Below are 72,089 nucleotides of genomic sequence, written 5' to 3'. Positions count from 1 at the left end.
GGTGTTCAAAACATTTTTGAAGTCTCGGTTCTAAGCCGTAAAGCATGGCACACTGAAGTATTAAGTAGTTATCATACCGAGCTTGCCAAACGTTCATAACGTCTGCATCTACTCCTGCAATAGGTTCGTCACCTAGCGGTGCATCAGGGACATAATTCTTCTGTGCAGCAATGAGGATAATCCTCAGATCACGGACCTAGTCCGCATCATTGCTACTATCATCTTTCAACATAGTTTACTCTAGGAACATATTAAAATAAACGGGGAGCTACATCGTGAGCTATTGATCTACAACATAGTTATGCAAATACTACCAGGACTAAGTTCATGATAAATTAAAGTTCAATTAATCGTATTACTTAAGAACTCCCACTTAGATAGACATCCCTCTAGTCATCTAAATGATCACGTGATTCATATCAACTAAACCATGTCTGATCATCACGTGAGATGGAGTGGTTTTCAATGGTGAACATCACTATGTTGATCATATCTACTATATGATTCACGCTCGACCTTTCGGTCTCAGTGTTCCGAGGCCATATCTGCATATGCTAGGCTCGTCAAGTTTAACCCGAGTATTCTGCGTGTGCAAAACTGGCTTGCACCCGTTGTATGTGAACGTAGAGCTTATCACACCTGATCATCACGTGGTGTCTCGGCACGACGAACTTTCGCAACGGTGCATACTCAGGGAGAACACTTGTACCTTGAAATTTAGTGAGAGATCATCTTATAATGATACCACCGAACTAAGCAAAATAAGATGCATAAAGGATAAACATCACATGCAATCAATATAAGTGATATGATATGGCCATCAGCATCTTGTGCCTTTGATCTTCATCTCCAAAGCACCATCATGATCACCATCGTCACCGGCTTGACACCTTGATCTCCATCGAAGCATCGTTGTCGTCTCGCCAACTATTTCTAACACGACTATCGCTACCGCTTAGTGATAAAGTAAGCAATTACATGGCGATTGCATTTCATACAATAAAGCGACAACCATAAGGCTCCTGCCAGTTGCCGATAACTGTTACAAAACATGATCATCTCATACAACAATTTATATATCATCACGTCTTGACCATATCACATCACAACATACCCTGCAAAAACAAGTTAGACGTCCTCTACTTGTTGTTGCAAATTTTACGTGGCTGCTACAGGCTTAGCAAGAACCGTTCTTACCTACGCATCAAAACCACAACGATTTTTCATCAAGTTTGTTGTTTTAACCTTTAACAAGGACCGGGTGTAGTCACACTCGATTCAACTAAAGTTGGAGAAACTGACACCCGCTAGCCACCTATGTGCAAAGCACGTCGGTAGAACCAGTCTCGCGTAAGCGTACGCGTAATGTCGGTCCGGGCCGCTTCATCCAATAATACCGCCGAATCAAAGTATGACATGCTGGTAAGCAGTATGACTATTATCGCCCATAACTCTTTGTGTTCTACTTGTGCATATAACATCTACGCATAGACCTGGCTCGGATGCCGCCATTGGGGAACGCAGTATTTCAAACAATTTACCTACGATCACGCAAGATCTATCTATGTGATGCATAGCAAAGAGCGGGAGAGTGTGTCCACGTACCCTCGTAGACCGAAAGCGGAAGCGTTTAGTAACGCGGTTGATGTAGTCGAACGTCTTCGCGATCCAACCGATCAAGTACCGAACGCACGGCACCTCCGCGATCTGCACATGTTCAGCTCGGTGACGTACCTCGAACTCTTGATCCAGCTGAGGCTGAGGGGGGTTCCATCAGCACGACGGCGTGGTGACAGTGTTGATGAAGTTACCAACGCAGGGCTTCGCCTAAGCACTACAACGATATGACCGAGGTGGAAATCTGTGGAGGGGTACCGCACACGGCTAAGATCAACTTTGATGTGTTCTAGGGTGCCCCCCTCCCGACGTATATAAAGGAGGGAGGGGGTGGCCGGCCGGCCCTCATAGGCGCGCCAAGGGGGAGGAATCCTCCTCCTAGTAGGAGTAGGACTCCCCCCTTTCCTAGTCCTGCTAGGAGAAGAAGGAAGGAGGGGGAAAGAGAAGGAAGGAGGGGGCGCCGCCCCTCCCCTTAGTCCAATTCGGACTAGGCCCATGGGGGGTGCGCGTCCAGCCCTTGGCAGCCCCTCTCTCTCTCCCCTAGGCCCAATAAGGCCCATTACTTCTCCGGTGGTTCCGATAACCCTTCCGGCACTCCGATATTTATCTGAAGACCCCTGGAACTCATCCTGTGTCTGAATAACATCGTCCAATATATCATTCTTTATGTCTTGACCATTTGGAGACTCCTCGTCATGTCCGTGATCACATCCGGGACTCCGAACTACCTTCGGTACATCAAAACACATAAACTCATAATACCGATCGTCATCGAACGTTAAGCGTGCGGACCCTATGGGTTCGAGAACTATGTAGACATGACCGAGACTCATCTACAGTCAATAACCAATAGCGGAACCTGGATGCTCATATTGGCTCCCACATATTCTACGAAGATCTTTATCGGTTAAACCGCATAACAACATACGTTGTTCCCTTTGTCATCGGTATGTTATTTGCCCGAGATTCGATCATCGGTATCTCAATACCTAGTGCAATCTCGTTACTGGCAAGTCTCTTTACTCGTTCCGTAATGCATCATCCCGTAACTAACTCATTAGTCACATTTCTTGCAAGGCTTATAGTGATGTGCATTACCGAGAGGGCCCAGAGATACCTCTCCGACACACGGAGTGACAAATCCTAATCTTGATCTATGCCAATCCAACAAACACCTTCGGAGACACCTGTAGAGCATCTTTATAATCACCCAGTTACGTTGTGACGTTTGATAGCACACAAGGTGTTCCTCCGGTATTCGGGAGTTGCATAATCTCATAGTCAAAGTAACATGTATAAGTCATGAAGAAAGCAATAGCAATAAAACTCAACGATCATAATGCTAAGCTAACAGATGGGTCTTGTCCATCACATCATTCTCTAATGATGTGATCATGTTCATCAAATGAGAACACATGTCTATGGTCAGGAAACTTAACCATCTTTGATTAACGAACTAGTCTAGAAGAGGCATACTAGGGACACTTTGTTTTGTCTATGTATTCACACATGTATCAAGTTTCCGGTTAATACAATTTTAGCATGAATAATAAACATTTATCATGATATAAGGAAATATAAATAACAACTTTATTATTTTCTCTAGGGCATGTTTCCTTCAGTTAGTACTCGGAACTTTGCACATACCGAATTTAAGGATATGAAGTCGATCCTCCTTAGTGGGAAAGTCGCCAGTTTCACAAGGTTCCACTGAAAATTTCTAGGTGCCAAATCACGCAACTGCTGCACAATCTGTGCTTCCCTCATGAAACCATTAGTCACTCTAACCACTCCCGGGAAAGATCCCTCCAGCACATGTGTCGATGGTGCCACATCAGGTGACCCAAAGAACATCAACTCCTGACAGCAAACTCTGTAAACTGTGACTACTGGTTTAGGTCCTAAAGGAGAGGACACTCACCGGACACATGTTGTGACTTAAGGCAGTAATCACATAACTCCTTAGAGCATTCTGCCACGAAGTGTCCCGGCTCGCCGCATCTATAACATTTCAACTTTTTCTTCTTAATAGCCCATTTAGATAACTTTTCACCATCAGACTTGTCAGTCCCCTTATCAGAAGCACTGTCACCGGGCTTAGCAGTCCCTGGACCGGCGACCGGAATCTTCACAGCCGCAAGAGCCCGAACGGTATCAACGACGACCTTGGGCAAAGCATGAGAGGACGACGCCACAGCAGGCGTGGCAGCAGCCGGCTCAACTTGAGCCTCTTCAGAAGCCTCGATCGGAGGCGAGGGAGGTCGCGGTGGAGGTGGACGCTGGCCCCCTCCTCGCCCTCCGCGGAAAACACGGTTACCACCCCGGTGATACCGGTTGTTAGGGCCAGCTACTCCTTCGACAAAGCTTCCTTGTGGTCCTTGGAAACCGCGTCCTGGCCCTCCGCCCTTAAACCACGCATACCCGCGACCACCACCGGTGGACGACGAGCCGCGATGTTGGCCATCGCCGTAAGCACCATAGCCATCATCGCCCCACTGCCCTCGCTGGGGGTAATGGTAGCCATCTCCTCCAAAGGACTCCCGACCGCCACCATAAAAATCCCGACCAGGGACGCCATCGCGGCCGCGGCCAGCGGCATGAGTAGGCGGGCCGGCAGTTGGAACCCGAGCATCCCGCGCCGCCTCCTGTTGCCTCTGGTTGGACCAACCCAGGGGCGGAGCACCAGCGGCTCGCGTCGGCGGCGCCGCTATGGGCGGCGGTGGTCCCGACTTTGGAGGCGGCTGTCCTCCTCACCCCGCCATGGACGGTAGGAGAACGCCGGCGCCGCACTTGATCTGGGCGGCCTGATGAACGCCGAGCGAAGGGAACCCTGGTCTGCGGAAAACCCTAGAGGAAGGAATCGAATGATCAGGCGACGGCTCGCAATCCGAGGCTACATGCAACATCGCAGCGCTCGACGTAACCGGTTTCGTGGATTGGGTCTCAAAACGGGCCATATACCCAGTTTCAACAGAGCCCACGACCACCGAAACACTTGACCTCCCTTTCTGGCCCAATAGCGAGTTCAAACACACCCTTCTGGCCGTTCGAATCTCGTCGGCCGCCCTAGCCACCGGCGGCGGCGGCGGCGGTACTGACGGCCGCCCCTTCTTCCCTTTCTTCTTCTTAGTGACAATAGTCCAAGTCTCCGGTAAAAAATCCGACAAAGGTCTCTGTGCTCTGCTTACCTTCCGGATCGGCCCGATCCATGGCTTCACAAGTGGCGGCGGCTTCTTCGGGGCCTCGCTCTTCCGACTATGAACGGGGGAAGAGACTACCCCCGACGGCTTCACCGCCACCGTAGTCGCTGGCGCCTTGCATTTCTCCAACGAGAAATCCTCGACATCGTCTTCCTCGTCCTCATCGTCACCCGCTAGTACCCAGAATCGGCCTCCAATCCGTGGATCCGGCCTCACGTCGCCGGACTTCGTCGATGAGATCAATCGACTCCACCGCATCACGAACAATCTGCACGCAATGATCCACAACCACATCATATATATCAATATGTAAACGAATACCTGCTGAGATCCGGACGTCGTTCACCAGGTAGTCGCCGGCAAGGATGTCGTTCTCCAGATCCCGCACTGTCAACCAGCGGGATTTCGGATTATGGTGAAGATGTCCCTCGACCAGCCATCGGAATCACGAACTTCGATGAAATGCACCCTCCACTGCTCCGGATCCGTCCCCTCCGAACGCGCCCCCTCTCGGATGAACGTACCCAAGGCGGTGGATCCGCCTAGATCCACCTCCATCGGCCTCGCCGGCCCCTCCTTTGCCCCCGGCGGCGACGGTGTGGACGGGGGCGGCTCAGGCGGCTCAAATTTCACTATTTAAAATTTTGAGCATCAAAATTCGCTAACGAATTTCACTATCCTATAAGTAAGATATTAAAAAGAAGTCAAATTTCACCAACATAATTTTCCGTTTCTACCAAACGCCCTACCTCGTGCTATCCGTCCATCAAACCCAAAACCGCGCGCTCGCGCAAAAACAGAGCATGCGCCGAATGGGGGGCAGCCGACAGGCAGCACCACTGCAGCACGCCCCGGCGGTGCTCATCTCGGCCGTATTCCCTGCCGCCGACGGTCTGCGGCGTACCTAGAAGAACGGGCCCTGCCGATGCGCCGTACGCACGTTTGCGTCCGGCTAGTGTCATGCCATCACACGGGCCGTGCACCGCACCGCACCGGCTACGCCGTCGGCATTCCCGCACAGGCCAGTTGGACGGTCCCGTACCTGTCCACCTGTCTATCGCATGCCCAGCTCGTGGCCATTCATGACTCATGAGACTCGCCTCGCGGCCGCATGTATAGATCCGTCGCCCATGCATGGGGTGCTCCCGCCATTATGCCCCGTCCTCTTATCGTCGTGCATGCGGTGCAGCGCCGCCGCGTGAGATGACGGATGATAGGTGATTAGGTGTACAAGGTAGCAGTACAAGCAGGGGCGGAGCTACAAGGAATTTCCTGGGCGGGCCAAGCCAAAGGCGGACTAATAGAACTTTTGCCCTTGTAGTCCCTATTTTTATTTTTTATTTTACTAACAAAAGAGAGGGGAGTGCTACATGTCAGCCGGCGGATGTTTTTAAAAGATCCGCCGCCTCGCGAGTCATCAGATTTGGCACAAATCTAACACCGAGTGCCGGAGTCGTTCTTCGCTTTTGCAACTTACGTTCTCTTGCAGAATTTTTTTGCAATAAAGATCATGTTGCAGAAAATATTTATAACAAAGGTTGTGTTGTAGATTGTTTTGCAACAAAGGTTCTGTTGCGGACTTTTTTGCAACAGAGGTTATGCTGCAAAAAAGAAAAAAATCTGCACAGTCGAGTTGCCCCTGCAACATTCCCATATTTTGGAAACATAGACGATGTTGCAAAATCTTGAGTTGTGGTGCGTGGGACTAGACTGACACGTGGTTGGCTCTTGACACGGGGACACGTAGCGTAATGACGTTAAACCCCCTGTCGTTTTTGACGTTAAACATGCAATGCATATCAAATGTTTTTTAAAATGCTCATATCTTCTGAACCGTAACTTCAAATTTAACATGTTATATATTGAATTTGATTAGAAAAATATATAGAATCTGAATATGATGTTATTTAGGCCCCGTTCGATAGCTCAGTTTTTTCTAAGTATTATAAGAATACTACAGTTTTTTAAAATACTATGGATTTAAATACTGTGAGCTGTTTGGCAATCCAAAAAACTATGGTATTTAAAACTGCAATATTGCCAAAACCGTAGTATTTCCTCTGTTTTAAAAAAAAGAACCCACAACCGCTTTTTTTTAAACAGAGCAAGCGAAGAAAACAAATCGGTTAGTTATCGCCTTCCTCGCTGCAAGCCACCGCCGCGCCGCTGCTCTCTGTTCGAGAACGATGGCCATGGACAAATTAACCCAAGAGAAGGCAAAACACAAAGATGTCCTTCGTACTTCAGCTTGCGCTCCTCTTTCTCTCCTTTTAGAGCATCTCCAGCCGCGCCCCCAAAAAGGCCTCCCCATGCGATTTTTTCATGCCGGCGCCGAAAAAACGGCCTAGTCGCGCCCCCAGGAGCCCGATTTTCGCCGGCCTGGGCCGAAATCAGCGCCGGCGGACCCAGGCCGAACCCGGCGCGCTGGGGGGGGCGCCCGGGGGCGCCGGGGCGAGCGGTTTTGGCGCGAAAGAGCCGCGGGCCAGCCGCGTCAGCGACACCGCGCCTCGTCTTCCCCCAACGCCTCGGTTTCCCACGGGGAATCAATGGCAAGGCTGCCGCCGGTCAGCCTTGCCATTGATTCCTCACGGGCGGCGCATCACGGGGCGGCGCGCCGACGCCTCCCCTCCCTCGCACGCGTACACACGGGCGCGGCGCGGCTATATAAGCCGGTGGCCTCGCTCGCCTCTGGCCACACCAGCCCCGCCCTAGCCGCCGAGCTCTACCTCTCCCAAGCGCCGCCGCCGAGCCCTCCCTCTCCCTCTCCCGTGAGCCGCCGCCGAGCCCTCCCTCTTCCTCCCCCTCTCCCGATGGCTGAGCGTTTCCCCGGAGACGAGGTGGCGGCCAACGGCTTCGGCCGCCGCACGCTCCGCGAACAGGAGTCGTGGCTCCTGTTCGAGGCGAACATCCTGGCGCCGCCGGACATGCGCGCCGGGCCGACGGGGTGGAGGCTCAACAACGGGGGAGTGCCCATTCTGAAGGAAATATGCCCTAGAGGCAATAATAAAGTTATTATTTATTTCCTTATATCATGATAAATGTTTATTATTCATGCTAGAATTGTATTAACCGGAAACATGATACATGTGTGAATACATAGACAAACAGAGTGTCACTAGTATGCCTCTACTTGACTAGCTCGTTGATCAAAGATGGTTATGTTTCCTAGCCATAGACAAAGAGTTGTCATTTGATTAATCGGATCACATCATTAGGAGAATGATGTGATTGACTTGACCCATTCCATTAGCTTAGCACACGATCGTTTAGTTTTCTGCTATTGCTTTCTTCATGACTTATACATGTTCCTATGACTATGAGATTATGCAACTCCCGTTTACCGGAGGAACACTTTGTGTGCTACCAAACGTCACAACGTAACTGGGTGATTATAAATGTGCTCTACAGGTGTCTCCGAAGGTACTTGTTGGGTTGGCGTATTTTGAGATTAGGATTTGTCACTCCGATTGTCGGACAGGTATCTCTGGGCCCACTCGGTAATGCACATCACTATAAGCCTTGCAAGCATTGCAACTAATGAGTTAGTTGCGGGATGATGTATTACGGAACGAGTAAACAGACTTGCCGGTAACGAGATTGAACTAGGTATTGAGATACCGACGATCGAATCTCGGGCAAGTAACATACCGATGACAAAGGTAACAACGTATGTTGTTATGCGGTTTGACCGATAAAGATCTTCGTAGAATATGTGGGAGCCAATATGAGCATCCAGGTTCCGCTATTGGTTATTGACCGGAGACGTGTCTCGGTCATGTCTACATAGTTCTCGAACCCGTAGGGTCCGCACGCTTAAAGTTAGACGACGGTTATATTATGAGTTTATGTGTTTTGATGCACCGAAGGAGTTCGGAGTCCCGGATGAGATCAGGGACATAACAAGGAGTCTCGAAATGTCGAGACGTAAAGATCGATATATTGGACGACTATATTCGGACATCGGAAAGGTTCTGAGTGATTCGGGTATTTTTCGGAGTACCGGAGAGTTATGGGAATTCGTATTGGGCCTTAATGGGCCATACGGGAAAGGAGAGAAAGGCCCCAAAGGGTGGCCGCACCCCTCCCCATCGACTAGTCCGAATTGGACTAGGGAAGGGGGGCGCCCCCTTCCTTCCTTCTCCTTCTCCCTTCCCTTCTCCTACTCCAACAAGGAAAGGAGGAGTCCTACTCCCGGTGGGAGTAGGACTCTCCCCTTGGCACGCCCTCCTCCTAGGCCGCCCGCCTCCCCCTTGCTCCTTTATATACGGGGGCATGGGGGCACCCCAAAGACACAACAATTGATCTATTGATCTCTTAGCCGTGTGCGGTGCCCCCCTCCACCATAATCCATCCACCTCGATAATATCGTAGCGGTGCTTAGGCGAAGCCCTGTGTCGGTAGAACATCATCATCATCACCACGCCGTCGTGCTGACGGAACTCTCCCTCAAAACTCGGCTGGATCGGAGTTCGAGGGACGTCACCGAGCTGAACGTGTGCTGAACTCGGAGGTGCCGTACGTTCGGTACTTGGATCGGTCGGATCGTGAAGACGTACGACTACATCAACCGCGTTGTGCTAACGCTTCCATTTCGGTCTACGAGGGTACGTGGACAACACTCTCCCCTCTCGTTGCTATGCATCACCATGATCTTGCGTGTGTGTAGGAATTTTTTTGAAATTTCTACGTTCCCCAACACATTCCCCCGTTGCCCGACGCCGTGGCGCGCCGCTCCTACTTCGCCGACGAGGTAGAGATCGTGCGCGCCTCCCTCACCGATGCCCAGCTCGCACTCCCCAGTACGCCGCGACAACCACGCGGCTTGGGCGGCGTACTTCGAGCGCCGTCAGCAGCAGAGGCTGGCGTCCACGAACGGCGCGCCGATGGTGGGCGGCCTGAAGAACAGCGAGGGGCGCCACCTATGGTGGGGCGTCCCCGACCGCACACTCGAGGGCGTGCTGACGCACCTTGAGGGCGGCAACAACCCGCCGTTGGCATACCCCCCGGCGAGGGCGGCCGCCCCGGCCCACCGCCGACGCGACGGGCAATGGATGCCCAGGAGGTTCGACGCCTCCTCTTCTTCCTCCTCACACTCTTCTTCCCACTCCTCCGGCTCTCCGGCGCTGCTCGGCGTCAAGGCCGAGCCCGCGGCGGAGACGCCGCTCGGCCGGCGCACTCGCAGCGCCGGCATCGTCATCAACGAGGGTGGCCGGCGCGCCTCCTCGTCGGCTCCTCCTCCGCGCTTCGTCAAGACGGAGTCGGGGCTCGCGCCGGTGAAGACGGAGCCGGGTCTCCCCGCCTTGAAGACGGAGCACGGCGACGTGGAGCTCGACGACGACGCGGCCCTGGAATGGGCACGCCAGGACTCCCTGAAGATGGCGAGGGAGCGCCAGTGCGCCGCCCGCGCAGCGCCGCCGGGGCCGCGTCGAAGGAGGAGTCGTCGTCATCGACGACGACGACCGGCAGGGGTCCAGCAGGGACGCCCGCGTCAAGGAGGAGAAGGCCGACGATGACGACAGCGGTGAGGATGGCGGCGACGACGACGACTACTCGGCGTTCAGCCAGTTTCTTTTTTAGACTAGTTGTATATTTGCCATGTAATGAAAATCTACGAACATGTCTAATATATGCCCATGTTTGCCGAAATTTAGTCGTGTTTAGCCGAACTTCGCCCAACTTTGCCAAAATTTGCTATATATTTTTCTTTTTTGAACGCGCCTAGAGGCGGCCCTGAGGCCGGCGGCTGTGGACCAACTCGCCTCAGGCCAATTTTTTTTGTGCCGGCTCACCCTCAAGCGGCGATTGAGCCCCTGAGGGCCAACGGCTGGAGATGCTCTTACGCCCTGCGCCACGCATCTGGTCAATCCGCTGGCCAGCAATGGTCGTGCTGATGGCTGCAACGCGAGTCCACGAGGCATTGCTCGCTGAGCATGTGCATGCCTTGCTCACCGATCATGGCCACGCATGCGCTGCTCCTGACCGCCACCCGTGCCACCGCTCGGCACTCCGGCCGGCTCGCCCCTATGCACCACTGTTGGCCAAGTAGCAGCCAAGCCAGAGCGCCGGCGCAATATTCCGTGCCGCGGCTGATGCCCAGCATGCCGCTGGTCTGTTTGTACAGGCATGGCCGTTCATTTTGGAAGGCCAGCTAAGAACGTGCATGTTGCAACTATGAAACGGCTATCTAGCTAATTTACGTCGCTGTAAATGAGCACCAGCCAAACACGTCGTTGTATTCTCAATACTACAACATACTTTGATATGTGAAAACTGTGGTATCTAGTGCCTGTAGTTTAAAATACTGTGGTTTTCCAATACTACAGTTTTTGCACTACTTTGTTGTCAAACACAGCCTTACCTGTTTCTGATATTAAACTCACATTACATATCAAATGTTTTTTTTAAATACTCATTTCTTCTAAATCGTAACTCCAAATTTAACATGTTATATATGAAAATTGATTAGAAAAAATATATAGAATCTAAATATGATGTTATTTTATCTGTTAACCATTTAAAAAATCCTTTCTAGGGTGCAATCTTAATCAACAGTACATTATCTGTCTTTCTTTCATATCGGTACTGACCCGGATTGTGGATGAACATCTCAGCAAAATCAGGATTGAAGACGAAATTAAAGATCACTTGCTCGTTTCTTTGTACGTATTAAACTACATGCAAGCCGTGTTTAAATAGAAGACATGTGGAATTTTGAACTTGCGCTTTTGTAGGCAAAGACCATCTTTGTTTGGGCCATAGCTACAAATACTCAGATTATAGACCTTTTTTATAAATTAAGAATGTGTGGTTTTCTTTTCTCCCGTTGCAACGCACGGACCCTTTTGCTAGTTTACCTAAAAGAAATAGGTATTCTTAGTACGTCATGCTATTTTATAGAAAACCCCCTGATGTTTCTGACATTAAACCCGCAGTACATATCAAATGTTTTTTTTAAATACTCATATCTTCTAAATGTAACTCCAAATTTAACATGTTATATACGGAATTTGATTAGAAAAATACATAGAATCTGAATATGATGTTATTTTACATGTTAACCATTTAAAAAATACTATCTAGGGTGCAATCTTAATCAACAGTGCATTATCCGTCTTTCTTTCGTATCAGTACTGATCCGGATTGTGATGAACATCTCAGCAAAATCAGGGTTGGTGACGAAATTGAAGAGCACTTGCCCGTTTCTTTGTATGTATTAAATCTATATTTTTTTGATCAAAGAAGGGCCCGTACGTATTAAATCTATATGCAAGCCGTGTTTAAATAGTAGACATGTGGAATCTTGAACTTACGCTTTTGAGGCAAAAGCCATCTTTGTTTGGTCCGTAGCTACAAATACTCAGACTATAGACCATTTTTTGTAAATTAAGAACATGTAATATTTTTTTATCCCGTTGCAACGCACGGACCCTTTTGCTACTTATACTTAAGTGGTTTTGGCTCATGCTGGGCGCCGGGGCATGGCACTGTTTTGTTCCTACGTAGCTCTGCCAGTGAGTACAAAGCAACAATTATTGGCCACCAATGCGTGCCTCTGTACCATGCCATGCATGCCTTTACAACACTGCTGGTAGAATCTAACGAGGTGGTGGTGCCTGCGCATGTACTTGCTACCGAGTTCGTGCGATGTTCCCCGGCCCTGTGCGGAGAATGATTTCGAGCTAAAGGGAGGAAAGAAGGAAGATGCCTGGACCTGGTGGACTGGACAGTGGACACGTACAGTCTCCACGGCTCCACCAGACCAGAGGACGTACGTACATGCGTGCACAGCAGCAGCGTCCACTGGCATGCATCTCAAGTGAAGAGCGTGTCGACATGACACGGCCTCGGTCTTTGCGCGAGCCCCGTCGGCGGCGGCCACGGCCCGAAGGCGCTGCCTGCCGACGGTGAGAAAAGCAGTAGGACCAGAGATCAGATCCTGATAGAAAAGCAAGCGGGAGGGCGGGGCACCGAAATTTCTTTAATGTCGTAACTGAAAAGGTTAGTATAAAGTTGGGTCATCTATTTTGGAACGAAGAGAGTAATTGGGTTGTGGCTGCGACTCTACCTCCCGTGTATGCACGTTTACTCTGGGGAGAAGCTACAGTCTAGGTCATTTCATCCAAGCGGATGAATATTGCCCTCCTCTTCAAATGGCTTTGGCGTATTCAGACCGATGAGGGTGGGCTGTGGCTGGAGATTATCCGCGCGAAGTACCTTCGCGGGCGACCGCTGGCTTTCGCCTTTAGATATGGAGGGTCCCAATTCTGGCAATCGATAATCCGTCTGATGCCGGTCTTGCGTATTGGGACCTCCATTAAAGTGGGCTCCGGGTCCGGCACCCTATTCTGGCTTGATAGGTGGGCCGGGACTCGTCCCTTTGCGGAACGCTTTTACGCGTTATTCTCGATCTGTGCCCGCCCACAACTTTCTGTGGCCGTGGCTTTGGCTGACATGGGCGCTATCGCCTTCCGCCGTACCTTCGGGGCGGTGGAGCTCGAGCAATGGGATGAATTACTTGAGTGTGTTGCCCTTCACTCCCCCTCCCTTGAGCCCGATTCGCCGTCTTGGCATCTCGAGCCAACCGGCAGATTCTCTACTAGGTCCCTATACCAGGCGATTGTCCCCACTCCTGGACCGGTGGAACTATCGGTGATTTGGGAGATCAAACTCCCCTTGAAAATCTGTATATTTCTCTGGCAATGGGTTCGAGGCCGACTCCCTTCGGGCACGGAGGTACGAAAATGTAATGGCCCCGGGGACAGCCTCTGCCCCATTTGTATGGTACCGGAGGACTGTAACCACATCTTCCGGTGCCCAGCGGCGCAGTTCCTATGGAGATGCTTCCTGGAGGTGGTTGGCGGCAGTTGGTGCCACGACAACCTCCCAGACTTGTTTGGGGACGTCCTTAGGCTCCCCGGTCCTAGTCGCGCCCCACTTGGGTGGCTTTGGGTACCCTGGCATGGACCCTCTGGTGTGCCCGCAATAAACTAGTCATCGAACGCGTGATTCCGTGCCGTGTGACTGATGCAATCTATAAAATGTGTGGCTTCTTACAGTTCTGGAGACCGCTTAGCAAGCGGCGCGATCGGGACATCATTGACAACATCATTGCGGGTCTTCATTCCTCTACTTCGGCTTTTGCTCCACCACCGCCGCCACCTCCTGCGCCGGATTAGCTTTTTTCTCTTTGTTTGGGGCTTGTCTTGCTGTGCCCCCAGCGTGATTTTATGACTTGATTGTATTTTGTATTGACTTGTTGGATGCTTGACTCGTTGCTTTATAATATAACCAGTGGTGTGTGTAACCAGTGGTGTGCGCTCCATGCTCATGCGACGCTGTGTGTAACCAGTGGTGTGCGCTCTCTCTTGCTTAGGGGTAGGTACGTAGGCCCGAGAAGGAGGATACCGTGATGGTTCATCCATCTGATCGATCGAGAGTATACATGTTATTTTTAAGCTTCGAGAGTAAGCGTATATGCAGGTGCACGTGCATGGGGAAGGGCCAGACGAGGTAATAATAATGGACCGTAACATTGACCGATAGCTCGATCGACCAGTTGCTACTTCTGGCCTCGATTGGCTCCATCCCATCAGGATTGACCTTCAGAAAGCCCCAGCCGCAAACTGACCCGAAACAAGTCGGAAAGAAGGCGACACGAGCAAACCAACCCATGGTTAGTTGATTAGAAGAACAGTGATATCAACAACCCATCATAGTTTAATCCTTAGACTTGATATTGGTGCTTGCATTTCCCTCAAATCATTTCAAGTCTTCTAGTGATATGTGTTCAAACAAGTCAGAAAGAAGGCGACACGAGCAAACCAACCCATGGTTAGTTGATTAGAAGAACAGTGATATCAACAACCCATCATAGTTTAATCCTTAGACTTGATATTGGTGCTTGCATTTCTCTCAAATCATTTCAAGTCTTCTAGTGATATGTGTTCAAACAAGTCGGAAAGAAGGCGACACGAGCAAACCAACCCATGGTTAGTTGATTAGAAGAACAGTGATATCAACAACCCATCATAGTTTAATTCTTAGACTTGATATTGATGCTTGCATTTCTCTAAAATTATTTCAAGTCTTCTAGTGATATGTGTTCAAACAAGTCGGAAAGAAGGCGACACGAGCAAACCAACCCATGGTTAGTTGATTAGAAGAACAGTGATATCAACAACCCATCATAGTTTAATCCTTAGACTTGATATTGGTGCTTGCATTTCTCTCAAATCATTTCAAGTCTTCTAGTGATATGTGTTCAAACAAGTCGGAAAGAAGGCGACACGAGCAAACCAACCCATGGTTAGTTGATTAGAAGAACAGTGATATCAACAACCCATCGTAGTTTAATCCTTAGACTTCATATTGGTGCTTGCATTTCTCTCAAATCATTTCAAGTCTTCTAGTGATGTGTTCAAACAAGTCGGAAAGAAGGCGACACGAGCAAACCAACCCATGGTTAGTTGATTAGAAGAACAGTGATATCAACAACCCATCGTAGTTTAATCCTTAGACTTGATATTGGTGCTTGCATTTCTCTCAAATCATTTCAAGTCTTCTAGTGATGTGTTCAAACAAGTCGGAAAGAAGGCGACACGAGCAAACCAACCCATGGTTAGTTGATTAGAAGAACAGTGATCTCAACAACCCATCATAGTTTAATCCTTAGACTTGATATTGGTGCTTGCATTTCTCTCAAATCATTTCAAGTCTTCTAGTGATATGTGTTCAAACAAGTCGGAAAGAAGGCGACACGAGCAAACCAACCCATGGTTAGTTGATTAGAAGAACAGTGATATCAACAACCCATCATAGTTTAATCCTTAGACTTGATATTGGTGCTTGCATTTCTCTCAAATCATTTCAAGTCTTCTAGTGATATGTGTTCAAACAAGTCGGAAAGAAGGCGACACCAGCAAACCAACCCATGGTTAGTTGATTAGAAGAAAAGTGATATCAACAACCCATCATAGTTTAATTCTTAGACTTGATATTGGTGCTTGCATTTCTCTAAAATTATTTCAAGTCTTCTAGTGATATGTGTTCAAACAAGTCGGAAAGAAGGCGGCACGAGCAAACCAACCCATGGTTAGTTGATTAGAAGAACAGTGATAACAACTGTTGGAAATATGCCCTAGAGGCAATAATAAATAGGTTATTATTATATTTCCTTGTTTATGATAATCGTTTATTGTCCATGCTAGAATTGTATTGATAGGAAACTCAGATACATGTGTGGATACATAGACAACACCATGTCCCTAGTAAGCCTCTAGTTTACTAGCTCGTTGATCAATAGATGGTTACGGTTTCCTCACCATGGACATTGGATGTCGTTGATAACGGGATCACATCATTAGGAGAATGATGTGATGGACAAGACCCAATCCTAAGCCTAGCACAAGATCGTGTAGTTCGTTTGCTAAGAGCTTTTCTAATGTCAAGTATCATTTCCTTAGACCATGAGATTGTGCAACTCCCGGATACCGTAGGAATGCTTTGGGTGTACCAAACGTCACAACGTAACTGGGTGGCTATAAAGGTGCACTACAGGTATCTCCGAAAGTGTCTGTTGGGTTGGCACGAATCGAGACTGGGATTTGTCACTCCGTGTAAACGGAGAGGTATTTCTGGGCCCACTCGGTAGGACATCATCATAATGTGCACAATGTGACCAAGGAGTTGATCACGGGATGATGTGTTACGGAACGAGTAAAGAGACTTGCCGGTAACGAGATTGAACAAGGTATCGGGATACCGACGATCGAATCTCGGGCAAGTAACATACCGATAGACAAAGGGAATTGTATACGGGATTGATTGAATCCTCGACATCGTGGTTCATCCGATGAGATCATCGAGGAGCATATGGGAGCCAACATGGGTATCCAGATCCCGCTGTTGGTTATTGACCGGAGAGTCGTCTCGGTCATGTCTGCGTGTCTCCCGAACCCGTAGGGTCTACACACTTAAGGTTCGGTGACGCTAGGGTTGTAGAGATATTAGTATGCGGTAACCCGAAAGTTGTTCGGAGTCCCGGATAAGATCCCGGACGCCACGAGGAGTTCCGTAATGGTCCGGAGGTAAAGATTTATATATGGGAAGTCTTATTTTGGTCGCCGGAAAAGTTTCGCACTTTATCGGTATTGTACCGGGAGTGCCGAAAGGGGTCCGGGGGTCCACCAGCCCCGGGGGGGCACATGGGCTGTGGGGGGTGCGCCTTGGCCTATATGGGCCAAGGGAACCAGCCCCAAGAGGCCCATGCACCAAGAGATAAGATAAAGGGAGAGTCCTAAAGGGGGAAGGCACCTCCGAGGTGCCTTTGGGAGGATGGACTCCTCCCTGGCCGCACCCTTCCTTGGAGGAAGGGCCAAGGCTGCCCCCCCTCTCCCTTGGCCCTATATATAGTGGGGGGAGGGAGGGCAGTAGCAATCCAAGCCCTGGCGCCTCCCTCTCCCTCCCGTGACACATATCCCTCCTCTCGCAGCGCTTGGCGAAGCCCTGTTGGAATCCCGCTACTTCCACCACCACGCCGTCGTGCTGTTGGATCTCCATCAACCTCTCCTTCCCCCTTGCTGGATCAAGAAGGAGGAGACGTCGATGCTCCGTACGTGTGTTGAACGCGGAGGTGCCGTCCGTTCGGCGCTAGGATCATCGGTGATTTGGATCACGACGAGTACGACTCCATCAACCCCGTTCTCTTGAACGTTTGCGCTCGCGATCTACAAGGGTATGTAGATGCACTCCCCTTCCCCTCGTTGCTAGAGTACTCCATAGATTGATCTTGGTGATGCGTAGAAAATTTTGAATTTCTGCTATGTTCCCCAACAGTGGCATCATGAGCTAGGTCTATGCGTAGTTTCTATGCACGAGTAGAACACAAAGTAGTTGTGGGCGTAGATGTTGCCAATTCTTCTTGCCGCTACTAGTCTTATCTTGTTTCGGCGGCATTGTGGGATGCAGCGGCCCGGACCGACCTTACACGTACGCTTACGTGAGACAGGTTCCACCGACTGACATGCACTAGTTGCATAAGGTGGCTAGCGGGTGTCTGTCTCTCCCACTTTAGTCCGAACGGATTTGATGAAAAGGGTCCTTATGAAGGGTAAATAGAAATTGGCATATCACGTTGTGGTTTTACGTAGGTAAGAAACGTTCTTGCTAGAAACCTATACAAGCCACGTAAAAAACTTGCAACAACAATTAGAGGACGTCTAACTTGTTTTTGCAGCATGTGCTATGTGATGTGATATGGCCAGAAGATGTGATGAATGATATATGTGATGTATGAGATTGATCATATTCTTGTAATAGGAATCACGACTTGCATGTCGATGAGTATGACAACCGGCAGGAGCCATAGGAGTTGTCTTTATTTTTTTATGACCTGCGTGTCATTGAATAACGCCATGTAAATTACTTTACTTTATTGCTAAGCGCGTTAGCCATAGAAGTAGAAGTAATCGTTGGCGTGACAACTTCATGAAGACACAATGATGGAGATCATGATGATGGAGATCATGGTGTCATGCCGGTGACAAAGATGATCATGGTGCCCCGAAGATGGAGATCAAAGGAGCAAAATGATATTGGCCATATCATGTCACTATTTGATTGCATGTGATGTTTATCATGTTATGCATCTTATTTGCTTAGAACGACGGTAGTAATTAAGATGATCCCTCACTAAAATTTCAAGAGACGTGTTCCCCCTAACTGTGCACCATTGCGAAGGTTCATTGTTTCGAAGCACCACGTGATGATCGGGTGTGATAGATTCTAACATTCGAATACAACGGGTGTTGACGAGCCTAGCATGTACAGACATGGCCTCGGAACACATGCGAAACACTTAGGTTGACTTGACGAGCCTAGCATGTACAGACATGGCCTCGGAACACAAGAGACCGAAAGGTCGAACATGAGTCGTATAGCAGATACGATCAACATGGAGATGTTCACCGATGATGACTAGTCCGTCTCACGTGATGATCGGACACGGCCTAGTTTGACTCGGATCATGTATCACTTAGATGACTAGAGGGATGTCTATCTGAGTGGGAGTTCATGAATCAGATGAACTCAATTATCATGAACATAGTCAAAAGGTCTTTGCAAATTATGTCATACGCTTTAGTTCTACTGTTTAAGATATGTTCCTAGAGAAAATTTAGTTGAAAGTTGATAGTAGCAATTATGCGGACTGGGTCCGTAAAGTGAGGATTGTCCTCATTGCTGCACAGAAAGCTTATGTCCTTAATGCACCGCTCGGTATGCTGAACCTCAGCGTCGTCTGTAGGTGTTGCGGAACATCTGACATACACGTTTTGATGACCACGTGATAGTTCAGTGCGTAATGCTAATGGTTTAGAATTGTGGCACCAAAGACGTTTTTGAAACGTCGCAGAACATATGAGATGTTCCGAAGACTGAAATTGGGATTTCAGACTAGTGCCCACGTCAAGAGGTATGAGACCTCTGACAAGTTTCTTAAGCCTACAGACTAAGGGAGAAAAGCTCAATCGTTGAGCATGTGCTCAGATTGTCTGAGTACCACAATCGCTTGAATCGAGTGGGAGTTAATCTCCCAGATGAGATAGTGATAGTTCTCCATAGTCACTACCACCAAGCTAGTAGAGCTTCGTGATGAACTATAACATATCAGGGATAGACATGATGATCCTTGAGCAACTCGCGATGTTTGACACCGCGAAAGTAGAAATCAAGAAGGAGCATCAATTGTTGATGGTTAGTAAAACCACTAGTTTCAAGAAGGGCAAGGGCAAAAGGGATACTTCATGAAACAGCAAATCATTTGCTGCTCTAGTGAAGAATCCCAAGGTTGAACCCAAACCCGAGACTAAGTGCTTCTGTAATGAGAGGAACGGTCACTGAAGCAGTACTACCCTAGATATTTGGTCGATGAGAAGGCAGGCAAGGTCGACAGAAGTATATTGGATATACGTTATATGAATGTGTACTTTACTAGTACTCCTAGTAGCACCAGGGTATTAGATACCGGTTCGGTTGCTAAGTGTTAGTAACACGAAATAAAAGCTGCGGAATAAATGGAGACTAGCTAAAGGTGAGATGACGATGTGTGTTGAAAGTGTTTCAAGGTTGATGTGATCAAGCATCGCATGCTCCCTCTACCATCGAGATTTGGTGTTTGCGTTGAGCATGATTGGATTATGTTTATCGCAATACGGTTATTCATTTAAGGAGAATAATGGTTACTCTGTTTATTTGAATAATACCTTCAATGGTCTTGCACCTAAAATGAATCTCGATCGTAGTGATACACATGTTCGTGCCAAAAGATATAAAATAGTACCACATACTTGTGGCACTGCAATTTGAGTCATATTGGTATAGAATGCATGAAGAAGCTCCATGTAGATGGATCTTTGGACTCAGTCGTTTTTGAAAAGATTGAGACATGCGAACCATGTCTATTGGTATATATGCATGAAGAAACTCCATGCAGATGGATTGTTTGGACTCACTTGATTTCGAATCACTTGAGACATGCAAATCATACCACATGGGCAAGATGACTGAAAGTCCTCGTTTTTCAGTAAGATGGAACAAGAGAGCAACTTATTGGAAGTAATACATTTTGATGTATGCAGTCCAATGAGTGCTGAGGCATGCAGTGGATATCGTTATGTTCTTACTTCAAAGATGGTTTGAGTAGATGCTGAGTGTATTTACTTGATGAAACACAAGTCTGAATTATTGAAAGGTTCAAGTAATTTCAGAGTGAAGTTGAAGATCGTCGTGACAAGAGGATAAGATGTCTGTGATATGATCATAGAGATGAGTATCTGAGTTACGAGTTTGGCACACAATTAAGACATTGTGGAAAGTGTTTCACAATTAATACCGCCTGGAACACCATAGTGTGATGGTGTGTCCGAACATCATAACTGCACCCTATTGGATATGGTGCATGCCATGATGTCTCTTATCGAATTACCACTATCGTTTATGGGTTAGGCATTAGAGACAACCGCATTCACTTTAAATAGGGCACCACGCAATTCCGTTGAGACGACACCGTTTAGAGAAACCTAAGTTGTCGTTTCTTAAAAGTTTGGGGCTGCGATGCTTATGTGAAAAAGTTTCAGGCTGATAAGCTCGAACCCAAAGCGGATAAATGCATCTTCATAGAATACCCAAAACAGTTGGGTGTACCTCCTATTTCAGATCTGGAAGCAAAAGTAATTGCTTCTAGAAACGAGTCCTTTCTCGAGGAAAAGTTTCTCTCGAAAGAATTGAGTGGGAGGATGGTGGAGACTTGATAAGGTTATTGAACCGTCACTTCAACTAGTGTGTAGCAGGGCACAGGAAGTTGTTCCTGTGGCACCTACACCAATTGAAGTGGAAGCTTATGATAGTGATCATGAAACTTCGGATCAAGTCACTACCAAACCTCGTAGGACGACGAGGATGCGTGCTACTTTAGAGTGGTACGTGATCCTGTCTGAGATATCATGTTGTTGGACAATACTGAACCTACGAGCTATGGAGAAGCGATGGTGGGCCCATATTCCGACAAATGGTTAGAAACCATGAAATCTGAGATAAATGGATCTTTGAGAAGAAGACGGACGTGGACGGTAATGTTACCGTCTATGAAGCTCAACTTGTGGCAAAGAGTATTTCCACAAGTTCAAGGAATTGACTACGATGAGATTTTCTCATCCGTAGCGATGCTTAAGTCCGTCGGAATCACGTTAGCATTAGCTGCATTTATGAAATCTGGCAGATGGATGTCAAAACAAGTTTCCTTACCAGTTTTCGTAAGGAAAGGTTGTATGTGATACAATCAGAAAGGTTTTGTCGATCCTAAGGATGCTAATAGGTATGCTAGCTCCAGCAATCCTTCCATGGACTAGAGCAAGCATCTCGGAGTCAGAATATACGCTCTGATAGAGTGATCAAAGTTTTTGGGTTTATACAAAGTTTGTTAGAAACTTGTATTTACAATAAAGTGAGTGGGAGCGCTACAACATTTCTGATAAGTATATGTGAATGACATATTGTTGATCCGAAATGATGTAAAATTTCTGGAAAGCATAAAGGGTTGTTTGAAAGGAGTTTTTCAAAGGAAGACCTGGATAAAGCTGCTTACATATTGGGCATCAAGATCTATAGAGATAGATCAAGACGCCTGATGATACTTTCAAAGAACGCACACCTTGACATGATTTTGAAAGAGTTCAAAATAGATCAGCAAAGAAGGAGTTCTTGGCTGTGTTACAAGGTGTGAGTATTGAGTAAGACTCAAGACCTGACCACAGCAGAAGAGAGAGAAAGGACGAAGGTTGTCCCCTATGCTTCAGACGTAGGCTCTACAGTACGCTATGCTGTGTACCGCACATGAAGTGTGCCTTGCCATGAGTTGGTCAAGGGGTACAATAGCGATCCGGGAAAGGATCACATGACAGCGGTCGAACTTATCCTTAGTATCTAGTGGACTAAGGAATTTTCTCGATTATGGAGGTGAAAAGGAGTTCGTCGTAAAGGGTTACGTCGATGCGAACTTTGACACTAATCCGGATGACTCTGAGTAGTCAACCGGATTCGTATAGTAGAGCAATTATTTGAAATGGCTCCAAATAGCGCGTGGTAGCATCCACAAGATGACATAGATATTCGTAAAGCACACACGGATCTGAAAGGTTCAGACCCGTTGACTAATAACCTCTCTCACAAGCATAACATGATCAAACCAGAACACATTGAGTGTTAATCACATAGTGATGTGAACTAGATTGTTGACTCTAGTGAACTCTTTGGATGTTGGTCACATGGTGATGTGACCTATGAGTGTTAATCACATGGCGATGTGAACTAGATTATTGACTCTAGTGCAAGTGGGAGACTGTTGGAAATATGCCCTAGAGGCAATAATAAATAGGTTATTATTATATTTCCTTGTTCATGATAATCGTTTATTGTCCATGCTAGAATTGTATTGATAGGAAACTCAGATACATGTGTGGATACATAGACAACACCATGTCCCTAGTAAGCCTCTAGTTGACTAGCTCGTTGATCAATAGATGGTTACGCTTTCCTGACCATGGACATTGGATGTCGTTGATAACGGGATCACATCATTAGGAGAATGATGTGATGGACAAGACCCAATCCTAAGCCTAGCACAAGATCGTGTAGTTCGTTTGCTAAGAGCTTTTCTAATGTCAAGTATCATTTCCTTAGACCATGAGATTGTGCAACTCCCGGATACCGTAGGAATGCTTTGGGTGTACCAAACGTAACAACGTAACTGGGTGGCTATAAAGGTGCACTACAGGTATCTCCTAAAGTGTCTGTTGGGTTGGCACGAATCGAGACTGGGATTTGTCACTCCGTGTAAACGGAGAGGTATCTCTGGGCCCACTCGGTAGGACATCATCATAATGTGCACAATGTGACCAAGGAGTTGATCACGGGATGATGTGTTACGGAACGAGTAAAGAGACTTGCCGGTAACGAGATTGAACAAGGTATCGGGATACCGATGATCGAATCTCGGGGAAGTAACATACCGATAGACAAAGGGAATTGTATACGGGATTGATCCTCGACATCGTGGTTCATCCGATGAGATCATCGAGGAGCATGTGGGAGCCAACATGGGTATCCAGATCCCGCTGTTGGTTATTGACCGGAGAGTCGTCTCGGTCATGTCTGCGTGTCTCCCGAACCCGTAGGGCCTACACACTTAAGGTTCGGTGACGCTAGGGTTGTAGAGATATTAGTATGCGGTAACCCGAAAGTTGTTCGGAGTCCCGGATGAGATCCCGGACGTCACGAAAAGTTCCGGAATGGTCCGGAGGTAAATATTTATATATGGGAAGTCTTATTTTGGTCGCCGGAAAAGTTTCGCACTTTATCGGTATTGTACCGGGAGTGCCGAAAGGGGTCCGGGGGTCCACCAGCCCCGGGGGGGCCACATGGGCTGTGGGGGTGCGCCTTGGCCTATATGGGCCAAGGGAACCAGCCCCAAGAGGCCCATGCGCCAAGAGATAAGATAAAGGGAGAGTCCTAAAGGGGGAAGGCACCTCCGAGGTGCCTTGGGGAGGATGGACTCCTCCCTGGCCGCACCCTTCCTTGGAGGAAGGGCCAAGGCTGCCCCCCCTCCCTTGGCCCTATATATAGTGGGGGGGAGGGAGGGCAGCAGCAATCCAAGCCCTGGCGCCTCCCTCTCCCTCCCGTGACACATCTCCCTCCTCCCGCAGCGCTTGGCGAAGCCCTGTTGGAATCCCGCTACTTCCACCACCACGCCGTCGTGCTGTTGGATCTCCATCAACCTCTCCTTCCCCTTGCTGGATCAAGAAGGAGGAGACGTCGCTGCTCCGTACGTGTGTTGAACGCGGAGGTGCCGTCCGTTCGGCGCTAGGATCATCGGTGATTTGGATCACGACGAGTATGACTCCATCAACCCCGTTCTCTTGAACACTTCCGCTCGCGATCTACAAGGGTATGTAGATGCACTCCCCTTCCCCTCGTTGCTAGAGTACTCCATAGATTGATCTTGGTGATGCGTAGAAAATTTTGAATTTCTGCTACGTTCCCCAACAACAACAACCCATCATAGTTTAATCCTTAGACTTGATATTGGTGCTTGCATTTCTCTAAATCATTTCAGGTCTTCTAGTGATATGTGTTCAAACAAGTCGGAAACAAGGCGACACGAGCAAACCAACCCATGGTTAGTTGATTAGAAGAACAGTGATATCAACAACCCATCGTAGTTTAATCCTTAGACTTGATATTGGTACTTGCATTTCTCTCAAATCATTTCAAGTCTTCTAGTGATATGTGTTCAAACAAGTCGGAAAGAAGGCGACACGAGAAAACCAACCCATGGTTAGTTGATTAGAAGAAGAGTGATATCAACAACCCATCATAGTTTAATCCTTAGACTTGATATTGGTGCTTGCATTTCTCTCAAATCATTTCAAGTCTTCTAGTGATATGTGTTCAAACAAGTCGGAAAGAAGGCGACACGAGCAAACCAACCCATGGTTAGTTGATTAGAAGAACAGTGATATCAACAACACATCATAGTTTAATCCTTAGAGTTGTTATTGGTGCTTGCATTTCTCTCAAATCATTTCAAGTCTTCTAGTGATATGTGTTCAAACAAGTCGGAAAGAAGGCGACACGAGCAAACCAACCCATGGTTAGTTGATTAGAAGAACAGTGATATCAACAACCCATCATAGTTTAATCCTTAGACTTGATATTGGTGCTTGCATTTCTCTCAAATCATTTCAAGTCTTCTAGTGATATGTGTTCAAACAAGTCGGAAAGAAGGCGACACGAGAAAACCAACCCATGGTTAGTTGATTAGAAGAACAGTGATATCAACAACCCATCGTAGTTTAATCCTTAGACTTGATATTGGTGCTTGCATTTCTCCGAAATTATTTCAAGTCTTCTAGTGATATGTGTTCAAACAAGTCGGAAAGAAGGCTGTTGGGGATCGTAGCAGAAATTAAAATTTTCTACGCATCACCAAGATCAATCTATGGAGTTTACAGCAACGAGACGGGAGGAGTGCATCTACATACCCTTGTAGATCGCGAGCGGAAGCGTTCAAGAGAACGGGGTTGATGGAGTCGTACACGTCGTGATCCAAATCACCGATGATCCAAGCGCCGAACGGACGACACCTCCGCGTTGAACACACGTACGGAGCGGTGACGTCTCCCACGCCTTGATCCAGCAAGGAGGAGGGAGAGGTTGAGGAAGAAGGCTCCAACAGCAGCACGACGGCGTGGTGGTGATGGAGTGACAGTTCTCCGGCAGGGCTTCGCCAAGCTCGCGCGGAGGAGGAGAGGTGTTGGGGAGGGGAGGGGCTGCGCCTTGGATGTTCTGCTGCAGCCCTCCCCTCACCCCTCTATTTATAGGGAGAAGGGGGAAGGGGGCCGGCCCCTCTAGATGAGATCTAGAGGGGGGCGGCGGCCAAGGGGGGAGGGAGCTTGCCCCCCAAGCAAGGGGGGCGCCCCCCTTTTAGGGTTCCCCCAAACCCTAGGCGCATGGGCCCTAGGGGGGTTGGTGCCCAGCCCACTTAGGGCTGGTTCCCTTCCACCTACAGCCCATAAGGCCCTCCGGGGAAGGTGGACCCTCCCGGTGGACCCCCGGAACCCCTCTGGTGGTCCCAGTACAATACCGGTATACCCCCGAATATTTCCGGTGACCATATGATGACTTCCCATATATAAATCTTCACCTCCGGACCATTCCGGAACTCCTCGTGACGTCCGGGATCTCATCCGGGACTCCGAACAACATTCGGTAATCACATACAAACCTTCCTTATAACCCTAGCGTCATCGAACCTTAAGTGTGTAGACCCTACGGGTTCGGGAATCATGCAGACATGACCGAGACACCTCTCTAGCCAATAACCAACAACGGGATCTGGATACCCATGTTGGCTCCCACAAGTTCCATGATGATCTCATCGGTGAACCACGATGTCGAGGATTGAAGCAATCCCGTATACAATTCCCTTTGTCAATCGGTACGTTACTTGCCCGAGATTCGATCGTCGGTATCCCAATACCTCGTTCAATCTCGTTACCGGCAAGTCACTTTACTCGTTCCGTAATGCATGATCCCGTGACTAACTACTTAGTCACATTGAGCTCATTATGATGATGCATTACCGAGTGGGCCCAGAGATACCTCTCCGTCATACGGAGTGACAAATCCCAGTCTCGATCCGTGCCAACCCAGCAGACACTTTCGGAGACACCTGTAGTGCACCTTTATAGCCACCTAGTTACGTTGTGACGTTTGGTACACCCAAAGCATTCCTACGGTATCCGGGAGTTACACGATCTCATGGTCTAAGGAAATGATACTTGACATTAGAAAAGCTTTAGCAAACGAACTACACGATCTAGTGCTATGCTTAGGATTGGGTCTTGTCCATCACATCATTCTCCTAATGATGTGATCCCGTTATCAATGACATCCAATGTCCATGGTCAGGAAACCGTAACCATCTATTGATCAACGAGCTAGTCAACTAGAGGCTCACTAGGGACATGTTATGGTCTATGTGTTCACACATGTATTACGATTTTCGGATAACACAATTATAGCATGAACAATAGACAATTATCATGAACAAGGAAATATAATAATAACCATTTTATTATTGCCTCTAGGGCATATTTCCAACAGTCTCCCACTTGCACTAGAGTCAATAATCTAGTTAAATTGTGATGAATCGTACACCCATAGAGTTCTGGTGTTGATCATGTTTCGCTCGTGGAAGAGGTTTAGTCAACGGATCTGCGACATTCAAATCCGTATGCACTTTACAAATATCTATGTCTCCATTTTGAACATTTTCACGAATGGAGTTGAAGCGACACTTGATGTGCCTGGTCTTCTTGTGAAACCTGGGCTCCTTGGCAAGGGCAATAGCTCCAGTGTTGTCACAGAAGAGAGTCATCGGCCCCGATACATTGGGAATAACTCCTAGGTCGGCAATGAACTCCTTCATCCAGATTGCTTCATGTGCTGCCTCCGAGGCTGCCATGTACTCTGCTTCACATGTAGATCACGCCACGACGCTTTGCTTGCAACTGCACCAGCTGACTGCCCCACCATTCAAAATATACACGTATCCGGTTTGTGACTTAGAGTCATCCAGATCTGTGTCGAAGCTAGCATCGACGTAACCTTTTACGACGAGCTCTTCGTCACCTCCATAAACGAGAAACATATCCTTAGTCCTTTTCAGGTACTTCAGGATGTTCTTGACCGCTATCCAGTGTTCCATGCCGGGATTACTTTGGTACCTTCCTACCAAACTTACGGCAAGGTTTACATCAGGTCTGGTACACAGCATGGCATACATAATAGACCCTATGGCCGAGGCATAGGGGACGCCACTCATCTTTTCTCTATCTTCTGTCGTGGTCGGGCATTGAGCCGTGCTCAATCTCACACCTTGCAATACAGGCAAGAACCCCTTCTTGGACTGATCCATATTGAACTTCTTCAATATCTTGTCAAGGTATGTGCTTTGTGAAAGACCTATGAGGCGTCTCGATCTATCTCTATAGATCTTGATGCCTAATATGTAAGCAGCTTCTCCAAGGTCCTTCATTGAAAAACACTTATTCAAGTAGGCCTTTATACTTTCCAAGAATTCTATATCATTTCCCATCAATAGTATATCATCCACATATAATATGAGAAATGCTACAGAGCTCCCACTCACTTTCTTGTAAACACAGGCTTCTCCATAAGTCTGTGTAAACCCAAACACTTTGATCATCTCATCAAAGCGAATGTTCCAACTCCGAGATGCCTGCACCAGCCCATAGATTGAGCGCTGGAGCTTGCATACTTTGTCAGCATTCTTAGGATCGACAAAACCTTCCGGCTGCATCATATACAATTCTTCCTTAAGGAAGCCGTTAAGGAATGCCGTTTTGACGTCCATTTGCCATATTTCATAATCATAGAATGCGGCAATTGCTAACATGATTCGGACGGACTTCAGCTTCGCTACGGGTGAGAAGGTCTCATCGTAGTCAACTCCTTGAACTTGTCGATAACCCTTAGCGACAAGTCGAGCTTTATAGATGGTAACATTTCCATCCGCGTCCGTCTTCTTCTTAAAGATCCATTTATTTTCTATCGCTCGCCGATCATCGGGCAAGTCTGTCAAAGTCCATACTTTGTTTTCATACATGGATCCTATCTCGGATTGCATGGCTTCAAGCCATTTGTTGGAATCAGGGCCCGCCATTGCTTCTTCATAGTTCGAAGGTTCACCGTTGTCCAACAACATGATTTCCAGGAGAGGGTTGCCGTACCACTCTGGTGCGGAACGTGTCCTTGTGGGCCTACGAAGTTCAGTGGCAACTTGATCATGATCATCATCATTAACTTCCTCTCTAGTCGGTGCAGGCACCACAGAAACATTTGCTTGTGCTGCTCTACTTTCTGGTTCGAGAGGAGTCATCTCATCAAGTTCCACTTTCCTCCCACTTACTTCTTTCGAGAGAAACTCTTTCTCCAGAAAGGACCTGTTCTTGGCAACTAAGATCTTGCCTTCGGATCTGAGGTAGAAGGTATACCCAATGGTTTCCTTAGGGTATCCTATGAAGACGCATTTTTTCGACTTGGGTTCGAGCTTTTCAGGTTGAAGTTTCTTGACATAAGCATCGCATCCCCAAACTTTAAGAAACGACAGCTTAGGTTTCTTTCCAAACCATAATTCATACGGTGTCGTCTCAACGGATTTCGACGGAGCCATATTTAAAGTGAATGCGGCAGTCTCTAAAGCATAACCCCGGAATGATAGCGGTAGATCGGTAAGAGACATCATAGATCGCACCATATCCAATAGAGTGCAATTACGACGTTCGGACACACCATTACGCTGAGGTGTTCCAGGCGGCGTGTGTTGTGAAACAATTCCACATTTCATTAAGTGTGTGCCAAATTCGTGACTCAAATATTCCCCTCCACGATCTGATCGTAAGAACTTTATTTTCCTGTCACGTTGATTCTCAACCTCACTCTGAAATTCCTTGAACTTTTCAAAGGTCTCAGACTTGTGTTTCATTAAGTAGACATACCCATATCTACTCAAGTCATCAGTGAGGGTGAGAACATAACGATAGCCACCGCGAGCCTCAATGCTCATTGGACTGCACACATCAGTATGTATGATTTCCAATAAGTTGGTTGCTCGCTCCATTGTTCCGGAGAACGGAGTCTTGGTCATTTTTCCCATGAGGCATGGTTCGCACGTGTCAAATGATTCATAATCAAGAGACTCCAAAAGTCCATCTGCATGGAGTTTCTTCATGCGTTTGACACCAATGTGACCAAGGCGGCAGTGCCACAAGTATGTGGGACTATCATTATCAACCTTACATTTCTTGGCATTCACACTATGAATATGTGTAACATCACGTTCGAGATTCATTAAGAATAAACCATTGACCAGCGGGGCATGACCATAAAACATATTTCTCATATAAATAGAACAACCATTATTCTCATATTTAAATGAGTAGCCATCTCGCATTAAACGAGATCCAGATACAATGTTCATGCTCAAAGCTGGCACTAAATAACAATTATTGAGGTTTAAAACTAGTCCCGTAGGTAAATGTAGAGGTAGCGTGCCAACGGCGATCACACCTTGGAACCATTCCCGACGCGCATCGTCATCTCGTCCTTCGCCACTCTCCGCTTATTCCGCAGCTCCTGCTTTGAGTTACAAATATGAGCAACCACACCGGTATCAAATACCCAGGAGCTACTACGAGCGCTGGTTAGGTACACATCAATAACATGTATATCACATATACTTTGGTATTGCCGGCCTTCTTATCCGCTAAGTACTTGGGGCAGTTCCGCTTCCAGTGACCGTTTCCCTTGCAATAAAAGCACTCGGTCTCAGGCTTGGGTCCATTCTTTGTCTTCTTCCCGGCAGCTTGCTTACCGGGCGCGGCAACTCCCTTGCCGTCTTTCTTGAAGTTCTTCTTACCCTTGCCTTTCTTGAACTTAGTGGTCTTATTCACCATCAACACTTGATGTTCCTTTTTGATCTCCACCTCCGCTGATTTCAGCATCGAATATACCTCAGGAATGGTCTTTTCCATCCCCTGCATATTGAAGTTCATCACAAAGCTCTTGTAGCTAGGTGGGAGCGACTGAAGGATTCTGTCAACGACCGCGTCATCCGGGAGATTAACTCCCAGCTGAGACAAGCGGTTGTGCAACCCAGACATTTTGAGTATGTGTTCGCTGACGAAACCATTCTCCTCCATCTTACAACTGTAGAACTTGTCGGAGACTTCATATCTCTCGACCCGGGCATGAGCTTGGAAAACCATTTTCAGCTCTTGGAACATCTCATATGCTCCGTGCTGCTCGAAACGTTTTTGGAGCCCCGGTTCTAAGCTGTAAAGCATGCCGCACTGAACCAGGGAGTAATCATCAACACGTGTTTGCCAGATGTTCATAACGTCTTGGTTTGCTGGGACGGGTGCTTCACCTAGCGGTGCTTCAAGGACATATGCTTTCTTGGCAGCTATGAGGATGATCCTCAAGTTCCGGACCCAGTCCGTATAGTTGCTACCATCGTCTTTCAGCTTGATTTTCTCTAGGAACGCGTTGAAGTTGAGGTTGACATTAGCATGGGCCATTTGATCTACAAGACATATTGTAAAGATTTTAGACTAAGTTCATGATAATTAAGTTCATCTAATCAAATTATTAATGAACTCCCACTCAGACAGACATCCCTCTAGTCATCTAAGTGATACATGATCCGAGTCAACTAGGCCGTGTCCGATCATCACGTGAGACGGACTAGTCATCATCGGTGAACATCTTCATGTTGATCGTATCTGCTATACGACTCATGTTCGACCTTTCGGTCTCTTGTGTTTCGAGGCCGTGTCTATACATGCTAGGCTCGTCAAGTCAACCTAAGTGTATTGCGTGTGTAAATCTGGCTTACACCCGTTGTATGCGAACGTTAGAACCTATCACACCCGATCATCACGTGGTGCTTCAAAACAACGAACCTTCGCAATGGTGCACAGTTAGGGGAAACTCTTTCTTGAAATTTTAGCGAGGGATCATCTTATTTATGCTACCGTCGTTCTAAGCAAATAAGATGTAAAACATGATAACCATCACATGCAATCAAAAAGTGACATGATATGGCCAATATCATTTTGCTCCTTTTGATCTCTATCTTCAGGGCGCCATGTTCATCATCGTCACCGGCATGACACCATGATCTCCATCATCGTGTCTTCATGAAGTTGTCTCGCCAACTATTACTTCTACTACTATGGCTAACGGTTAGCAATAAAGTAAAGTAATTACATGACGTTCCAGTTGACACGCAGGTCATAAATAAATTAAGACAACTCCTATGGCTCCTTGCGGTTGTCATACTCATCGACATGCAAGTCATGATTCCTATTACAAGAACATGATCAATCTCATACATCACATATATCATACATCACATCCTTCTGGCCATATCACATCACATGACACTTGCTGCAAAAACAAGTTAGACGTCCTCTAATTGTTGTTGCAAACTTTTACGTGGCTGCTATAGGTTTCTAGCAAGAACGTTTCTTACCTACGCCAAAACCACATGTGATATGCCAATTTCTATTTACCCTTCATAAGGACCCTTTTCATCGAATCCGATCCGACTAAAGTGGGAGAGACAGACACCCGCTAGCCACCTTATGCAACTAGTGCATGTCAGTCGGTGGAACCTGTCTCACGTAAGCATACGTGTAAGGTCGGTCCGGGCCGCTTCATCCCACGATGCCGCCGAATCAAGATAAGACTAGTAACGGCAAGTAAATTGGCAAAATCGACGCCCACAACAACTTGTGTTCAACTCGTGCATAAAAACTACGCATAGACCTAGCTCATGATCCCACTGTTGGGGATCGTAGCAGAAAGTAAAATTTTCTACGCATCACCAAGATCAATCTATGGAGTTTACTAGCAACGAGAGGGGAGGAGTGCATCTACATACCCTTGTAGATCGCGAGCGGAAGCGTTCAAAAGAACGGGGTTGATGGAGTCGTACTCGTCGTGATCCAAATCACCGATGATCCAAGCGCCGAACGGACGGCACCTCCGCGTTCAACACACGTACGGAGCGGTGACGTCTCCCACGCCTTGATCCAGCAAGGAGGAGGGAGAGGTTGAGGAAGAAGGCTCCAACAGCAGCACGACGGCGTGGTGGTGATGGAGTGACAGTTCTCCGGTAGGACTTCGCCAAGCTCGCGCGGAGGAGGAGAGGTGTTGGGGAGGGGAGGGGCTGCGCCTTGGATGTTCTGCTGCAGCCCTCCCCTCACCCCTCTATTTATAGGGAGAAGGGGGAAGGGGGCCAGCCCCTCTACATGAGATCTAGAGGGGGGCGGCGGCCAAGGGGGGAGGGAGCTTGCCCCCCAAGCAAGGGGGGCGCCCCCCTTTTAGGGTTCCCCCCAAACCCTAGGCGCATGGCCCTAGGGGGGTTGGCGCCCAGCCCACGTAGGGCTGGTTCCCTTCCACCTACAGCCCATGAGGCCCTCCGGGGCAGGTGGACCCTCCCGGTGGACCCCCGGAACCCCTCCGGTGGTCCCGGTACAATACCGGTATACCCTCGAATATTTCCGGTGACCGTATGATGACTTCCCATATATAAATCTTCACCTCCGGACCATTCCGGAACTCCTCGTGACGTCCGGGATCTCATCCGAGACTCCGAACAACATTCGGTAATCACATACAAACCTTCCTTATAACCCTAGCGTCATCAAACCTTAAGTGTGTAGACCCTACGGGTTCGGGAATCATGCAGACATGACCGAGACACCTCTCTAGCCAATAACCAACAGCGGGATCTGGATACCCATGTTGGCTCCCACAAGTTCCACGATGATGTCATCGGATGAACCACGATGTCGAGGATTGAAGCAATCCCGTATACAATTCCCTTTGTCAATCGGTACGTTACTTGCCCGAGATTCGATCGTCGGTATCCCAATACCTCGTTCAATCTCGTTACCGGCAAGTCACTTTACTCGTTCCGTAATGCATGATCCCGTGACTAACTACTTAGTCACATTGAGCTCATTATGATGATGCATTACCGAGTGGGCCCAGAGATACCTCTCCGTCATACGGAGTGACAAATCCCAGTCTCGATCCGTGCCAACCCAGCAGACACTTTCGGAGACACCTGTAGTGCACCTTTATATCCACCTAGTTACGTTGTGACGTTTGGTACACCCAAAGCATTCCTACGGTATCCGGGAGTTACACGATCTCATGGTCTAAGGAAATGATACTTGACATTAGAAAAGCTTTAGCAAACGAACTACACGATCTAGTGCTATGCTTAGGATTGGGTCTTGTCCATCACATCATTCTCCTAATGATGTGATCCCGTTATCAATGACATCCAATGTCCATGGTCAGGAAACCGTAGCCATCTATTGATCAACGAGCTAGTCAACTAGAGGCTCACTAGGGACATGTTATGGTCTATGTGTTCACACATGTATTACGATTTCCGGATAACACAATTATAGCATGAACAATAGACAATTATCATGAACAAGGAAATATAATAATAACCATTTTATTATTGCCTCTTGGGCATATTTCCAACAAAGGCAACACGAGCAAACCAACCCATGGTTAGTTGATTAGAAGAACAGTGATATCAACAACCCATCATAGTTTAATCCTTAGACTTGATATTGGTGCTTGCATTTCTCTGAAATCATTTCAAGTCTTCTAGTGATATGTGTTCAAACAAGTCGGAAAGAAGGCGACACGAGCAAACCAACCCATGGTTAGTTGATTAGAAGAACAGTGATATCAACAACCCATCGTAGTTTAATCCTTAGACTTGATATTGGTGCTGGCATTTCTCTCAAATCATTTCAAGTCTTCTAGTGATATGTGTTCAAACAAGTCGGAAAGAAGGCGACACGAGCAAACCAACCCATGGTTAGTTGATTAGAAGAACTGTGATATCAACAACCCATCATAGTTTAATCCTTAGACTTGATATTGGTGCTTGCATTTCTCTGAAATTATTTCAAGTCTTCTAGTGATATGTGTTCAAACAAGTCGGAAAGAAGGCGACACGAGCAAACCAACCCATGGTTAGTTGATTAGAAGAACAGTGATATCAACAACCCATCATAGTTTAATCCTTAGACTTGATATTGGTGCTTGCATTTCTCTCAAATCATTTCAAGTCTTCTAGTGATATGTGTTCAAACAAGTCGGAAAGAAGGCGACACGAGCAAACCAACCCATGGTTAGTTGATTAGAAGAACAGTGATATCAACAACCCATCATAGTTTAATCCTTAGACTTGATATTGGTGCTTGTATTTCTCTGAAATTATTTCAAGTCTTCTAGTGATATGTGTTCAAACAAGTCGGAAAGAAGGCGACACGAGCAAACCAACCCATGGTTAGTTGATTAGAAGAACAGTGATATCAACAACCCATCATAGTTTAATCCTTAGACTTGATATTGGTGCTTGTATTTCTCTGAAATTATTTCAAGTCTTCTAGTGATATGTGTTCAAACAAGTCGGAAAGAAGGCGACACGAGCAAACCAACCCATGGTTAGTCGATTAGAAAAACAGTGATATCAACAACCCATCATAGTTTAATCCTTAGACTTGATATTGGTGCTTGCATTTCTCTTAAATCATTTCAAGTCTTCTAGTGATATGTGTTCAGTGGAAGAAGACGTTCCGTCTACTATGAAAATGTCTTTTACGACTTCGTCAATCTTAAAATGATGTGCTAGCTCAGTCTGACGAAGATGCTCATAGAGATAAGATGTGTGTGCGTGTACTTGTAAAGATGATTGTGCGTGTGTACCTATGAGCGTCTGTGTCTATACTGTTTTTGAACAAAAGTAGGCGACAAGAAAAACAAACATAGTAACACGCCAACACGAGACGTGTTACGTACCGGGTTTGGTAGTGGCCTCGCTCATCATCGTCGTCCCCGCGCGATTCACGTGAGCTCACCAGAAAATTCCACTCTATCTATCCCTCCCCCATCGTTCGGCAGAGATCCATTTCCTAACGCAACGAAACAAAGTACTGCCCCGTTTTCTATAGACGCCACGATCGATCGACATACACTTTTCTTCTTCTTCCTTGTCCTTGTAAAGATCAACCCTTGTCGCTACTACCCGATTTTTCTCCTCTCACTGTTAATTAATCCACTCAGAGCCTGCCACTACACTAGGATAATGTGTGCGTACGTGCTCCTGTCCTCGCCCAAGTAGTAGACCCTAGGTATCACCCCCACATAGGCCTAGCTACCATAGGCTCAGCAACGTTCGCGTGAAGCCGCCACTTGTTCTCTCTCTTTCTTGTTCATCGGATATCTCTCCTCTCCATGCTTCCCCGGCTCTTCTCCTCATCTTTTCCGCTGACGTGACAGCTTAATTCATCTTTTTTATCGCCGATGATTGGTCACACTCACCTTCACATTCACACCCCCACGCGCGCTGCTCATCTCGTCAACAAAATGGCCTTTCAGCGCACTGCTCATGAGCAGTCCACGGAAGTGCCGGGAGTTTGTTCTCTATTATCTCGCTAGCACTGCTATACCCCCTCAGATTAATCAATCATTGGAAACTTCTACTGGTCACCTCATCCTCCGCACAATCGGACGATCCGTCGGCGAATCGCGCGACGACACCGCGCGCGATCGCCTAATTCGATCCGGTGACGAACTGACGCAACTGAGGTCACCTAGCCTGATTAAGAATTCGAGATAAGCAAGGGTGGGTCAAGCCGAGGACGATCACCAGACAGCTAGCTAATTAGCTACTAGCAATTGGTTAATTGTTAAAGGTCTTGGACAAATTTGGTGAGGTCTCAGTTCTTTCAGAGGAGAGACACGTAGCAGGGAAGGGAGCTGGTAGCTAGCTAGCTACAAGGCTACAATGGCCGTTGGGTTGGGTAGCACCGGCGGGTCTGAACTCTGAAGCTTCTTCGTTGCCAGGGACGGCCGGCCGGCCGACATATCTGTTAGCTAGCTGTGGCCTGTAGGTGGCGATTGATGTAAATCGTCTGACGGGATCTTCGTCGTCTATAACTAATCGCGACATGACCTGCGTTTCTTGGAAATTAAGGATTGTGAGCTTCACATTTCCCTTCTTTATATGTGTCAACATGAGTGCTGTTAGGAACGATTACGCCCATGTTTCTTCAGAAATAAGGATTGTGAGCTTCACATTTGTATCTACTCCGTATTAGTTACGGGCCGGCCTCTAAAATTTGTCCATGCGTGGCATCTGAATGAATAGATGGCAGGAGTGGTTGATCTCTACTGAACTACAATTGGACAAAATACCACATTAAATCATTTGAACTTCGGAGGAAAAGCAGCTGGCAACAGCTCACTCTCGAACCTATGAAGATCACTGTCACCACACTGAATAATGTTGCCATGCATTGAAGACTCTCTAGTTTGATTCTCCAGCCTGTGGTGATTAGAATTCTGGGTTTTCACAGAATAAAAATAGATGAAGGAAAATAAATTAAATGGGATGTGACCTATGTTTCCTGATAATAAAGGCATGATGGTGACATTCAAAAGTATCTTCTGATAGCATGAAATGAATCAAACCTCACAAATTAGTAAAATTATTTCGATGAGCATATCTCCTAGATATTCTCTCAGAACTACGAATAATCACAAACTTGATACGTGCACACTATATACTATCTATATTTGAGCCGAGGAACAGAGACAATAATATACACATTTCATCACAAACTGCACCCGACTGTTCACCGGATTTCCGCCGAATCCTGCGCCTTTCGGGGCTGGTCCGCCGCTCAGCGAGACGACCCGCAAAGCAACGGCGAGGGGGTTGAGGGGTCAAATTCATGATTGGAGGGGGACCACGGAAACACTCGTCCTTGCACATCACTACCACATGTCCAATTTCAAAAGCAAGTGCTGCCACCAAACGGAAAAATAAAAGGGTTTGTGGGGCATTAGTTATCTCATCATCATATCTGGTGTTAGCTAGCTAGGGGCCTCCTGTTCATGCACTTTCTTCAACCGGAGAAGAGAAGAGAAGAAGATTTGGTCCTGCTGCAAATGTATTTATGTGTAGATGTAGGTAGGGCTGGCTTTCTGTGAGATGTCAGCGTCGTACCCCGATGCATGGAGTTGCTTAGGAGCATCTGATGATCAGTTGGGAGATACGGAGGGTTGAGAGGGGGAGGGAAAGAGGGTTTTAGGTCTACCAACTGGTGGTTAGGGGATTAATACGTCTTAACAGATGCCGTCACCTACTGAAAGGAAGAGATCGGATTGGTGCCCTTGCAATCAAGGCGCCTGGGAGAATCAGCTAGAAATGGCAACTTGGGGAGCTTTTTCAGCTGGAAACACACCCAGCAAGTGAGGAGGGTAATGGACCTGCTTTTCTGTGCACTGAGTGGACTAACTGAACTGCCTGCCCAACAAGTATGCTTGCTGCAAGGTCACTCAAAACTGGCAAGAATCTATGCGTTTCTATTGCAGCATAAAAGCGAGGGCTCCTTTTTTCCCCACTCCGTTCCGCGGCGTTTCGCGTCAAATTTGAAATTCTCAATTGTCTAATTGTTCAGAACCAAAATAAAAAACACTTGCATCTGGAAGCATATTCTTCAGAGTTAGTAAAATACCTGCAACTACCGTATGATATATCTTGGTTTTATCATGTGAGTCACAACTAAACTAAAGTACATACACATGTATGTATCGCATGCCTAAAAGGCGCATCGGTCTCATGTCGACGGCGGAGATCGACCATCGGCGTCTCAATCTCGGCCGTCCAAGTTGGTGCGGCAGCCTGCTGAGCGTGACGCACGCGCGCAAAGCAGCAATCCTATACGTGAGAAAACGAGTGAGGTAAAGAGGAGATAGGGAGGAATAAGCGAGAGGGAAGCAAACAAAAACGGTGGTGGGGTTTCTTTAGGATTTGCGGGGCGGGGGGATAGTGTTAGGCACTAGGCAGGCCCTCCTCATTGGCGCAAGCAGCCCCGGAGTATATTATTGCTCAGGGAAGGAAGGAGGCAGGAGGAGCTATACAACAACCAAAAGGGAAGAGACGAACACCAAAAGCAGCAAGATATATACAATCCCACGAGTGTTCTTGGTTATTTTAAGCCCACACCCTCCGGCCGGTCTTCTGCTGAGTGGTTTCTGTCAGAAAAACTCTGAACAGATAGCACCCAAGAAGAAGAAGCTCTTGCTTGGCCTCAAAGCCAGTTCTTGCTGAGGTATGTGTAGAGGTTCATCTTAGCAAGCTTGTCTTGCCCTTTGCGTCCATGATTCTGTAGATGATTCAGTGGCAACAGGTTTCGGTTAGGTGTTTTGGTTTCTGTGTGGATTCTTGGTGTGGTTGTGGCTTCTTGCTTGTTGAGGTCTCTGTTCCTGGTTACCTACTTGCGGTTGGCGGGTGCATCACCATACCAACTGGAAGAATTGCTGCTCTTTTTAGCTGATTCTTAGCAAGTTTGGTCTCTGAATTGCCAAGTGGTAGTAGTAACTAGTAGTAACTGATATTTTTGTGTGTTCTTAGTTTATCTCAAGTCATGTCTAGTTAGGCCTTTTTCCCCCTTGATAGGTACCACTGATTTGGACTGGTGTTTTCCTGAAATTATATGCTGGTTTCATCAGCTGAGTGCAAAGGCTTTCTTTTTGTATGCAGGTACTTCAGAAAGAAGATTGAGGGGTTGTGTGTTCGGGAAGTACAGTGGTCTGAAGTTTATCCTCCCAGGTAGATATATAGATGCTTTCAATTCTGTTGGATCCATTCTATCTTTTTGATTTACTTCACTTGCAGTAGAATTCTTTCACTCCTCTTGTAATTTTCTGTATGAATTTGCAGTTATTCTTGCCTAGTCCACTCATATCATAATCATACTTCTGCCTAATTCAGTACAGTATGTCGATGCACTGTTGCACTAGCGCACCATGTTTTTACCATGTTTCCTTTGCTCCAAATTTTGCCATTTGCTACTGTAATTTGAATTTAGGAGCAAGATGACATCGCCTTCTGACAGTTTCCAATCCTTTATTTCTTCCCAGTTGGACACCGAAGACAAAACCTTACACCTTTCCAAGCGTCGACAGTACAGTAGTACCCTTCTGATGATAGACTGCATTTGCATCTGAAGAGGATCGGATGGCCACGTTCTTCTCCACTTCAAACGATCAGAGGGGCCTCGCCGGCGGTGGCGGAGGCGGCGGCGACATGTCATTCCACCACCACTACCCCATGTCCAACCAATACCCAGACTCGTCGACCGGCGGCCTGATCCCGCTCCCGGCGTCCATCCTGCAGCAGAGCCACATCGCGCACGGCGGCGGTGGCGACGGCCGAGATGACGAGCCGGCCGCATTCATGAACTCGAGGGACAGCGCCGAACTCGGTGGCCTGCAGACGCAGATGCTCATGGGAGACGGCGGCGCGTCAGCCGGGCAGCGTACTCACCAGGGCGGCCTGTCGCTCAGCCTCGGCTCGCAGGTGCCGGTGTCCCTCTACCAGTACGGTCGTCCAGGCGGCATGGCTGCGGCCGCTTCCCCCACCTTGATGAGCCCGAACCAGTCGGCGATGGCGATGGCGGCGAGCAGGAACGCGCAGGTGAACGTGTACGTGCAGAACTCGAGGTTCCTGAAGGCGGCGCGCGAGTTGCTCGACGAGGTGGTCAGTGTCCGGGACGCGATCAAGAGGAAGGGGGACAGGAAGGACGACTCGGCCGGCAACGGCGAGTGCGGCAAGGTCGAGGGCGACAAGGGCGAGGAGAACGAGGGGAGCTCCGCCGCCGAGCTGTCGCCGGCGGAGAGGCAGGACCTCCAGAACAAGGTGACGGCGCTGATGGCCATGCTGGACCAGGTGGATCGGCGGTACAGGCACTACCACCAGCAGATGCAGATGGTGGTGTCGTCGTTCGACGCGGTGGCCGGCTCCGGCGCGGCGAAGCCTTACACGGCGCTGGCCCTGCAGACGATCTCCCGGCACTTCCGGTCGCTGCGGGACGCGATCGGCGCGCAGGTGCAGTCGGCGCGGCGGAGCCTCGGCGAGCCTCAGGACGGCTCCGGCGCGGGGGGGCTGTCCCGGCTGCGGTACATCGACCAGCACCTCCGGCAGCAGCGCGCCATGCAGCAGTTCGGCATGATGCAGCAGCCGCAGCACGCGTGGCGGCCCCAGCGCGGCCTCCCGGAGTCCGCCGTCTCCGTCCTCCGCGCCTGGCTCTTCGAGCACTTCCTCCACCCGTAAGCTACCCCCCGCGCCGCCCATGCAGCTGGTCACTCTACTCCTCGGTGATCGCTCACTGATCCGCCATGATCGATGCAGGTACCCGAAAGACTCGGAGAAGGTGATGCTGGCGAGGCAGGCCGGCTTGTCCCGGGGGCAGGTGTCCAACTGGTTCATCAACGCGCGCGTCCGCCTGTGGAAGCCTATGGTGGAGGAGATGTACAAGGAGGAGTTCGGCGCGGAGATGGACTCCACCAACTCGTCGTCGGAGAACGCCGGCAACAAGCACGGCAAGGTGGACGAGGCGGCATGCTCGGAGGACCAGGACCGGGACGAGTTCCAGAGCACGTCGACGCACGCCGGCGCGAGCCAGCTGCTCAATGCCTACAAGTCGGAGCCGGTGGGCAGCATGGACGCCGGCCCGCTGTCCAGCCTCGGCGGCGGCGACATGGGCACGTACGCGCCAGCAGGCCTCAGCCTGAACCACCACGGGCCGGGCGGCGGCAGCCTCCTGCAGGACGCGTTCGCGCACCACGGCGACGACGCCAGGTTCGTGCCGTACGGCGGCAACATGGGCGACCTCAGCGGCAGCGTGTCGCTGACGCTGGGCCTGCAGCACTGCAACAACAACAACAACGCCGGCCACGTGCCGCCCGAGCAGCAGGGCCTGCTGTACGGCAACCCCGGCGACTTCGACTTCCTCAACGGCGCCGATGACCGGCAGCGGTTCGCCTCGTCGTCGTCGCAGCTGCTACACGACTTCGTCACTTGAGCTGTCGATCACCTGGACGCACAGCATGGCACTGAATAACGCAGGGGGCGGCGTGCCAGAAGCCTGGGCCGGCCGGCCGGCGCCGCCGCCGGTATGCATGAAGAAGCAAGCAGAACATGCATGGTAGTACACGGTAAATCTGAAGCAAGTATATACGTATATCATACAAGTATACAATTGGTGTGGTAAATGAAGTAGGTTGTACGTATAACTGTATATGAGATGGGGGTGTAGCTTGCTGTAGAGATAGTAGATTGGTATTTTTTTGCTAGCCAGCACAGATTGGTGTACTTCATTGACGAATGGATTCAGGATATTGATGATTTGTTGATCCAAATAGACACCAGTTTCTTGATCTATACCAGTACAATACAAGTTTTTTCGCGTTTGCTATCTACTAGTACTCGCTCCGTCCGGAATGTCCGGAATTACATGTCACAGAAATGGATGTATTCAGACGAGTGAGTATAACGCAACTGATTTTTTTTTTCGGGTTTAAGTCGATTTCGATAGAAGAACTGAAGAAGTAGGGGAGGAGCGGCGCAGAGGGGACGGGATGACATAGCCGGCCGCGGCGTCCCGCGCGAGGCAGCAGCAGCGGGGGCGACACTAGCGTGGGAGCGGTAGAGACTTGACATGTTGAGCGGGAGGGGGGCTTTTTCGTAGACGGTGTCCGAGCTCAAGACGGCGTGGCGGAGGCTTGGCGTCGCCGTCGGAGGAGATGAAGGGACGGAGGAGATGGCTTAGATCGCTGGGAGGAGGAAGATGAAGGAGAGCCGTTGGATAATTTTCAGGGAACTTGCAAATAGCCCCAAGCTTTTTTAGCTCTTAGCAATGCAGACGTGTCATGCTTCTGCCCTCCGTATCACTCTCCTGAACTTCTGAAGACGTGCTGCCATTTACAAGCTGGAACAAGAAAAAAAGACCAGGTTTTCTGAACCTGAGAAGGAAACAGTGCTGACAAATGCATCATGACACTGCGTGATGTTCAGATTTTGTCCATGGACAGACATAGAATCATCAGACAGTAAGGGTAACAATTCTTATACAGTTGAAAAACTTGTTCAGCGGACAGAGAACACCACACAATTGGTTCGACTCACATGACAGCAAAAGTTGAACTGAAACCTAGATCACTTACATTGGAATAGTCATTAGCAGTACCACATTACCACGACTCCAGAAATTTATCATCACTTTAATGGAGACAGAAAATGCCAACAAATAGACACTTTTAACATTTGAGAGTGCAAATGGTTGTTATATCTCTTCGTACTATCACACTTCAGACGATCAGACAAAATACTGCAAAGAAGCCACTTCAGTTCCTACCTAGATTATTCTTCCTCTTTCTTTCTCACTGGTCAGCGATTGCCTCCGTTGTTCACCTGCAAACAAAACCAAGTATATGGGTGTATTCATTGATGCATTCAACCTCCTAGCAGAAAAAGAAAAAGGTTTAAACAGATTCGTACTCATGGTTAATCAGATTCATACATACCTTCTGTACAGAGATTTGACATCTTGTCGCAGCGCCTCGTGTTCGAGAAACCTGTCCCCGCTCTCTGAAATATCCACAGCGGCAAGCTCAAAGTCATCATTGCTGCAAAGCTCGTTCCATTCGAACCACATCTTGGACTTCCATTCTTTTCCGGAGGCTGTTTTGTGGTCCTCCTCTTCTGGGGAGTCGGCAGCAACAAGGCGGTAGCAATGCACCATTCTGGACTGCCCTGGTCTGAATGCACGTCCGATTGCCTGCCGCGTCACGGAAGGATTTTCCTGGACCTCCAGAATGACAACGCGTGACGCGCCAACAAGGGAGATGCCCTCGCCGCATGCCTTGATGGAACCAAACAAAACTTTAGCATCCGCTGAGTGGTTGAATCTCTCAACCGCCTTGTCTCGCTGCTCTTGTGTTGATTTACCATTTAATTTAAACATGTGCACCTCTGGTTTCCATCCTTTCATTCTTATGAGCAGCATTTCCAAGAAAACCAGAGGGTTCAGATACCGGCTGAACACGAGTACCTTCTCTCCTGCAGCCTCTGAAAGACACAACAAATTGTATATAAACTTTGCCTTTGCCCCAACCTTGATATCAATTCCACTTTTTATGATGGAATCAATCTTCTGAACAGCAATATCTCGATTTTTCCCTTCAACGTTTTGAATATTCTTTAAGCACGGATGAAGATAAACAGCGCTGCATGCTGTTTTCCTGCTAAAATTATCTAGTCTTACCAAACTCCTAAGGATCTTTTCCTGCTCGGTACTCATATTCAGAAAAACGGTGAAGTCCACAAGTCCGGGTAGTTCCTCCAAAAGCTCACCTTTATAATAGTGCAGCACATTCGCGGTTAGTTCGCGTAGATTCTGGATGATCATTACTCTCATTTTATCATCTGCATCCTTTTTAAGGTTTCCTTCAACCACATCATAGAAGTACTTATCTGAAGTGTACTTTGACCGTGCACTCTTCCCCAACATGTCAACCTTGCTTAGTATGCGCTTCACTATTGCACGAGGTTTCTCCATCTTCAGGAATTTTGGCCGCACAAGGTTCAGAATGTTGAAGACCTCTCTTACATGATTCTGAAACAATGTTCCTGAGAGAACCACTTTTCTAGGAGTTCTTATACTTCCAAGTGCAGTGAGTAAGTCAGTTTGCTCATTTCTCGGAGTGTGGCCTTCATCTAGAATGACAAGGCTTGGGACCTTCAACAACTTATCTCGGCACATGACAGCTTCTATTTTATAAGTATTCCTGTCAGATACTATGCATGCAAATTGATGATACCCTAGCAGCAATATGCTTCTCTTTTCTTCCCACAAGTTCAAAACCTTGAGTTGTTCAGACCGGTTATTAGCTTTGGAGGAATAGAAGTCAAACAAGGGTATGGGCATGTCCTTAATTTGCCAATGGACAAATTCTGCTCTCCATGTTGCCAGAATGCCCTTTGGAAGGATAATCAATGGCCTTCCTGCAGGGTATCTGGCCAGGAAGCTTTGAACAAAGCTAATTAGCATAAAAGTCTTTCCAGAACCTGGTGCATGTGCTAGAATACAACCTCCAGGGTTGTTCTCATCTGCCAGGTTCTTGACCAAGAAATTAAAGCCTTCCACTTGGTGAGGTTTCATCTGTTCTGAATGCTGAGAGTGGATTGAGAGAGCACCAGGGACAAGTTGAAGAATATTTCCTGAAGGACTGGTAGTTGCCTCCAGCTCATTGTAGTTTCTGGGTTCTGGCGCATAAGTTCTGTGGGATTGCTTACGCTGATGCAACAAAGAGGAAATGAGAGATGTGGCTCCGCCAATATGGAAACAGAAGTGAATTGCTTTTTTTCAAAATCTACATCTTAACATTTGGGGTTGGGATAGGATTTACTTGGTTTATTTGAACTATATCCCAGTAAAATCCTCATTCAAACAGAACTAAGCAATGACTTGATTGACATTTGTTAAAAGCTAAAACACATGCAATGGGTGTTCGTATAGGGCATTTGTTTGATCTTTTTTTTTGCGCGCACGGGGGGGGGGGGGGGGGGGGGGGGCATTTGTTTGATCTATCAATCATTAATGACAAATAACCGATGAAGAAAGTTTATAAACGATAACATACAGACTAATCAATGAGTTGATTGACAGGACACTATTTACCAGTTAATGTTATTTGAATCTTTTAATAATTATCTCAGAGCATTCAAGAAAATAAATTGGACTAATTTGGATCAGAAACTCCGTACCTTTTTCCAGTTTATCTCAAAAATATTCTCGATACGTTGCTGGATCAAACCACAAACACGACATACAATGCCCAAGTCATCTTTCATCAGGAAGTCGTGATGACAATCATCCACTACTTCAGAATTATTCTTCTCCCACGGAACAATACTGTGATCGCTTCCAATGGTCTGGTTAGATTAAGTATGTTGGTCAGATTCATCAAGAAGCAAGTAATGGTAGACAAAAGAACAAAGCAAATGCGTAAAGGGGTAAAATTAAGAAAACAGTAGTATGATGATGGTAAAGCATTAAAGTATGTGTGTGAGAACGAAAAAGGACCAGAGGAAAATGCAAAACTAGCTGTTTCAAAACAACCAGCAAGATCATGTGCTCCTGCTCTAGACCTTCAAGTAATAAAATGCAAAATAGTGTCACATAACTGGCCTCGAGCATCATGTGGAAGACAACAACCACATTTTCCTTTTCTTTTTGATAAATATACACCAAGTAGATAGAGAAATGGTACTTTAACTATAGGCATGTACTACAAATACTATTTTCTATGTGGCATACTTGCTGAGAACCATTTCATCAGTGCAGACATGAAACCCATTATCAAGTAAGCAAGGCCCTGAGATCATGAAATATTGAAATCTATCCTGATATAAGAAACAGAGAAGAGAATATATCTAGAGACAATTGCAATGAGTTTATTAAACAGATACCTTTGAACATGCCAATGCAACCGACATTTCGTTCCAAAGGTCATCCAGGTCATCAACTGGATTGTCATTGTTATCATAGTGATTATAATGTCCATTTGCCGTTGAATCACTTTGTATGACCTCACAAGATATTTCACAAGAATCTGCAACAGATATATTGTTGTTCTCCATGTGTTGTTTACTTTGGACATCCTCACCTTCTCCTTCCCTTGTTTCTCTCTCCTTGTCACGACTCTGTTGAAATGCAAGATAGTGAACATGACAGGGAGAAACGATTCCATTTACCAATCCAGATATTGAGATTAAAAAACAGTAGTATCTCTCATATAGTCATATCTGAACTAAATCAATCAGTTTTCATTTTTTGAAACTGAGTAGGCATATCTTCTGGAAAAAAGTTATGAAACTAAAATCAATTTTGTTTGTAACTAAACAGAGCAAAAGCGGGATATTCAAAAAAATTAAAACATATTCCTGTAAAAAGCACATATCAGAAATTTACTTCAGGGACATCATTGAGTAACTTGAGTTGAATCAAGTGCAATATAACAATATCTTACTAGGACATGCAGTCCTTCGGGAAGGACTTTTGATGTTATTGAGAGTATGATACTGATTAGCATCTAGGCATAAATATGAACATACTCAGTGATTACCAGTAGTTCTCTAATCAAACTATATAGGAAAAAAGCAGCAATATTGACTAACATTTCCAGAGTTAATATCGAAGCAGACCTCGGCGTAAATGTTTATGTCATTCTGTCCTTGCTTGATCAGTTGTGGCTCTGAAGTACTATGGCCATCAAATAAAGCAATTTCCTTGGGCTTGAAATATAGATGGAAGCTAGTCAGTAATAAGTAATTTCAGCACAATGCAATTTATCATGCCAGCATAAGTTTAGACAAACTTGATACTGTTAAGCAGTTTAGACAAAATAAATAATGAGACAATTGTGCATAAAAAGATGACCTATGGGTTTAAAGATCACATAAGCTATTTGTGAGCATGGGAATGAATGATGTCTATTTCCCTCCTCTCTTATTCATGCAGTTAAAAAATGCAGAATTATGCATTATATTAGATGCATTAAGAAACAGAAGATATATGATGAATTGAATGCACCTCATTGTCAATGTCCATGCTGTCCTTTCCTGGCTCAACTACAAGTTGAGCTTCAGAACTGATGTCCCGGTATTGACAAGGCTGCTCAGCCAACATGCATTCTTGGATAAAATCGGTATTTTGCTTAGAATCAGATAAATTTCCATATACAAAGGATTTAACCATGTCCTCATCATCAGAATCAAGTAAGCAAACTGTTTCCTGAGCCCCAGTATTGTCCATGGTACCATGGGTATCATCTCCAACATTGTACGGATCCAATTCGACAATATTATCAGAACTAATGTTGTTGCCACTTTGTGCTTCATCATGTAGTGTCGCATTTGATAAGTTGAGAGCTGCACTGGCATAGGGCAATTTGATAGGTACAAGTTGCAGATTTTCAAGGGTGCTGATAAGTTCATGCCTCTTTTTATTGATTGCCTTGTAATCTTCAGTGACACTCCCGTACTTCAACTCATTGAAACCTTTGAGAAATCTAAGGCGTACAGATCTGTTATGACTGATGATGGTTGACAGGGACTGGGTGCTCGGCAAGCTGTCGTGCCCGATTTCATGCTTCTGCCTTTTGCAGTTAGTAGGATCCATCCTGAAGAAGAGAACAAAAAATACTCAATATATTGGGGCATTTAATGCAAGTATGCTCAAAATAACAAAAGACAGGAACTGGTGGAGAAGATAGCTTTTAATTGCCCTTCAACTAGTGTATAGAGCACACTGAAAACACCATTTGTGAGCTTTCACCCTTGCATATACATGCAAACACCATGACCGAACAGATGGCAACATTTAATTGTGGGCATAACTACTACTACTGGTAAAAATAACATTTTTCTGTAAATTCAGGAAACAGATCAACGATTTCATCACAAATTAAGTACCAACATTCATGTTAACCATTCTAACCCCACTGATATCTGCAATTTTGCACAACACTGTCATAACGGAAATACTCGCTCTTTTGGTCGTTTATTTTCTGAAATGAATTGATGAACGACCTCAGAAAATAATTGATTTCAGGAATATTAGAACTGCAATTTCAAATGATTTCAGAAAATAAATCGTTTTTAGGTCCTTCAGAAAATAACCACCACCAGGGATGAAAAGCTCAGCGAATCCAACCATCTCAACCTTAGGAAACATCAAGTGGACTATCATCGAAAATGCACAGCAAATCCAGCAAGCAAACGGAGGATAAGATCGTCACAAAATTTGTCTGCTCGGTGAACAACTACTACACCAAACCGAGCTACCATCCAGAGCCCAATATTAATTGATGCGATTTCTTACTTCTGACCTCAATAAACCAGTCGATTTAGACCTAAAAACTACAAAACCCTCCGGTATGACAGACAAGGTCAGTAAAATGATCCTACCAGAACAAAAGAGACATTGATCGGTCCCCGCTGGCGTGGTCCAAAAACGCCAAACCCCACGAACTGAACAGAGCGAAGGGGTGGGGGTGGTGCCCCCAACCCCAAGCCGCGGCCAGAACAGCAACCAGAGCAGCGACAACTTGGCTGAAAAACAGGAAGGAAGCAGAGCAAACCGTACCACGGAGGAGCGGAGGAAGACGATGCAGGCCGGGGATTGCTTGGGGGGAGCTCGAATCCTGCGCTTGGGCTAGAGAGCGGTGACCCCTCCGATGTTCTTGCAGCAAAGAAGTGGAAGCGTTGGGTGTTGGACGCTTCAGGTGGCCTGCACGCGAATCGTTCCAGGCAGCTTTGATTCGTCAATGACATTCGTGGCCCACACCGAGCTGCTCGCTAGGATAAACGCAGTTGCCTGTTTTTTAACCCAACCAACCAAGTAGTAGGGCGAATCCTATTTGACGCTCGCGTGCGTCCGACTGCAGCCCTTTCGCTGAAGCGCCCGAGCGAGCAGCGCGAAACGGGCCGGCCCACATTGAGCGTTGAAGCGCAAACCGGTTTTGGGAACCTTCTAGAGGGTTCCCTCAACCGGTTTTTTTTTTCCTTTTACTGGTTTTTCTCTTTTTTTCTGTTTATTTTTTATTTTTTTGTTTCTTTTTCTCCTGATTCTTTTTCTATAACTTTTATTTTTCCTTTTACTTCCTTTTATCCTTTTTAGGTTTTTTTTATTATTATTAGTTTTCAAAAATGTTCAAAATTCCAAATTTGCTTCACAGTTTTGAAAAAAAATCACAATTCAACAATTGTTCAACGTATATTACAAAAATGTTCAACGTATAATTCAAAATTGTTCATGATATATCACCAAAATGTTCAATGTCTATTTAAATATTGTTCAGCTTATATCACAAAAAAGTTCAATGTGTAGTTCAAAAAATGTTCACCCTTTATGAATAAAAAATGTTTTAATGTATATTTAATAAAATTTTCAGCGTATATCACAAAAATATGTGTATTTTAAAATTGTTCAGCATATATCAAGAATTTCGATGTGTATTTAAATTGTTCGTAGTATTACAAAAATGTTCAATGGTCGAAAAGTTTCAGTTTTTTCTGGATCTGCCAACGCGTGAGTTCATATAAGTTTGCGGGCCCACTAACCACGAAGACTTGGCAGCTCAACTGGTTGAGAACGCTGACCTGCTATCGCCTGGTTACGAGTTCGAATCCTCGTGTGATCTTTGTTTTTCTTTTATTTTTAGTACCGTCTTTGCCATGATGCCATCGAATGGGCCGGCCCGTTTAGATCGCGCCTGCGCGGAAGCTCGTCCTTTTGACGCTAGCGAGCGTCAGCTAAGGACTCCCAATCTCTACTCCTAACGTGTCTAGTCTTCGTTTCGGGTTTATTTTTTGTCCCACTATTTTCGTCCGGTTTTTTTCGTTGGTTTTTTTCCTCGGTTTTCTCGTCCCTTCCCCGCACATAGCAAAAAAACAGCCAGCAGATCCTCATCCCCCTCGGCCCCCGCGTCGCCTACCCCAGGCGACACAGGCGGCAGCCCCCAACCGCACCGCCGCCGGCTCCCCTCCTCCAGCTACCCCCCTCGCCGCCGCCGGAGGCCACCACCGGGCGAAGCCCGCGCCGTGGCGGCGGCGGCGGGGTCTCCCTCCGTGGCGTTGATCCCCTCGCGCGGGGCCCCGCGGCTGGCAGCCGCCTCCTGATGGTTCGTCGGCGCCCCTCCCGGCGGCCTGGCGGCCGCGGCGCTTCTCCTGGTAGCGGATCCGGTGCCCCCCCCCCCCCCCCCGCGCCCCATGGTGGCCGTCCCGGCGGCGTCCGTCCGGCGTCAGATCTGGCGCCGCCTCCGCAGTCCCTCCCCGCCGTCGTCACCGGTGCTACCTTGGCGCGGCGCGTCCCCCTTTCTCTCCCCCGCCCTCCCCTGCGCTCCATCTCGCCTGGCTACCCCCCTGCCCCTGGCTGGCCGGCGTCCTCCCGGCTGCAGGGCCTTGTCCCGGCCGTGCCTCCTCTCTGGTTGGCGCGGTGGGGCTCTCCAAGGGAATGCAGTGGCGCCAGCATGAGGCGTATCAGATGTACGTGGATGCGTGGAAAGCCAACATCCCAGAATTCAAGAATCCCTTTGCTCTATCGAGGACACCATCACAGGTACGTCAATCTCTGTCCTCTCCTGCGTTCTCATTGTATTATACCCGTGTGTGTAGTGCATATTGCTCTGACGTTATAGAATTTTTGGTAGATTGTGCGTCTCTTCTTGACAAATTCTTTGCCCTGGTGATCACGTCTAGATTTATTCAGCTCATGTATCTATACCATGTACTATTTGCTACTATATATATGGTATTGATTGTAAAAAAAGGTGCATATTGCAATTTTAATGAAGAATGAATGATTGTTTAAATCAAGTGGAGAATAAATGTTCATTAGCATATTGTTATCTGACACAAATATATGCAGTGGGTTTGATGGCAGGTTGATTAAAACCATGGTAAACAATCGACATTGAGAATCCCCGGATCGATGTATTTTCGTGTGTGAATTGGAAAAAAAATCCTTATTATAGTCATAACAGTGATAAGGACTGTTAGACAATTAATGCTCTTTATTTATTTGTTTATTTTAGTTTCCACACAGGATGTTCTAAAACATGTTCGTCTTACCTGAAAAAGCACTGCTATGCACACGAGTATCGACGCACGATCCACAGATGACAAGTCAGGTAGACCATAGGATTAACTGGGTTTTTTTTTAAATCTGTGTGGCTCCTAATCCCGTCGAGCGAAATCATCCTGGAGCCAATCGTGTGCAGAGGGCTTTCGTACCTGAAATGCCTACTTGTTATGAAGAGATCTAACATGTATCATGTACTCCCTTTGTTTTAAATTACTCGTCGTAGTTTTAATTCAAATTTGAACTAAAACCATGACGAGTAATTTGGAACGGAGGGAGTATGAAGTAATAGGTGGATCATGTGTCCCTCTTACATAAGGGTCATGTTAAATTGTCAAACACTCAGATGATCTTTGATCGAGATATATAAACCACTAGCATATGTATATTTCTGAAACCAGTATTTCAGCTGTCACGTGTCTTTGGCCGACGGCAAATTGCAAACACAGCAAAGCTGGCTTCCCTTGAGAGAGATCAAACTTGGGTAGCAGCATAGCTCGAATAAGTGTATTGACTGATTGACTAGCAACACACGCGCACACAGAAGATAGTTGATTGGATAGCCACTAGCATGTAAACATGCATGTTGTTTATATTTCTTCAACACACTGTGATTGTGAAGCTATCTCTATATTTCTACAATTCGCTGTTGATCTTTTATAGATGTTCATCTCCCGACCTTATCTATATTAACTACTGGTCAATTTTATGAATTACTTGTTGGTGAGAATTCTTCTGCATCTGTTGTTGTCTTCTTGGCATCATCATTCAATCATATTTTCTAGACTATTGAGTTCAGGAATATTTGTTGTTGCCTCAATATGTTGTGGATTATCTTATTTTATAGTTTCTTTTGTTGAGTGAATATCTCCAAAGTATCGAACTTACATTGTCTGCTCACAGAGAGGAAAAGAGGGGCTGACTGTAGGATTCTAAAATCTTTCTTTGCTGCCAAACTTTAGTGATTGCCCTGCTGGAGATTGTCATTTTAATATACGTGCTGGCCCGGCTAATTAGTGCTACGCTGTATAAGTTCACAGTGGACTTGCAATTGCTTAGTAACTGTAGTAGATGGAAATGTACCAACATGTCGTAGTTATGTTGTTAACTTGCTATATTGCTCCTTTCCTTTTGTAAGGTATCTCAGACTGGGGGATTTTTTGTTCAACATTAGACGAAATATTCTGCTCAATTTTTATATTCTACCATTTGTTTCCCACACTTGTCTTTTGAATTGTCCATTTGTTATTTGGATTTTTTTAGATTTAACTGTGTATCCGACACACGTACAATAATAATTTTGTTTAGATATGAAAAATATAATATCATTGTCAGGAACTTCTACACCCGATTATTTCTCATATATTTGGGGTCTGATGCAGCAAAGGTAATATATGCTTTGTGTTTTTAGATTGATAACAATGAATTATTCCAGATGTAAAAGGAATTGCTAAAATCAACTAGAACTGATGCTACATAAGTTTTTGCTTTTCATAATTAAATTATTTCCCTCTTGATAAAAAAAACCATACTATTCTAGAGAACTTAGTTCACAAGACAGAAAAGAAGCAAAGGTGTATTATGCAACTTTCAATAAGGTGGAAATAAACAAGACTAGAGGTGGGTGGAGAGAGAGATAGAGATGTTACACATGATTCATTCCTGAACCACTAGAACTTGTTGTTTTTTCTCTCATCCGTTGGCCATGCCCATCCTTAGATTGGGCTTGATTTGTATTTATGCGTAACTGTGCACATTTTGGTCAGCTATGTGTCATGTTTAGACTTTTCTGCGTTGTCTCGGCTGAAAGCCATTTTTATCGGAATGTTGGTTGGTGCATATAGTTTTACTGCCATGTAGAAGAATGAAGTACTTAAGTGCTATTTGTTTCTCTGCGAACGAAACTAGGTGTCTTTGTTACAAGTAAATCAGGATAAGAATGGAAATGACCCTGTTAGATCCCCATAAGTGGTACCGCAGTAGCCAGGAACAGATTGACGTAATCAACGGATGAATTGGTGTGTGTTAACCATTTAATTTGAACATGGTATGGCAATTGTTGCACTCTGTTTTAGTTAGTTGAAACTAATAGCTAGGAACGCATCTTTGTAGTACTTTTCTGTTAAATTTGTAAATATACATTTTGCTTCAAGCAATTTGCTAGCTATTCAAGTTGGCAACTAGCTGGCATCATGTGATGTTTCTTTTCCATGTTATTAAGACTTATACATAACTTATTGTTTACATGGTGGTCCATTATAACTATTGTAAACTAAAAATTTTCAACAAGGAGATGTCTGCATATAACACCTTCATAATTGTTATTACATGACTATATGTTGTGAAATCATTTTTCATATGTCTATTTTTTTTTCATCACCCCAATTTAGAAATGAGCCTTCTGTTAACTCCTAATCTTCCAAGTCATTTTCTGTTCTGACAAACTTGTACCTTTTCAGACAGATCATTGTCAGCGAGTAAAAAATTGTTCAATTAAATACTGGCATTATGTGCTCTATATTGGGAATTTTGAATGAATAGTTTTGACATATTTTCTTCAGGAGAATTTTTCGGAGCTTGAGTAAGCAACTGTATCTACTTATTTTGTTAATCAGATTTGTAGCACCCGATATGTTTAGGCAGTAGACTTATTGGTCCAGAGAAGGATTCCCATGATTCACCAAAAAATTGTTGTACTAGGGAGTTTGCTTGTTTTGATAGAAGTAGTAGTAAGGTGTGTATTTGTACGTATAACATGTTTGGTGAGAGAGAGACTTGGATATTTCTCCATCCATATTTTACTTGTTCTGATGTAGACATGCAAACAAGCCAAAAATGATCTCTATGGAATAATGTTCCTGACAAGAGATAGGGCTTTGTTCCTATATTACTATTTTTGGGACCCTACATTCTTTTATCTATAGCATTTATGCTTTATGAGCTGCATTTATAAATGGATTATATCAGTGATATTAGCTATGTGTGTGGACGGATATACATATGTGTGAGATAATTTGGGGTTGATAGGAAATCATTATTTTGATGTTTTGTTAATTGAAGTTTGATCTTATGTTCTAACTGCAAACATGTGTGCCACGTTTCCTCAATGTGAAGCGAAAGAAGGTCGTTGCGGTGGTCGGCTACCAGGAGTATCTTGTTTGGCCTTGTACCATGTCGGATTGTCACTATTTTTAAAATCTACTTATGACTATTTTGTAAAGGTATGTTGCAGAACCATCTATTTTTAAAATCAATATAATGCCGTTGAGATTGGTGAATGAGGCTTCGAATAAATTTGAATTCAAATAAATTTTCTAAGGACATAGCTTTGTTGGCATATAATATATTGGTCAAATTGATTATCTAGGAACATGTGCACACCCCATGCACTCGTAGTAGTTATATTTTCCTCTTGCATTTGTTAATTTAGGGATTCACTTTAACATAGTCACGTTAGACCTTTTTTTGCCAAACACAGTAACTTAGATACTCCATTGAATAACTTACCATGTGTTGGTATTTATTGCTATAAATAACACTGAGCCTTGTTCATCACAAATCTGTATTGATATGTGTTGTGCTCTCTTTGAGAGAAGTGAACTCTGAAAACCCTCCTCATTCCGAACAATGAAAATTCTTAGGCTGAAAGTACAAACTTTGTAGGACAAATTGACAGATTTGGCGAAAAATGGGCGTATTTGGAGCCGGATGGAAAGATTGGCAGATTTGGAGCAGACTGTTGTCACAATAACAAAAGAGCTGAAGTGGAAGGGCTCATGGAAGAAGAGATGGAATGACAATAATGCAACCTTGACGTGTGGCTGTTGTATGTATTTGAGGTACGTAGGAAAAGAACTCTTAATGAGGTAAAGTGATGGGGACTCATCTAAGGTGGAGATGGAAACTGGGCCCAGAGGCAAACATGGCATTGTTCATAGTCAGTTTGTGAATGAACATGTGGTGGAAAGAATGTTTCCATGTCCATATGCCTCCTTTTCTTATTATTCGTACTAAGGTGAGGTACCTTATATCTCATCAGTTGTCGATATGGAGTTCCCCATGGTGTCCTATTTGGAGCTCTATTTATGATCATCTCATAATTCAGCATCAGCCTTACATTTATCCTTCCAATCTTAAAGATCTATGGAAACCTAACAATAAAGCTTGGAATGAAAATCTTATTTACTCTCTGTTTGATGCTGAGGCAGCAAGCATTATTCTCCAAACCCCCATAATTCAAACGGAGGGTAAAGATATCATGTGTTGGAAACACACCCCAACAGGTAAGTGCACTACTAAGAGTGCATACAAGCTATGTGTACAGGTTCTTCATCAAGAATGAGCTCCTCAACGAAGGCAGGTGTTTACTCTTGTAAAAACACTTTTTTGCTAGGTTTGGAAAGACAATAGCATTGCTCTGAGAATTCAGACGTTTGCTTGGAGGCTTCTTGAGAGAGCAGTTCCAACAGGCATGCGGGCTGGTATGTATGCCAGACACATCTCCAAATACTGCTCCATGTGTGAGGCGGAGGAAGATGACATTCATTTATTTTTCTCATGCCCATTTGCTAAAGCTGCTTAGTTCTTAGAACCATGGTTTCTTAGGTCTGATTACTTTGTGCAACATTACAGATCAATTCCTAATATTATTCAAGCAATCTTAAGTTCAGGACACCACTATGCTTCCATATGCAATCTAATGACTTTTTCTGGTGTATATAGAAGGCGGGAAATGACAAACATTTTGGAAGAAAATAGGGACATCCAACTCAGGTGCATCAAGCTGCTCAAGCTATAATGAAAGGGCTTCAGGTAGAGTCCAAAGTTACAGGTTTTATCGGTCCACCCTTCTGACAGATAATCAGGTACTTGCAAGAGCTGCAAATGCTGGCAAATTTCAAACCCGGGACATTGTGAAATCCATTCACAGATAGCAGAATACTTCATTGTTTCCAAGTCTCTTATGTTAAAGATATATCACATCAAAAGAGATTTGAATGGTGTTGCTCATAACCGTGCAAAGGACTCACTGAAAAAGCTTTGTATTAGCTACCACATATTATATTAGCTCATACTGTACTGTATCCCCTACCACATACTGTATTAGCTCAACTGATAGGAGTATCCAGTGTCCAGTGTTGCTCGCTTTGAGCAACTTTGTAATCTATGGATTTCGTATCCTTGATGTAAGATGTGTATGAAAGATCAATGAATAGCGCCCTCGGGCGCTCCTTCTGTTAAAAAAAATTGCATGGCATATGTAGTAGAATGAGACAACAAAACAATGGCATAGAATCCACATGAAGAGTCAAGGGGCAATGAGATGATGATTTATGTATGGACAAAGAAGGCGATGAACGGCATGTTCAATGGAGAAGAGAGGCTAGAGGGGTGCATGGTGTTTGTTGAAATACATAGAAGATACTTGTGTTTGTGTTGTGGTTGAACATTACGTGCAATGAGTTTGTTCGTAGGGAGTAAAATGAGCATTGTTTACAAATTCATTTATTGGCCCATGGCAACGCACGGGCAATCTATTATTTTTAAGTATGTCACCCAAATAATTCATCCATGACATGTCTTGAAATTAATTTATTCTACTGATTATTCAGAACATGAGTTTTAGATTTTGTAGTCCAAAAAGATGATAATGAAATTGAGAGAAGAGGGTATGCCTAGGATCTATGAACATGATGTGTGACAAGTGATGGTATGACTTCTTCAGAGAACCATCTTGATCCTTCTTTTTTCTTCATATATGGCCAGCCATTGATTATTGTGGTGCGGAAACTCGTGAGCGCTAGAGATTGTGGCACTATTTAGAGGGTTGGGCGGCAACTCGGGTAGAGGGAGGTAGTGCGTGACAACATTTGCTGACTGTTGATGGTGGAGGCAAGCGGTTTCGTAGGTAGAGGTGGGCAGGTGAATAGACTGGACGAAGAAAAAGGTATGCAGAGGGAGGAAGAAGAGTAGTAGCAGCAGCGGGTGTTGGCGGCGGAGGAGAGGCAAGGGGTTAGCGGTCTCGAGTGCGGGGTGCGGGAGGTCGTGGGCACCAAAATGGTGGTAGGTTTTAGAGGAACGACTGGCGTCAGCGTTGACGGAGGTGGTGACTTGAGCAAGTGGCAACGTGTGGCAACACTCGCCGGCTGTAGGGTGGCGGTGGTAGGTGCTTAGGCAGGGAGAGGCGGGCGGGTCGATAAAGTGGTCAAATAAAAAATCTGCAGCTACGGGAGGAAGATGAAGAATTAGAGGCAGGTCATCGTTGGATGAGAAGGGGCAGGGGATTAATGGATTTTAAGGCGGGGTACAGGATATCTCAGGTGGCGGAGATGGTGGTGGTGTTTAGAGGGATAGCCGACACATCATGTTAGACCATTTCGTTTGCACCATCCATCCCGAACAATCACGGAAAATAGAAGAAATTGCTGGAACTATGTTATAAAGATCTATTTGGGTGAAGAGATGAGGAATAATGTAGTTCATGACGGTCATTTTCAACGTCTACATATTTTCAGCCTTGTCGGCACAGGAACACATAGAGTGAGGGGTGCGTGGGTTGAAAGAGTGAGAGGGCTGGTTGTGATGAGAGAGTGACTGAGGTCAGAATAAGGCTAGACGGTAAGCTAAAAAAACTGGATAGACAACATTTTTGATTATGAGAGAATTTCTTAAGTGCATCAAGTAAATTTTAATTTGTAACATATTTTTAGTTAGATAATCGCTCTATATGCATACATCGTCAAATTGTTTTTTAATCAATTTACATTGCAAGTAAAGTAGACTTCAATTATTACCCAATTACGCCCATGCTATATTTTCTCTACATGTAAAATTTAACTTGCGTTACGTTTATATAACTTCAGCAAAATATTTCAAAAGCCCGTGACAACGCACGGGCATTATATTAGTAGTAGTAGCACAGGGGAGCTCCTAGTCGGCGCTGCAGGCGCCGGTTCCCGCCGCTTGCGCCCGCGCGGACACGAACTGGGCCGGCCCAGCAAGCTGCTGAGAAGCAAAAAGCGAAGTAAAAAATTACTGTACGAGGTTTACTCGGGAGAATCGGAAGTCGAACTCGTAACGCCCAAGTAAACGACAACATGGGTCAACCACTGGACCAGGCTTGGTGCGATGCTTATTCTGCGAAATCATAACTCTTTAATGTTTCATACAGTACAAACATTAAACATATACTAGTATTATATGCCCCCTATAAATTCTTTGAATAAAGAAAACATAAATTGAAAAGGCATTCATATAGACCATGAATTGAAAGGAAAAGTTCGCAAAATTGGAAAAAGCTAGTGAGTTCGAAAAAAGTTCGTCAATTTGAAAAAAAGTTCATCAAATTTGAAAAAAAGTTCATCAAATTTGCAAAAAGTTCATTGAATTTGAAAAAAGTTCATCAAATTTGAAAAAAAGTTCATTGAATTTGAAAAAAAGTTCATCGAATTTGGAAAGAAAGTTCATCGAATTTGAAAAAAGTTCATCGAATTTCAAAAAAAGTTCATCGAATTTGAAAAAAGTTCACTAAATTTAATAAAGTTCATCAAATTTGAAAAAAGTTCACCGAATTTCGAAAAAAGTTCACCAAATTTCGAAAAAAGTTCATCGAATTTTTAAAAAAGGTCACAAATTTAAAAAGAATTTCATGAATTAAAAAACCGCGCAATAAAGAAAACAAAAAAGGTAAGAGAAAAAGAATAAGAATAAACCAAGCTGAAGAATGAAAAGAAAGAAAAAAAAACTGTATTTAAACTTGCGGGCGGATGGCGTGGTGGTTAGAGGCGATCCCTAGCAACGAACCCGACGCGAGTTCGAATCCCCCTCCTGCACTCTTTTTGACCTTTCGAAAACAGAAAGGAAAAAAAACTCTTTTTGACCTTTCGAAAACAGAAAGGAAAAAAAACTCTTTTTGACCTTTCGAAAACAGAAAGGAAAAAAAAGAGAATGGGCCGGCCCAGCTTGGACTGCTGCAGGCGCCCGTTTGCAAATTGCACTGTAACGGGCGCCTGCAGCGCCAAATAGGAATTGCCGTAGCACACTACAATACTCTCCGTTTTACTATTACATAGGAGCAGCAATGCTACATCAAGGGAGTCTTACATGCATTTTAGAGGGTGGATTTGAGCTGGCGAAGTATGATTGGACAAAGGGAGAGGGCGGGGCCCCACCCCCTGGAAATAGGGGGGCAAAGTTTAGTTGAACCGAAGGGTCCGTGAAAGGCCCGTATTAAGTCCGTTGATGTAGCATTTTTGTACATAGGAGTACTAGAACAATACCCGTGTGTTGCAATGGGATATAAATATCTCAATACATTAACTTGTGATTTACCTGCTCATATTATTGTGATTGTGTAGATAAATGTTTATCATATGTCTGTGATTTACCATATAATTTGATGAAAATTTTGGTAAGTAAATTAAAGTGAAATTGGTTCGGAAGGTAAGTAAATCAAACTAATTGATTATCATATGGGCAAGGTTCGACGAATTGGTGACGAGAAGAAAAGTGAAACATGTAACCTTACATTCTTTTTAGTAGCGGGGATTTATTTTTATTTCCTACATATATACATATTAAAATCACAGAAATGCAAAAAAGGAAGTCACGGAAATGCAGTTTGGACCCCGAGCTCTATGGAATTTGGATTTTTAAGGACTTCTTTGATTCATATGATGTGTAGAGGGTTAGAATTCGTAGGATTTTTTCTCACAAAAGAAAATAATTCTCAGGATTATTTTTTCTAAATTGGTTGTTTGATTCGTAGGGTTGGATCCTATAAAAAAACTAATAAATCATTTCTACATTTCATAGGAAATCTAGTATATACTCTATTCTATATTTAAAATCCATTTATGTTTCCTATGCCACCAAACAAACTATGCTAGTCCTATAGGATTTAAGTGGACATGCCACTTCAGTCCTATATTTTTCATATTGTAGCATTTTCAGAATCCTGCAAATCAAAGAGGCATTTAAAGAATTAGGAAATCATATTCTGAAGTTTTGAGAAAATCTAAAAAATACACACATACATAGAGTAGTATACTACATTTCTGTAAATTTTAATGATGAAACACATTTTTGTGTGAGCTACATAAAAAAGAAACAATGATCTGTTTCTAACACAATTTACAAAAATGCAATATATATCACTAGGTATGTGTCTATATATTTGCATAAATTTTTTAAATCAAAAGGTCTCATTGTTTACATTTGCAAAAATCAGGATCCATGGTGCTCGGGAGCAAGAAATGAACACTCTTAAAATCATGCATATATTTGTTCATTACTCCCTATGTCCGGGCCTAAAGGCGAAGAACAAAAAAATCTAGTACCAGAGATGTAATTATCGGCGGCACATACCAAATTTGGTAGAAAATCACATTCACATGTTTCTAATGAAATATATTTTCATATTCCATATATTTAGTGTTGTATTTGATGATAATTTTTTCTATAAACATGGTCAAAGTATGCACCTTTTGACTTCAGAAAATATATATTTTGTGCCTTGTTTTTAGAGACGGAGGGAGTAGTATTGTGGCAGCATTTCTGTTGATTATGAACTAGATTTATAAATCAAATGACTAAATACCAAACTTGGCTGAAATAAGTTTCTATTTTGAACTCATGTTTTTTATAGCAAAAGATTGTTTCCCCTCCGATTTCCATTAGAGAAACCAGCATAAGTTCAGTACTAGAGGTTGATACGTCTCCGTCGTATCTACTTTTCCTAATGCTTTTCCTCTTGTTTTGGACTCTAATTTGCATGATTTGAATGAAACAAACCCGGACTGACGTTGTTTTCAGCAGAACTACCATGGTGTTGTTTTTTGTGCAGAAATAAAAGTTCTCGGATTGGAACGAAACTTTGCGAGGATTTTTTATTCAATAAAAGAATTTCTAGAGCCAAGAACCACCAGAGGGGGGGCACCTGGGTGGGCACAACCCACCAAGGTGCCCCCCTCCAAGCGCGCCTAGGTGGGTAGTCCCCACCTGGTGGCCCCGCAGACTCCAACCCTCATACTATGAAATCACTGAAGGAAATATGCCCTAGAGGCAATAATAAAGTATTATTTATTTCCTTGTATCATGATAAATGTTTATTATTCATGCTAGAATTGTATTAACCGGAAACATAATACATGTGTGAATATATAGACAAACAGAGTGTCACTAGTATGCCTCTACTTGACTAGCTCGTTAATCAAAGATGGTTATGTTTCCTAGCCATAGACATAAGTTGTCATTTGATTAACGAGATCACCTCATTAGGAAAATGACGTGATTGACTTGACCCATTCCGTTAGCTTAGCACTCGATCGTTTAGTATGTTGCTATTGCTTTCTTCATGACTTATACATGTTCCTATGACTATGAGATTATGCAACTCCCGTTTACCGGAGGAACACTTTGTGTGCTACCAAACGTCACAACGTAAATGGGTGATTATAAAGGTGCTCTACAGGTGTCTCCAAAGGTACTTGTTGGGTTGGCGTATTTCGAGATTAGGATTTGTCACTCCGATTGTCGGAGAGGTATCTCTGGGCCCACTCGGTAATGCACATCACTATAAGCCTTGCAAGCATTGTGACTAAATGAGTTAGTTGCGGGATGATGTGTTACGGAACGAGTAAAGAGACTTGCCGGTAACGAGATTGAACTAGGTATCGAGATACCGACGATCAAACCTCGGGCAAGTAACATACCGGTGACAAAGGGAACAACGTATGTTGTTATGCGGTCTGACCGATAAAGATCTTCGTAGAATATGTGGGAGCCAATATGGGCATCCAGGTCCCTCTATTGGTTATTGACCGGAGACGTGTCTCGGTCATGTCTACATAGTTCTCGAACCCGTAGGGTCCGCACGCTTAAAGTTACGATGACAGTTTTATTATGAGTTTATGTATGTTGATGTACCGAAGGAGTTCGGAGTCCCGGATGAGATCGGGGACATGACGAGGAGTCTCGAAATGGTCGAGACATAAAGATCGATATATTGGACGACTATATTCGGACTTCGGAAAGGTTCCGAGTGATTCGGGTATTTTTCGGAGTACCGGAGAGTTAGGGAATACGTATTGGGCCTTATTGGGCCATACGGGAAAGAAGGAAAAGGGCCTCAAGGGTGGCCGCACCCCTCCCCTTGGTCTGGTCCGAATTGGACTAGGGAAGGGGGCGCCCCCTTCCTTCCTTCTCTTTTTCCCTTCCTCTTTTCCTATTCCATATGGGAGGTGGAATCCTACTAGGACTAGGGAGTCCTAGTAGGACTCCACACTTGGTGCGCCCCCTCCTAGGGCCGGCCTCCTCCTCCCTTGCTCCTTTATATACGGGGGCAAGGGGCACCCCATGGACACAACAATTGATCCTTGAGATCTCTTAGCCGTGTGCGGTGCCCCCCTCCACCATATTACACCTCGATAATACCGTTGCGGAGCTTAGGCGAAGCCCTGCATCGGTGGAACATCATCATCGTCACCACGCCGTCGTGCTGACGAAACTCTCCCTCAACACTCGGCTGGATCGGAGTTCGAGGGACGTCATCGAGCTGAACGTGTCTAGAACTCGGAGGTGCCGTACGTTCGGTAATTGATCGGTCGGATCGTGAAGACGTACGACTACATCAACCACGTTGTGATAACGCTTCCGCTATTGGTCTACGAGGGTACGTGGACAACACTCTCCCCTCTCGTTGCTATGCATCACCATGATCTTGCGTGTGCGTATGAATTTTTTTGAAATTACTACGTTCCCCAACAGTGGCATCCGAGCCTGGTTTTATGCGTTGATGCTATGCACGAGTAGAACACAAGTGAGTTGTGGGCGATATAAGTCATACTGCTTACCAGCATGTCATACTTTGGTTCAGCGGTATTGTGAGATGAAGCGGCTCGGACCGACATTACGCGTACGCTTACGCGAGACTGGTTTCACCGTTGCGAGCACTCGTTGCTTAAAGGTGACTGGCGGGTGTCTGTCTCTCTCACTTTAGTTGAACCGAGTGTGGCTACGCCCGGTCCTTGCGAAGGTTAAAACAACACCAACTTGACAAACTATCGTTGTGGTTTTGATGCGTAGGTAAGAACGGTTCTTGCTAAGCCCGTAGCAGCCACGTAAAACTTGCAACAACAAAGTAGAGGACGTCTAACTTGTTTTTGCAGGGCATGTTGTGATGTGATATGGTCAAGACATGATGTGATATAATTTGTTGTATGAGATGATCATGTTTTGTAACCGAGTTATCGGCAACTGGCAGGAGCCATATGGTTGTCGTTTTATTATATGCAATGCAATCACCATGTAATGCTTTACTTTATCACTAAGCGGTAGCGATAGTCGTAGAAGCATAAGATTGACGAGACGACAACGATGCTACGATGGAGATCAAGGTGTCGCGCCGGTGACGATGGTGATCATGCCGGTGCTTCGGAGATGGAGATCACAAGCACAAGATGATGATGGCCATATCATATCACTTATATTGATTGCATGTGATGTTAATCCTTTATGCATCTTATCTTGCTTTGTTTGATGGTAGCATTATAAGATGATCCTTCACTAAATTATCAAAGTATAAGTGTTCTCCCTGAGTATGCACCGTTGCGAAAGTTCTTCGTGCTGAGACACCACTTGATGATCGGGTGTGATAGGCTCTACGTTCAAATACAACGGGTGTAAAACAGTTGCACACGCGGAATACTCAGGTTAAACTTGACGAGCCTAGCATATAACAGATATGGCCTCGGAACACGGAGACCGAAAGGTCGAGCGTGAATCATATAGTAGATATGATCAACATAGTGATGTTCACCATTGAAACTACTCCATCTCACGTGATGATCGGACATGGTTTAGTTGATATGGATCACGTGATCACTTAGAGGATTAGAGGGATGTCTATCTAAGTGGGAGTTCTTAAGTAATATGATTAATTGAACTTAAATTTATCATGAACTTAGTCCTGATAGTATTTTGCAAATTATGTTGTAAATCAATAGCTCATGTTGTTGCTTCCCTGTGTTTATTTTTGATATGTTCCTAGAGAAAAATTATGTTGAAAGATGTTAGTAGCAAAGATGCGGATTGGATCCGTGATCTGAGGATTATCCTCATTGCTGCACAGAAAAATTATGTCCTTGATGCACTGCTAGGTGACAGACCTATTGCAGGAGCAGATGCAGACGTTATGAACGTTTTTCTAGCTCAATATGATGACTACTTGATAGTTTAGTGCACCATGCTTAACGGCTTAGAATCGGGACTTCAAAGACGTTTTGAACGTCATGGACCATATAAGATGTTCCAGGAGTTGAAGTTAATATTTCAAGCAAATACCCGAGTTGAGAGATATGAAGTCTCCAACAAGTTCTATAGCTAAAAAGATGGAGGAGAATCGCTCAACTAGTGAGCATGTGCTAAGATTGTCTGGGTACTACAATCGCTTGAATCAAGTGGGAGTTAATCTTCCAGATAAAATAGTGATTGACAGAATTCTCTAGTCACCATCACCAAGTTAGTAGAACTTTGTGATGAACTATAGTATGCAAGGGATGACGAAAGTAATTCCCGAGCTCTTCGCGATGCTGAAATCGACGAAGGTAGAAATCAAGAAAGAGCATCAAGTGTTGATGGTTAACATGACCACTAGTTTCAAGAAAAGGGCAAAGGGATAGAAGGGGAACTTCAAAAAGAACGGCAAGCAAGTTGCTACTCAAGTGAAGAAGCCCAAGTCTGTACCTAAGCCCGAGACTAAGTGCTTCTACTGCAAAGGGACTGGTCACTGGAAGCGGAACTACCCCAAGTATTTGGTGGATAAGAAGGATGGCAAAGTGAACAAAGGTATATTGGATATACATGTTATTGATGTGTACTTTACTAGTGTTTATAGCAACCCTTCGGTATTTTGATACTGGTTCAGTTGCTAAGAGTAGTAACTCGAAACGGGAGTTGCAGAATAAACAGAGACTAGTAAAAGGAGAGGTGAAGATGTGTGTTGGAAGTAGTTCCAAGATTGATATGATCATCATCACACACTCCCTATACTTTCGGGATTAGTGTTGAAACTAAATAAGTGTTATTTGGTGTTTGCGTTGAGCATGAATATGATTTGATCATTTTTATTGCAATATGGTTATTCATTTAAGTTAGAGAATAATTGTTGTTCTGTTTACATGAATAAAACCTTATATGGTTACACACCCAATGAAAATGGTTCGTTGGATCTCGATCGTAGTGATACACATATTCATAATATTGAAGCCAAAAGATGCAAAGTTAATAATGATAGTGCAACTTATTTGTGGCACTGCCGTTTAGGTCATATTGGTGTAAAGCGCATGAAGAAACTCCATGCTGATGGGCTTTGGAATCACTTGATTATGAATCACTTGATGCTTGCGAACCATGCCTTATGGGAAAGATGACTAAGACTCCGTTCTCCGGAACGATGGAGCAAGCAACTGACTTATTGGAAATAATACATACTGATGTATGCGATCCGATGAGTGTTGAGGCTCGCAGCGGGTATCGTTATTTTTTGACCTTCACAGATGATTTGAGCAGATATGGGTATATCTACTTAATGAAACAGAAGTCTGAAACATTTGAAAAGTTCATATAATTTCAGAGTGAAGCGAAAATCATCGTAACAAGAAAATAAAGTTTCTACGATTTGATCGTGGAGAAGAGTATTTTAGTTACGAGTTTGGCCTTCAGTTAAAACAATGTGAAATAGTTTCACTACTCACGCCACCTGGAACACCACGGTGTAATGGTGTGTCCGAACATCGTAACCGTACTTTATTAGATATGGTGCGATATATGATGTCTCTTACCGATCTACCACTATCATTTTGGGGTTATGCATTAGAGACAGCTACATTCACGTTAAATAGGGTACCGTCTAAATCCGTTGAGACGACGTCATATGAACTGTGGTTTGGCAAGAAACCGAAGTTGTCGTTTCTTAAAGTTTGGGGTTGCGATGCTTATGTGAAAAAGTTTCATCCCGATAAGCTCAAACCCAAATCGGAGAAATGTGTCTTCATAGGATACCCAAAGGAGACAGTTGGGTACACCTTCTATCACAGATCCGAAGGCAAGACATTCGTTGCTAAGAATGGATCCTTTCTAGAGAAGGAGTTTTCTCTCGAAATAAGTGAGTGGGAGGAAAGTAGAACTTGATGAGGTAACTGTACCTCCTCCCTTATTGGAAAGTAGTTCATCACAGAAATTTCTTCCTGTGACTCCTACACCAATTAGTGAGGAAGTTAATGATGATGATCATGTAAACTTCAGATCAAGTTACTACCAAACCTCGTAGGTAAACCAGAGTGAGATCCACACCAGAGTGGTATGGTAATCCTGTTCTGGAGGTCATGTTATTTGACCATGATGAACCTACGAACTATGAGGAAGCGATGGTGAGCCCAGATTCCGCAAAATGGCTTGAGGCCATGAAATCTGAGATGGGATCCATGTATGAGAATAAATTATGGACTTTGGTTGACTTGCCCAATGATCGGCAAGCCATTGAAAATAAATGGATCTTCAAGAAGAAGACTGACGCTGATGGTAATGTTACTGTCTATAAAGCTCAACTTGTTGCGAAAGGTTTTTGACAAGTTCAAGGGATTGACTACGATGAGACCTTCTCACCCGTAGCGATGCTTAAGTCTGTCCGAATCATGTTAGCAATTGCCGCATTTTATGATTATGAAATTTGGCAAATGGATGTCAAAACTGCATTCCTGAATGGATTTCTGGAAGGAGAGTTGTATATGATGCAACTAGAAGGTTTTGTCGATCCAAAGGGAGCTAACAAAATATGCAAGCTCCAGCGATCCATCTATGGACTGGTGCAAGCATCTCGGAGTTGGAATATACGCTTTGATAAGTTGATCAAAGGATATAGTTTTATACAGACTTGCGGTGAAGCCTGTATTTACAAGAAAGTGAGTGGGAGCACTACAACATTTCTGATAAGTATATGTGAATGACATATTGTTGATCGGAAATAATGTAGAATTATTCTGCAAAGCATAAAGGAGTGTTTGAAAGGAGTTTTTCAAAGAAAGACCTCGGTGAAGCTACTTACATATTGAGCATCAAGATCTATAGAGATAGATCAAGATGCTTGATAAGTTTTTTCAATGAGTACATACCTTAACAAGATTTTGAAGTGGTTCAAAATGAAACAGTCAAAGAAAGAGTTTCTTGCCTGTGTTACAAGGTGTGAAATTGAGTAAGACTCAAAACCCGACCACGGCAGAAGATAGAAAAAGAATGAAAGTCATTCCCTATGCCTCGGCCATAGGTTCTATAAAGTATGCCATGCTGTGTACCAGATCTATTGTATATCCTACACTGATTTTGGCAAGGGAGTACAATAGTGATCTAGGAGTAGATCACTGGACAGCGGTCAAAATTATCCTTACTGGAATAAGGATATGTTTCTCGATTATGGAAGTGACAAAAGGCTTGTCGTAAAGGGTTACGTCGATGCAAGTTTTTACACTAATCTAGATGACTCTAAGTCTCGGTCTAGATACATATTGAAAGTGGGAGCAATTAGCTAGAGTAGCTCCATGCAGAGCATTGTACACATAGAAATTTGCAAAATACTTACGGATCTGAATGTGACAGACCCGTTGACTAAAATTATCTCATAAGCAAAACATGATCACACCTTAGTACTCTTTGGGTGTTAATCACATAGCGATATGAACTAGATTACTGACTCTAGTAAACCCTTTGGGTGATGGTCACATGACGATGTGAACTATGGGTGTTAATCACATGGTGATGTGAACTATTGATGTTAAATCACATGGCGATGTGAACTAGATTATTGACTCTAGTGCAAGTGGGAGACTAAAGGAAATATGCCCTAGAGGCAATAATAAAGTATTATTTATTTCCTTGTATTATGATAAATGTTTATTATTCATGCTAGAATTGTATTAACTGGAAACATAATACATGTGTGAATATATAGACAAACAGAGTGTCACTAGTATGCCTCTACTTGACTAGCTCGTTAATCAAAGATGGTTATGTTTCCTAGCCATAGACATAAGTTGTCATTTGATTAACGAGATCACCTCATTAGGAGAATGACGTGATTGACTTGACCCATTCCGTTAGCTTAGCACTCGATCGTTTAGTATGTTGCTATTGCTTTCTTCATGACTTATACATGTTCCTATGACTATGAGATTATGCAACTCCCGTTTACCGGAGGAACACTTTGTGTGCTACCAAACGTCACAACGTAAATGGGTGATTATAAAGGTGCTCTACAGGTGTCTCCAAAGGTACTTGTTGGGTTGGCGTATTTCGAGATTAGGATTTGTCACTCCGATTGTCGGAGAGGTATCTCTGGGCCCACTCGGTAATGCACATCACTATAAGCCTTGCAAGCATTGTGACTAAATGAGTTAGTTGCGGGATGATGTGTTACGGAACGAGTAAAGAGACTTGCCGGTAACGAGATTGAACTAGGTATCGAGATACCGACAATCAAATCTCGGGCAAGTAACATACCGGTGACAAAGGGAACAACGTATGTTGTTATGCGGTCTGACCGATAAAGATCTTCGTAGAATATGTGGGAGCCAATATGGGCATCCAGGTCCCGCTATTGGGTATTGACCGGAGACGTGTCTCGGTCATGTCTACATAGTTCTCGAACCCGTAGGGTCCGCACGCTTAAAGTTACGATGACAGTTTTATTATGAGTTTATGTATGTTGATGTACCGAAGGAGTTCGGAGTCCCGGATGAGATCGGGGACATGACGAGGAGTCTCGAAATGGTCGAGACGTAAAGATCGATATATTGGACGACTATATTCGGACTTCGGAAAGGTTCCGAGTGATTCGGGTATTTTTCGGAGTACCGGAGAGTTACGGGAATACGTATTGGGCCTTATTGGGCCATACGGGAAAGAAGGAAAAGGGCCTCAAGGGTGGCCGCACCCCTCCCCTTGGTCTGGTCCGAATTGGACTAGGGAAGGGGGCGCCCCCTTCCTTCCTTCTCTTTTTCCCTTCCTCTTTTCCTATTCCATATGGGAGGTGGAATCCTACTAGGACTAGGGAGTCCTAGTAGGACTCCACACTTGGTGCGCCCCCTCCTAGGGCCGGCCTCCTCCTCCCTTGCTCCTTTATATACGGGGGCAGGGGGCACCCCATGGACACAACAATTGATCCTTGAGATCTCTTAGCCGTGTGCGGTGCCCCCTCCACCATATTACACCTCGATAATACCGTTGCGGAGCTTAGGCGAAGCCCTGCATCGGTGGAACATCATCATCGTCACCACGCCGTCGTGCTGACGAAACTCTCCCTCAACACTCGGCTGGATCGGAGTTCGAGGGACGTCATCGAGCTGAACGTGTGTAGAACTCGGAGGTGCCGTATGTTCGGTACTTGATCGGTCGAATCATGAAGACGTACGACTACATCAACCGCGTTGTGATAACGCTTCCGCTATCGGTCTACGAGGGTACGTGGACAACACTCTCCCCTCTCGTTGCTATGCATCACCATGATCTTGCGTGTGCGTAGGAATTTTTTTTGAAATTACTACGTTCCCCAACAATCACATATTTTCAGAAAAAAATGAGGTAGAAAGAATTATCGTGTTTCACGAGACGGAGCCGCCGCCACCTCCTGTGGCGCTCGTCATGAAGCAGGCCGACATCGAGAAGGCCCAGGAACTGGCGAAGCAGGAGGCCGCTCAGGCCGAGGCCGCTCGGCACTAGCAACAGGCTGCGCTAAACTCCTAGGAGGAGGACCTTGCCACGCGCGAGGAGAGGCTCGCCGCAACGCTCCGCGGCAAGGACGCGGAGGTGGAGAAACTCGTCGTGCAGCAAACCCAGGAGCTGGAGCAGAGGCACGAGGAGGCACTCAATGCCCAGGCTCTGGTTCACGCCAGCAAGGTGAAGGAGCTGGAGGTGGAGCGGGACGAGCTGAAGGACCAGGTCCTCAAGCTGTCCAAGGAGAAGGACACGCTCAACGATGCCCTGGTGGATGCAGCTGGCTACCATGGGGATGCCAAATGTGAGGTACACCCCGGAGCGCAACATGAGCCCCAACGCCAAGCTGACCCTGTTCTTCGAGGGTGTTCTCGGAGCCCTGGAGCATCTTCACTCCAATCGGGCGGCCTCTCTGGCCGATGAGGCCCGGAGACTTTGCCGGGGTGCCATGACCAAGGTCCTCACCAAGGTGGCGAACTGGAATCCCAACCTCGACTTCAACGCCGCGCTGGAGAGCTTGCCGGAGGATGCGGACCTCGCGGTGCTCAAGGAGCATATCGAGCCCATCATCAGCCGTATCGACGGAATCCAGAGGATAGAGGGCCAGCGCCGGGACTGGGCACCCCGTTTCTCACCGCCGCTGCAGGTTCATGACCAAGACAATTTTTATCTTTAGTTAGAACCACAGCAACAATTGATGTAATATAACTCTGCAGTACTTTTGGAAACGATGCATGTTATTCCCCTGTTTGATCCCCCTTTGTATGTCCACCCTACGTGGATCGGGTAGGCTTGCCGGCGCGTAACCCAGGCCACGACACCTTGAGGACGGATCCCCAATAGCCTGTTGGGTATGCTTGCTGCCAGGCGAACCACCTTACCACCCTCAACGCGGCCGCTCGAACTATCGAGCTTGACTCGAGTCAGAATCAAGAGCGTTGCCAATTGCGGAAGGCTACCGTGCCGTTCTCGACGCGGCCGCTTAAGCTGTTGAGCGGACTCGAAACAGAGTAAGGGTGTTGCCAATAGCGGAATGGCCCCATTGCGTGCAGGTTTTCCATACAAAGAACGAGATCTCTGAGGGGAATAACCTTATATAAAAAGGAAATATTTAAAGTTCGGCATGACTTAGCTTTCCTGCCGCCGCACTGGCGCCCTTCGCGCTTGCAGGCGGCGCCGTTCTCTTGGCCGTCTTCTTCTTTAGAAGCCATGGCCACGAGGAACTGCTAAGCTGGCTGCTAAACCAGATTATCACAACTGCGCCCTCGACCTGGCACGCCAAAGATGTCGGGGAAACCACACCTATGGGATCACTGGAATCCCTTCTACGGTTGGCGGGTGCAGGGTTGTGAGAAGAGCAGGTTTAGGAGCTAGCACAAAGATCGTTTACCCAGATCGTTTACCCAGTGTTCTTGAGCTCTCGAACTTGCTACGGTGGCTCCGTAGTTCCAAAAGGCCGAATCCTTCTCCTGGTCGCCTCAGGCCTCCTTTTCTAGGCAAAAGGGGTCGCCACAGTGGCACACAGGAGGTGGAAAGGTCTACAGTCGATAAGCCTATCCTCTGGTACCGTCAGACAAACACATTTAATGCGTTGTCGACGTTCCCCTCTAACTTTATCGGGGACGGCAAGGAAGCACGTCCCAGCTGTCGCCGCCTCGCCCGGTTCCGACGCGCGTCTGAGCTGACGAGGCATTGCTGCGCCACTTTGGCTGACTGCTGGGCTGGCGCGGTGGTGGAGCCTTCACGAAGGGTCACATGCCACCACGCAGGTGCTTGCTGAGTCGGTGTAGAGGCCGCTTGTCGCCACGCAGGTGCCTGCCCAGCTGGTTGAGCTAACAGCTGCTTGGGGACGGCGGTGGAGTCTTGGCAGGCGCGGGCCTGGCTGTGGCCCTGCTGATGCCCTCGGCAAGGGTCTTGCCGGGGGGCCCGGCAAGGGTCTTGCCGTGGCGCTGCGGTCGTCCCCGGCAAGGCGCTTGCCGGGGGTCTTGTGGATTTCCTCGGCTAGAGTCCCGCCGAGGGTCGTCGTCTTCTGGTTCTCATCTGATCTCATGTATTCATGATCTTGACAAAGATCTGCATGCCACCACAGAGGTGCCTCCCAAGCCCTGGGTCCAATGTAGTTGTTGGCGGCGTTTGGAACCCTTGGGCTCAAGGGTAGCTCGCTCTGCTGGCGTTGGGCAAGTTGCCCCGGCAAGGCTCTTGCCGGGGCCGCGGAGGCCGCCCCGGCAAGGGTCTTGCCGGGGGAGTCCACCTCGCCCCTTTGCTCTTTTATGCTTCT

At 45.8% G+C, this 72,089-nt stretch overlaps 3 protein-coding genes across 14 annotated transcripts; 2 read left to right on the top strand and 1 right to left on the bottom strand.

The window, feature by feature from the left end:
* Window positions 1-38,340: 38,340 nt before the first annotated feature.
* On the top strand, window positions 38,341-41,785 carry LOC123098529 (BEL1-like homeodomain protein 7). The gene is made up of 4 exons (XM_044520560.1): window positions 38,341-38,674; window positions 39,106-39,174; window positions 39,486-40,673; window positions 40,756-41,785. The coding sequence occupies exons 3-4, from the start codon at window positions 39,583-39,585 to the stop codon at window positions 41,426-41,428; spliced, it is 1,764 nt and encodes a 587-aa protein (XP_044376495.1). The 5' UTR covers window positions 38,341-38,674; window positions 39,106-39,174; window positions 39,486-39,582; the 3' UTR covers window positions 41,429-41,785.
* A 659-nt stretch (window positions 41,786-42,444) lies between these two features.
* Window positions 42,445-48,727, bottom strand: LOC123098528 (protein CHROMATIN REMODELING 35). Its single transcript, XM_044520559.1, has 7 exons — window positions 48,554-48,727; window positions 47,000-47,588; window positions 46,612-46,701; window positions 45,877-46,110; window positions 45,172-45,339; window positions 42,930-44,701; window positions 42,445-42,816 (listed from the first exon to the last, which is right to left on the bottom strand). The coding sequence occupies exons 2-7, from the start codon at window positions 47,585-47,587 to the stop codon at window positions 42,813-42,815; spliced, it is 2,856 nt and encodes a 951-aa protein (XP_044376494.1). The 5' UTR covers window position 47,588; window positions 48,554-48,727; the 3' UTR covers window positions 42,445-42,812.
* Window positions 48,728-49,871: 1,144 nt separating this feature from the next.
* On the top strand, window positions 49,872-56,549 carry LOC123098526 (uncharacterized). 12 transcript variants are annotated; one of them, XR_006447807.1, is made up of 4 exons: window positions 49,872-50,527; window positions 53,509-53,630; window positions 54,164-54,270; window positions 54,713-56,549. XR_006447807.1 is itself a non-coding variant. In XM_044520558.1 (3 exons), exons 1-3 carry the CDS (start codon window positions 50,423-50,425, stop codon window positions 55,298-55,300), a joined length of 324 nt encoding a protein of 107 aa, XP_044376493.1. In that variant the 5' UTR covers window positions 49,872-50,422; the 3' UTR covers window positions 55,301-56,549. The 12 variants fall into 12 exon arrangements, 1 of the variants encoding a protein (XP_044376493.1); XR_006447813.1 differs by lacking the exon at window positions 49,872-50,527 and having other exon boundaries at window positions 50,534-54,888; window positions 55,258-55,332; window positions 55,443-55,530; window positions 55,772-56,549; XR_006447811.1 differs by lacking the exon at window positions 49,872-50,527 and having other exon boundaries at window positions 50,534-55,064; window positions 55,258-55,332; window positions 55,443-55,530; window positions 55,772-56,549.
* Window positions 56,550-72,089: the final 15,540 nt, after the last annotated feature.

This window comes from Triticum aestivum, chromosome 4D (genome assembly GCF_018294505.1).
Source record: "Triticum aestivum cultivar Chinese Spring chromosome 4D, IWGSC CS RefSeq v2.1, whole genome shotgun sequence".
In the NCBI taxonomy this organism is placed as follows: domain Eukaryota; kingdom Viridiplantae; phylum Streptophyta; class Magnoliopsida; order Poales; family Poaceae; genus Triticum; species Triticum aestivum.
Note: the sequence above shows the minus strand (reverse complement) of the source record. Positions and strands in the feature narration are given on the sequence as shown.

Excerpts from the sequence above, each read along its gene's own strand:
- LOC123098526 (XM_044520558.1), top strand. The coding sequence starts at position 50,423 with ATGCAGTGGCGCCAGCATGAGGCGTATCAGATGTACGTGGATGCGTGG. Across the intron at positions 50,528-54,712 it reads TATCGAGGACACCATCACAG|GACAAATTGACAGATTTGGC; the intron begins GTACGTCAATCT and ends CAAACTTTGTAG. Across the intron at positions 54,889-55,257 it reads GGCTGTTGTATGTATTTGAG|CAAGCATTATTCTCCAAACC; the intron begins GTACGTAGGAAA and ends ATGCTGAGGCAG.
- LOC123098529 (XM_044520560.1), top strand. The coding sequence starts at position 39,583 with ATGGCCACGTTCTTCTCCACTTCAAACGATCAGAGGGGCCTCGCCGGC. Across the intron at positions 40,674-40,755 it reads TTCGAGCACTTCCTCCACCC|GTACCCGAAAGACTCGGAGA; the intron begins GTAAGCTACCCC and ends TGATCGATGCAG.
- LOC123098528 (XM_044520559.1), bottom strand. The coding sequence starts at position 47,587 with ATGGATCCTACTAACTGCAAAAGGCAGAAGCATGAAATCGGGCACGAC. Across the intron at positions 45,340-45,876 it reads TTGCATTGGCATGTTCAAAG|ACCATTGGAAGCGATCACAG; the intron begins GTATCTGTTTAA and ends TAATCTAACCAG. Across the intron at positions 44,702-45,171 it reads TTGAGATAAACTGGAAAAAG|CGTAAGCAATCCCACAGAAC; the intron begins GTACGGAGTTTC and ends TTGTTGCATCAG.